This window comes from Triticum aestivum, chromosome 5D (assembly GCF_018294505.1).
Source record: "Triticum aestivum cultivar Chinese Spring chromosome 5D, IWGSC CS RefSeq v2.1, whole genome shotgun sequence".
Taxonomy (NCBI): Eukaryota; Viridiplantae; Streptophyta; class Magnoliopsida; order Poales; family Poaceae; genus Triticum; species Triticum aestivum.
In genome coordinates, this window is record NC_057808.1 from 485,087,580 (window position 1) to 485,159,668 (window position 72,089).

The following is a 72,089-nucleotide window of genomic DNA, read 5'->3' on the forward strand; positions in this document are numbered from 1 at the left end:
CTTTGCTCACGTTTGAAAATAATTAATGGGGCTCACAATCATAGAAGATGTCCAAGATAGTATATTTATATGTGAAATCTCTCTTCCTTCAATATTCTTTCATGAATTGTTCAAGTGACCAATACAATGTTTGCTAACCTTCAATAAATTTACCACCTCTAATTCTTATATGTGAAGGCATTACTCCCCATGGGAAAGGCATATGAAACATATATAATTTAAGATTTATGACATTCAAATCATTCAACCATTTACTCATAGGATATAAGTGAAGCACACGAGTAAATGACAAACTACTCCAAAAAGATATAAATGAAGATCAGTGAGTAGTTAAATAATTATGTAGCTATGTGAAGACTCTCTCTCTCATTTAAGAATTTCAGATCTTGGTATTTTATCCAAACAGCGAGCAAAACAAAATAAAACGACATTTCAAGGATAGCACTCATCATGTGAAGAAGCAAAAACTTAGGCTCAACCGATACTAACCGATAATTGTTGAAGAAGAAAGGTGGGATGCCTACCGGGGCATCCCCAAGCTTAGATGCTTGAGACTTCTTGAAATATTATCTTGGGGTGCCTTGGGCATCCCCAAGCTTGAACTTTTGCGTCTCCTTAATTCCTTTTATATCACGGTTTCCTAAATCTCGGAAGCTTCATCCACACCAAACTCAACAAGAACTCGTGAGATAAGTTAGTATAAACCAATGCAAAAAACCTTATCATACTCTACTGTAGCAAATCACTAAAATTCTTATTCAACATTGAATACTAAATGCCTCTGCATATTTAATAGTCCTATCCTCAAATAGAATCATTAAACAAGCAAACATATGCAAACAATGCAAACATAACAGCAATCTGCCTAAACAGGACAGTCTGTAAATAATGCAGCAAGATCCATACTTCCCTAGCTCCAAAAATTATGAAAGAAAATTCCCACTGTAGTAAATTTATCAGAGCTTATTATGTAAAAGGTTTCAACATTTTATCATATTCTGACTTTTCTAGGGAATTTTTGCAACAGCGGTAAACTTTCTGTTTTGAAACAGCAACATGTATACTTGCAAAATAAGCATGGTAAAGGCTATCCTTGACATTTTTATTGAAAATAAAGATGCAAAACATTATTCTAAATAACAGCAAGAAAATACTAACAAAATAAAATGACGCTCCAAGCAAAACACATATCATGTGGTGAATAAAAATATAGCTCCAAGTAAAGTTACCGATGAACGAAGACGAAAAGAGGGGATGCCATCCCGGGCATCCCCAAGCTTAGGCTCTTGGTTGTCCTTGAATATTACCTGGGGGTGCCTTGGGAATCCCCAAGCTTAGGCTCTTGCCACTCCTTATTCCATAGTCCATCGAATCTTTACCCAAAACTTGAAAACTTCACAACACAAAACTTAACAGAAGATCTCGTGAGCTCCGTTAGCGAAAGAAAACAAAACACCACTTCAAGGTACTGTAATGAACTCATTCTTTATTTATATTGGTGTAATATCTACTGTATTACAACTTCTCTATGGTTCATACCCTCCGATACTACTCATAGATTCATCAAAATAAGCAAACAACACATAGAAAACAGAATCTGTCAAAAACAGAACAGTCTGTAGTAATCTGTAACTAAAGCAAACTTCTGGAACTCCAAAACTTCTACCAAAATAGGACGACCTAGATAATTTGTTTATTGATCTACTGCAATTGGAATCAGTATTTTATCACGTTCTGGTGATTTTTAACAATTGTTTTCGTGAACAGAAAGTTTCTGGAATTTTCAGCAAGATCAAATAACTATCATCCAAGAAGAAACTATAGGTCTTACTTGGCACAAACACTAATTAAAACATAAAACCACATATAACCAGAGGCTATATGTATTATTTATTACTAAACAGAACCAAAAAGCAAGAAACTAAAATAAAATTGGGTTGCCTCCCAACAAGCGTTATCGTTTAACGCCCCTAGCTAGGCATGATGATTTCAATGATGCTCACATAAAAGATAAGAATTGAAACATAAAGAGAGCATCATGAAGAATATGACTAGCACATTTAAGTCTAACCCACTTCCTATGCATAGGGATTTTGTGAGCAAACAACTTATGGGAACAATAATCAACTAGCATAGGAAGGCAAAACAAGCATAACTTTAAAACTTTAAGCACATAGAGAGGAAACTTGATATTATTGCAATTCCTACAAGCATATGTTCCTCCCTCATAGTAATTTTCAGTAGCATCATGAATGAATTCAACAATATAACCAGCACCTAAAGCATTCTTTTCATGATCTACTTGCATAGAAATTTTACTACTCTCCACATAAGCAAATTTATTCTCATCAATAGTAGTGGGAGCAAACTCAACAAAATAACTATCATGTGATGCATAATCCAATTGAAAATTAAAATCAAGATGACAAGTTTCATGGTTATCATTATTCTTTATGGCATACGTGTGATCACAATAATCATCATAGATAGGAGGCATGCTTTCATCATAATAAATTTGCACATCAAAACTTGGAGGACTAGAAATATCATCTCCATTAAACGTAGCATCCCCAAGCTTGGGACAAACATTAATTGCAACAAATATATTCTCAAACATGTCATTCTCATCAAACATAGCATCCCCAAGCTTGGGCCTTTTCATATCATAAGCATAATCACTCTCATCATTAATAGTATGGATAGCACCAATAGTATAGCAATTATCATATTCTTCCAAGCAAGTGCTAAAAAGATTTTCAAGATCATAAGAAGTATCATTATCTTCCCAATCATAATCATCACAACAAGCAATAGGAATAACGAGATCATCATCAAGTGCATCATCTTCCACAATTATTTTTGATTCATTTTAACGAGGCACAACAATAATAGGAGCAACATTATTTGGGAAAGATATCTTTTTACCTTTCTTCCTTTTTCTTTTCTTCTTCTTCACCACATCCTGTGTGGGTTCAATCCTCTTTTTGGAGCTCCTTATTAATGAGATTGGTTGAATAGAAGGCTCCTCCTCGTTACCTGATTCATCATAAGAAATAATAGGAGGATATTGGGAAGTCTCTTCCCTTTCATTAGTATTCTCTTCATCTTCTATTTGTTTTCTTTTCTTTATGTAGTTGGCAATATAAGGATTTTCAATGCAATTCACCGCACAATACATATAAATTTCCTCTAGATCAAAATGAAGAACTCTATCAAGGGCAAATTCTGGAATGACCTTAGTTATACGTTTCATTTCTTCATAACCCAAGAGCAAACTAAGTTCATTATGATGTGCAAGGGAAATCAAGTCATCACAATTTTTGGACACGATACGATCATGAAACAATTTGCATTGGGTACTGAAATGATCATGTTCATTGCAAATTTCACAAGTACGGCTAAGAAAATTTAATTTTCAGCACAAACATCTAGCCTTTCTTGCAACAATTTAGTTTCTAAATGCTTATTCCTCTTGCAATATCTATCTTCCCTATTTGGTGTGTACTTGCAAACCCAATGCACTCCACAAAAATTGACATGTTTATAGGAGACATTTTCATCATAACTAGTGCAATCATCATTAGTACTATGGATATTCAAAGAGTTCATACTAACAACATTGCTATCATGTTCATCATTCAAAGATTTAGTGCCAAACATTTTATAGACTTCTTCTTCTAGCACTTGAGCACAATTTTCCTTTTCATCATACTTACGAAAGATATTAAAAAGATGAAGCGTATGAGACAAACTCAATTCCATTTTTTGTGGTTTTCTTTTATAAACTAAACTAGTGATAAAACAAGAAACTAAAAGATTCGATTGCAAGATCTAAAGATATACCTTCAAGCACTCACCTCTCCGGCAACGGCGCCAGAAAAGAGCTTAGTTGACGGGGTGTGAGTGCCGCTTACCTAGCCTCCCCGGCAACGGCGCCAGAAAAGAGCTTGATGTCTACTACACAACCTTCTTCTTGTAGATGTTCTTGGGCCTCCAAGTGCAGAGGTTTGTAGGACAGTAGCAAATTTCCCTCAAGTGGATGACCTAAGGTTTATCAATCCGTGGGAGGTGTAGGATGAAGATGGTCTCTCTCAAGCAACCCTGCAACCAAATAACAAACAGTCTCTTGTGTCCCCAACAAACCCAATACAATGGTAAATTGTATAGGTGCACTAGTTCGGTGAAGATATAGTGATACAAGTGCAATATGGAAGGTAGATATAGGTTTTTTGTAATCTGAAAATATAAAAACAGCAAGGTTGCAAGCGATAAAAGTGAGCGTAAACGGTATTGCAATGCTAGGAAACAAGGCCTAGGGTTCATACTTTCACTAGTGCAAGTTCTCTCAACAATAATAACATAATTGGATCATATAACTATCCCTCAACATGCAACAAAGAGTCACTCCAAAGTCACTAATAGCGGAGAACAAATGAAGAGATTATTGTAGGGTACGAAACCACCTCAAAGTTATTCTTTCGGATCAATCTATTCAAGAGTTCGTACTAGAATAACACCTTAAGACACATATCAACCAAAACCCTAATGTCACCTAGATACTCCAATGTCACCTCAAGTATCCGTGGGCATGATTATACGATATGCATCACACAATCTCAGATTCATCTATTCAACCAACACAAAGAACTTCAAAGAGCGCCCCAAAGTTTCTACCGGAGAGTCAAGACGAAAACGTGTGCCAACCCCTATGCATAGGTTCATGGGCGGAACCCGCAAGTTGATCACCAAAACATACATCAAGTGAATCACGTGAATATCCCATTGTCACCACAGGTAAGCACGGCAAGACATACATCAAGTGTTCTCAAATCCTTAAAGACTCAATCCGATAAGATAACTTCAAAGGGAAAACTCAATCCATTACAAGAGAGTAGAGGGGGAGAAACATCATAAGATCCAACTATAATAGCAAAGCTTGCGATACATCAAGATCGTACAACCTCAAGAACACGAGAGAGAGAGAGATCAAACACATAGCTACTGGTACATACCCTCAGCCCCGAGGGTGAACTACTCTCTCCTCGTCATGGAGAGCGCCGGGATGATGAAGATGACCACCGGTGAGTGATCCCCCCTCCGGCAGGGTGTCGGAACAGGGTCCCGATTAGTTTTTGGTGGCTACAGAGGCTTGCGGCAGCGGAACTCCCGATCTATTCTGTTCCCCGATGGTTTTAGGGTATATGGATATATATAGGCGAAAGAAGTCGGTCAGGGGAGCCACGAGGGGCCCACGAGGGTGGAGGGCGCGCCTGGGGGGGTAGGCACTGTTGGGGAACGTAGCAGAAATTTAAAATTTTCTACGTATCACCAAGATCAATCTATGGAGATGCTAGCAACGAGAGGGGAGGAGTGCATCTACATACCCTTGTAGATCGCGAGCGGAAGCGTTCAAGAGAACGGGGTTGATGGATTCGTACTCGTCGTGATCCAAATCACCGATGATCCTAGCGCCGAACGGACGGCACCTCCGCGTTCAACACACGTACGGAGCGGGGACGTCTCCTCCTTCTTGATCCAGCAAGGGGGGGGGGGGAGAAGTTGATGGAGATCCAGCAGCACGACGGCGTGGTGGTGGAAGTAGCGGGATCCCGGCAGGGCTTCGCCAAGCGCAAGCGGGGAGGAAGAGGTGTCACGGGAGGGAGGGAGGCGCCAGGGCTTGGGGTGCTGCTCCCATGCGCGTCCCCACTATATATAGGGGTGGAGGGGGCTGGTTTCTTGCCCTCCAAGTCCATTGGGGCGTTGGCAAAGGTGGGGGAAAGAAATCCCATCATTTCCCTTCCCCACCGATTGTTATCCCCCCTTTTTAGGGATCTTGATCTTATCCCTTCGGGATATGATCTTATTCCTTCTAAGGTGGGATCTTGGTGCGCCTTGACCAGGGGTGTGGGGCCTTGCCCCCACTACCCACGTTCATGTGGGTCCCCCCATGCAGGTGGGCCCCACTTCGGAACCTTCTAGAACCTTCCCGGTACAATACCGAAAAATCCCGAACATTTTCCGGTGGCCAAAATAGGACTTCCCATATATAAATCTTTACCTCCGGACCATTCCGAAACTCCTCGTGACGTCCGGGATCTCATCCGGGACTCCGAACGACTTTCGTATTTCCGCATACTAATATCTCTACAACCCTAGCGTCACCGAACCTTAAGTGTGTAGACCCTACGGGTTCGGGAGACATGCAGACATGACTGAGACGACTCTCCGGTCAATAACCAACAGCGGGATCTGGATACCCATGTTGGCTCCCACATGTTCCACGATGATCTCATCGGATGAACCACGATGTCGAGGATTCAATCAATCCCGTATACAATTCCCTTTGTCAATCGGTACGTTACTTGCCCGAGATTCGATCGTCGGTATCCCAATACCTTGTTTAATCTCGTTACCGGCAAGTCACTTTACTCGTACCGTAATGCATGATCACGTGACCAAACACTTGGTCACATTGAGCTCATTATGATGATGCATTACCGAGTGGGCCCAGAGATACCTCTCCGTCATACGGAGTGACAAATCCCAGTCTCGATTCGTGCCAACCCAACAGACACTTTCGGAGATACCTGTAGTGCACCTTTATAGCCACCCAGTTACGTTGTGACGTTTCGTACACCCAAAACATTCCTACGGTATCCGGGAGTTGCACAATCTCATGGTCTAAGGAAATGATACTTGACATTAGAAAAGCTCTAGCAAACGAACTACACGATCTTGTGCTATGCTTAGGATTGGGTCTTGTCCATCACATCATTCTCCTAATGATGTGATCCCGTTATCAATGACATCCAATGTCCATGGTTAGGAAACCATAACCATCTATTGATCAACGAGCTAGTCAACTAGAGGCTTACTAGGGACATGTTGTGGTCTATGTATTCACACATGTATTACGGTTTCGAGTTAATACAATTATAGCATGAACAACAGACAATTATCATAAACAAGGAAATACAATAATAACCATTTTATTATTGCCTTTAGGGCATATTTCCAACAGGCACGCCCCCGCCTCGTGCTCTCCTCGTTGATTCCCTGACGTGTACTCCAAGTCTCCTGGATTGCTTTCTTTCCAAAAATAAATCTCCCGAAGGTTTCATTCCGTTTGGACTCCGTTTGATATCCCTTTTCTTCGAAACACTGAAACAAGGGAAAAACAAGAACTGGCACTGGGCTCTGTGTTAATAGGTTAGTCCCAAAAATAATATAAAAGTCTTTAATAAAGCCCATAAACATCCAAAACAGATAATATAATAGCATGAATACTTCATAAATTATAGATACGTTGGAGACGTATCAACGCGTGTACACTCACCCCTATGAACGCACACACGCACACCCTATCCCAATGAGCACCTCCGGAAGACTGAGCCGGCATATCATTTTCAAATTTATGAAACTTCTAAATATATTCAGGTGAGGAGTCTCCCCCCCCCCCCCCGCCCCCGACCATTTAAAAAAAACCAGCAGCCTCAACGGTCCTTCCTCCCAACGCGCCTGCGCTCGCCGGCCTCCAAGCAGTTTTTTTGATCTGGAACACCTAGCATTCCAATTACTTAGGACCAACCAAATCGGCGGTCACAGCACGACGTACATCGTCAGGGATATCTGAGTACCAAATATGTTGGCCACCGGTAGAACCCATTGACCAAGAGAGGCCAGCACATGCGCTGGGAAGTTACAAGTCCTAGGGGAGTAGACAACATGATGATCTATGAAACTAGTATTAAGCTGGGACTTCGCTTCCCGAAACAAAACACCGAGAGGTCCACGATCGGCAGCTTCAGTAGCAATATTCTGCTGCAGGGCCAAGCAATCAGTCTCAAAAATAGTGCGGCCCATACCATGTTGCTCGGCCAGACGGACCGCGTGCAACAGTGCTTGGGCTTCAGCCTGCAGTTCGGAACTGAGATGGGTCAGTGGCCCTGAAGCGGCCAGCGCCACATCTTTTTTTTTGAATGTTGGTAGTTGATCTACCAAATTCATTGATCAGAAGAAGGTGTTACAAGAGCCCCTCCAAAGGAGGAAAGCACAGCAAAAGGGCTAGTGCAAAAAGAAAAGAAACAAAAAAGATCCTGCCGGCACCACCACAAGCCCAAGCTCCTCCAGCAACCATGCACATCATCGGAATCCATCGTCGAGGTCTCCAAGATGACACCTCCAAGGAGGAAATGATGTCGAGGACATCATCATCACCCGATCTGACTGAGCCAGATCTTAGGCTTTCGCCCGGAGACATCAGCCATGGGGGAGGAAGAGCAACAAGCTCCACAACGATACCTCCAAGGAAGAAGACGACATCTGTAGATGCCGTTACCGTTGGCATCGACAGAATCAATGCAGGACTTTCATCCGGAGCCGAGTCTTCTACCAGCCAACCAGGGTCCGAGACCAACGAAGCGCCACTGGGCAGAGCAAGACCAAGCACACACTGCCAAACACAAACATTGTCACCGCCGCACGCAGAATCCCAGCGAGCTCACGCCACCCTGACCAGTCCACACCGCCGCACGCATGACCTGGGCGAACCAAGTCGATTATGGCCGTCCTCTGCCTCCATGCGCAGATCTGGGCGAGAGATCGCACTGCAGCGCACAGGAAAACAAATGCCAGACCAAAACAGACCGACCCGCGCCGGAACAGGGCGAAACCAAGCCAAAAGCAACGGGCCCGCACCGCCGCGCGCAAGGACCGGACGTCCGTGTCGGATCTGGTTTGCTTGAGACTCGTCATGCACCAAACAGGCTTGACGGCGCCCCTGCTCCAGGAGCCGGACGTGAGCACGCTCGAAGGGAGGAGCCCACCAACCTCCGCCGGCACCACCGCTACCACCTCCACCATCCAGACGCCGACGGGCGGCGAGCAACTGGCCGCAGGCCCACCGGAACCCAGATCAGGTCCGGCAACTGCGGGTCCCTCACAACCCTGACGCCTAGCCTCCACACGCCGCGAACCCACCGCGTCCTCCTGGCGCCTCTTGCCGCGCGGATCTCACGCCATCGCAGACCCAGGAGCCCCCAAGGCGGCCACCCAGCAGATCCGCGCTGGGGGCGCCGTCCGCGCCCATCTTGCCGCCACAGAGCCTCTCGCCGCGCGGATCTCGCGCCACGGCGCGCCGGCCAGGGCCTCCTCGCGAGCACGCGGGCCTCGCGCCGCCATGGCCCTACCCCACGCCGCCGTCACAGCAGCCTCTCGCCGCGCGCCTTGCTAGCTGGCTGAACGAAAAGGGCCCCGCCGCCACCTTCCCTGGAGCCGGCGCGGACTTCGCCGGCCGCTCCTCCGATGGCGGCGAGCCGTGGGGGAGGAAGAAGGAGGGTTGCGGGCGCTCGATCTAGGGTTTCCCCGTGTCGCCAGGAAGGACGACGCGGGGGCTGTTTTTTCTTGTTGACCCTAAACTGCTCATCAGAAGAACTGAAGTCCAGCGCCACATCTCCCTGAGCATCTTTTGCGATGACTCCCCAGCCCCCTGCCGTGACGAAACATCAAAAGCAGCATCAAAGTTTAGCTTAACGAAGTCCGAGGGAGGCCGAGTCCATTTGTGCTGCACCGTTGCTTTACCATCCCTTTTCCGGCTCAAAAACTCACACCATTCAGCAGTAGTGTCAATACGGCCACCCCACTCGCCGGCCTCCAAGCAGCTTTTGCTAAAGAGGGAAAAGTTACGTATCCTCATTCCTTAATTCCACTGAACCATGCATACTTTGTAAATACGGCTACTCCAACAGGCCGACCCAAACGGACGGCGTTTTTGTTCGCTTTTTGTCCGTTTGGGTCGGCCGCCTGCCCGCCGTCCACCCTTTTTTAGTTTTGGATCGGCAGTGCTCTCAACGGGCCGACCCATTTCATGACCGTGCGCGCTTTAGATCATGCCAGCGGCCATGCCGTCGCCCTGGTTTTGGCGCTCCAGCGCATGGGAAAGGTTCGCGCGCGGGGGAAAGCGGGCTAGCGCGCGCTGGTTTTCACGCTCCAGCGCGCGGGAAAGGTTCGCGCGCGCGCCGCGGCCGACGCTCGTTATAAGAAGGCGCTCCCTCCACACTCTGCCCTGCTTGTTGTCCGTCGCCCACTCGTCTCGCCTCTGCGCCACCATGTCGATCCGCCGCCTGGGCATTTCAGATTTTCGCGGAGTCCGCGAGCACCGCTCCGGCGCCTTCTCCTCCGAGATCTGGTTTCGCGAGAAACGTCTCATCCTCGGCACCTTCGACACCGCAGAGGAGGCGGCCCGCGCGCACGACACGGTGGCGTGGCGCCTCCTGAGGCCTCGTCGGGATATGAATTTTCCCGACGTGTCGAGCCGGCGGGCGCAGGATCTGGCGCCTCTCCCGCGGCTTTCCACCGACGAGGATCGTCGTGTCCACCGGAGGCGGCAGCGTCGCCTCGCCATCGCCGAGATGGATGTGGAAGCCATGGTGGTGTGGCGCGAACGCTTCCCGCAGAACATCGTCGACGAGCGCCAGTTCTACAAGCAATGAAGGTTGGAGAGGGACGCGAGGAGGACGGAGCGAGCCGCCTATCGGGAGGACAAGCGTTCGCGGAAGCAGGCCGCTCAATTGAAACTGAAGCTACGAGAAACATCGGGTTGGGACTTTGAAGACGAGCAGCATGCAGACGCCTACATTCAGACGTCGGAGGAGGACATTACCGAGTCGGAGTCAGAAAGCGACGAGTAGTGGTCTTTTCTTTTATCTGTGTACGCTAGAACTATCTATGTATCCATTTTGTCAGCGACGAAGCAGGCGGGCGAGGGTGTGCTGTTTGATGTGGAGAGGCCAATCCAATGTGCCACCGACCAGCGGGCCCGGTGAGAAAAGAGGGCAAGCGCGCGCGTCTGTCTTGTGTCCGCGCCGACGCAAATCCGGCTAAAAAATGAGCCGGGAATGGGTCGGCAGGCGGACGAAAGCGGACGCGCATCCGTTTGGGTCGGCGCGTTGGGCCGACTTATTTGTCCACGCCGACCCAAACGGACGGCCGCGGACAAATGAGTCGCCCATTAGAGTTGCTCTAATGAGGCGCCAATCAAACGATCATATGATGGTGGACTAGCCGACGACTAGCATGACCCAATGAAATAAAGTAGCACGCAAAAGCTTTTGCGCGTTGTAGAGAAACAATACCATATTCGTTTATAGTACAATGACTGCCATCTTGACCGACTCTTTTGCCAAAAAGCAAATCTTGAGCAACTCACTCCCCAATTTTCTACCGAGTTCATCCGCTATATTCTGGTCGATCCCTTCCTTCCTGGATGTGATAGTCGGCTACGATTCAGGGCGCGGCGTCACCAGTCTCTCCGGTCACCGCCGCCTCCGCCAGCAAGCAGCAGGCCTGGACGCCTTCGTGGACTCCAATCTTCTGCCGGCCAGCAGCAGGCACCACCGCCTCAAGCCCTCAACTGAGCTCCTCCTTCCTCCCCCAACGACCCGACGCCGACCACCCCCCCCCCCCCCCCCCCCCCCCCCCCCCCCAAGCAGCTTTTGCTAAAGAGGGAAAAGGTACGAAGATCCTCACTCTCCAGGCCCTACTCAGGTTAGTGCTTCCCCCATAGCTAGCTCTCCCTCAGATCCATCGGATGATTTTGGAAGTCAATGCATTTTTGCTATCATCACAGCTCTGTGTTACTGTCGGGTCCGCACTCTGCAGGTGACAACATTTTGCTCTGTGTAAATTATCATGTACTTCCTCCGTTTCTAAATATAAGTCTTTTTAGAGATTTCAATAAGAACTACGTATGGATGTATATAGACTTATTTTAGAGTTTAGATTCACTCATTTTGCTCCGTATGTAGTCTGTATTGAAATCTCTAGAATACCTTATATTTAGGAACGGAGGGAGTAGATCGTTGCTGTATAAGCTGGATCTTATTTGTGCAAGTTCCATTCATCTATGCATATTTTTGGGAAGGCTCGATTTGCCTATTGTTAGAGGTCAATAAGGAGAAGGTGAGTTGCCCAACTGCTGAGGAGTCAAATATAACATTTCTTTCTTTCTGCAACAGCATGGACGATGCAGGTTCAGAGTCAACGGCTGTGCCCCTCGATTTATTACTACAAATCACAGATGGTTTCTCCGAGGAGCGGAAACTTGGTAGTGGTTCGTTTGGAGAGGTTTACTTGGTAAGATAATAGATTGTTTACATGGCTTCCTGACATCAACAATATCATACAACCATCGTCCTTAGTAGGTGTCGCATGAGTGCCTATGTGTGCATGAGTCTACAAGTTGTATACTCTATTTACATAAAACCTTTAGGCCAGATTTAACCATAACAAAGATCAGCAAAGTCTGCATCAGGTTCAGTTGAGCACAAGGGATTTTGCCTATCGCTGATAAAATTATAACTAGAAGTTCCAGGCTTCAAGCTGCGTGAATAGCCCAGAAAAAAATACTAAGTAACAGCAAACACAGAGGATTAACAAACCTCTTTTTACAACAGGACATAGGGCTGCAAAAGATATATCCCAATGACCACTTATGAACCTGGTTTCATTCAGAAGGATTTCCACTCGGTTTGTATCGTCTCTGTCATCTCCAAGTCGGGCAACCCCCAGCAACAATGGACCCCGGGAGTAAACTTGCCGACCACCAGCCCCGTCAACTTTAGTGATCTAAACGCTCTTATATTTCTTTACAGAGGGAGTACTATATATATTTCTCTACTGGTCTTGTTAATGATGAACTCACGTACATTCATGTAGCAGTAAATGATTTGTGTTTCCACATTCAAGCATAGCATTTTCTACTTTACGAACAGTAAATTAAACCATGTGAAATGTTGTGCAGGGTGTGCATCCAGACGGGCAAAAGATTGCTGTGAAGAAGATCTATGATATGCCAGGAGTTGACGAGGAGCAATTTCAGAATGAGTTTAAGAACCTTGCAAGGCTGCAGCACCGAAATATTGTGCGGTTAGTTGGCTATTGCCACCATATTCAGGAAGTACCAGCAATGTATGAAGGAAAATTGGTTCTTGCGGAAAAGATACATAGGGCGCTCTGCTTGGAGTATATGTCTAATGGAAGCCTTGAAAAATATATTTCTGGTAAAGATGTTGTTCTCCTTATTTTACTTACCATATTAAGGTTTCTTTTTTTCGAGACCATAGCATGTTAAGGTATCATCCTTAGAATTTACCTCTCGAGAATTCTCCTTATTTGGTGCTGCAGATGAATGTGATAAATATGATTGGCACACTGGCTACGGAATAATTAAGGGGATTTGCCAGGGTTTGAAATACCTCCACACTAAATTAGAGCCACCTATTTATCATTTGGATTTAAAGCCAGCCAACATATTGCTGGATGAGAACATGGTTCCCAGAATTGCAGATTTTGGGATATCAAGGCTGTTTGGAGATGAACGAACGCGAGCTACAAAAAGTACTTTAGGAACACAGTAAGCATTCTTCATATGAACTGAAATTGGAGAAGGTAAATGTATTTTGGATTAGATGTGTAGTAACAGTAACATTTATATACCATGTGTGATGCAGAGGGTACTTACCACCGGAATACATACGCAACTATTTAATCTCAAGTAAATTTGACATATTCAGCCTGGGTGTTGTAATCATAAAGATAATGGCAGGACGGGCGGGCTACTACAAAAGCGCTGAAATGTCTTCCCACGAATTCATTAATGTTGTAAGAGAACGCGTTGCCTTTACCAAGATAATGTGCATGTAATTCATAATAATACTTTGATTATTCTAAGATATTATCATTTTTTGTACTCTAAATCGGTAGGTACAGGAAAATTGGACAAATAGGCCACATGAAACATCGAGTCTGATGAAGGCATATTCCAAGCAAGTAAAGATATGTATTGAAATAGGTTTAAGTTGTGTGCAGGAGGATCGACACAAAAGGCCCACTGTACAGAATATTGTTGATAGACTGAATGAGACAGAAACTGAGTGTACCTGTGCGTATAAGAAATTTGAGGTGCAGGAGAACTCAGGGGGGCTCACCCCTAATTATTTCATGAATAATGGCCGCTCTGTCAGTGAAGTGCCTCTGAACAATGATGCAGGCCCTTCCATACAAGCTAGAAATGCATGGCAATATCCTAAAGACATGACTGCACAACAAGGTGAATTTTAATACTATGTTCTACCACTGATCTTGTTTGTTACATTTTTCTCAAAATTTAAGCTATTGCAGAACTTGGCGAACGACAAGCAGCTTCGCTTCCTAATGGAATTTATGAGCCTCCTAGGTATCTGGCATTTTATTTTTCTCGTCGTACATGTTTTTAGTTTCCTTTTGGAACTGTCTTACTCATCTTATTTTTAAAATTTAGGCAGATAATGGAAGGTTTTCCTGAATCTGGAGGCACCACTACAGTTGAAAGACAGGATCTTGCAGTCAGAGTTCAAGAAGCAATCACTGATCCTTTTGTCGTCAAAGACCGCCGAAGCGCATGTTAGTATATGAGTATATCCTTTATCTATTCAGGGCATTAATATTTTTAATTATACTGCATAGGAAATTTTAATACACTGGTGCAATTGGCTCATTCAATGAAACATTTATTGTTTGCCATTGTCAGCTGAGAAACATGCTCCTCCTCTAAGTGGCTGCCAAGATTATTTAAGTAAAAAAGGAGTTAAAGCAAACATCATATCTTTCATAAAGTTTTATGGCCTTATACATGCAGTGGCATTATCTATCTGGAAATATGAAGTCTTGGCACTAAATGTTCTGCTTTTGGAAGGGAATGGCTAGTTCTGTCACAAAATTGTATGAAGTACTGTGACTATTTGGGATTGCACTTTTCTTTGCTCAATACATATTTTATTTTGAGTTGTCCATTTCCTGTGGAATACCGAAAGAATGGGACCGTCTTAATTTTCTAATGTTTGTATATTAGGTCGTAGATCATTAATATGCATGATAAATCGATTTGCAGCTTACCGTGTACATCAATCCTTTGCTGAATACTATTATCATCAAACACAACGGTATCGTAATGAACAGATTCCATAAATTGGCATAAGACATCCAACATTTGTTTACTTTCAGTAAATGGAAAGAGTTATCCTCCATCTAAAGAAGAAGCGGTACATCGTATGGAGAACGTTTCTCTAAAGGGGAAGCGTTGCAATGACCTAGCTGATAAAAATATTACTACAGTGAAGCGCTTTATGGGTCATTATCACAGAGACAAATCTGGTCTCCAAAAGGTAAATGTACAGTTATAGACTTTTAAAAATGTAATGATGTCTCTACAGTCTTCAGTGTTTCAAATTACCTGCAATAGATATAATTAGAGTAAATTCCGGGTTTTACCCCCTATTTTGACATTTTTGACACTAATTACCCCATTTAGTGGGAGTTCATCTGTTTTACCCCATTTAGCAAAAGTGTTTCCACAATTTACCCCGTTTAATATTTAGCGGGAGTATTTTTGGAGTTGATGGTATTCTCCTATTATTTAAAAAACAAATCATGCTCCTATATTTGCAACAGATCATGGGTATACAATGCAAAAAATTTGTGTTATGACAACTATTTTTGCCTATTTGTTCCCTGGGTCATGATGTCAATTCATCTCCTCATTCATGGATCATGTTGTCAAATTATCTCTCTTTTGTCAAACAGATTGTATTTATGCTTCAAACTACTATCAGAACTGATTAACATCATCTTGTCCTCCATGGCTTCCAGGAGCTGTCACAAACCATAAAAATCATCCCCCATCTCTGCGCCTTACAACCACTGGAGGAGATCACCCCGAAGGAATTGATTTCAGAGCAATTCAGATTCAGCAAACTGAAGAAGTAAAAGAATTTCGTCAATATTCAAAAAGTTGAAAAAAAAACTTTAAATCAATGTACCTTAGTTGCAGAAGAGTGCCCTGTATACACGTGATCTTCTAATAAGCATCTTAATTCTATCCGAATGAAACGCCTCAGCAGCCAATGCATGAGTCAGGAAAATTTCAGAATACACAAATTGCTATGATAGAGATGGTCAAAATCATGTGGAATGGGGTACGACCGAGGGGGCTTGTTTGTTCACCAACCTCACTGATTTGTTGGATCAACCGTCGCCATAGACCCCCCAACAACTGAGCAGCCTGATGGGGTCCTTGCTATGCCGCCAAAGGAGGAAGAAGAACTGAGCACTGCCTGATGGGGTCACGTACAGGATTTGTTTTTGAAGTATATAAAATTAAGAGGACTACGCCGACGTCGGCGAGCTTGATGGAGCCGTCGGATTCCACGAGGTCGTTTCTTGCCTTGATGTCCCAGCCATACAATCCTACTCAAGGAGGTATGAAATCGCACGGCCGGCCCCTCGGCACCCGCCGTCATCGTCGCCACTACTTGACAATCCCTAACCCTAGGTTCGAGCGAGCCTGATGGGTGCGTGCGGTTGGAAACCTGGACGATGCAATCGATTGGGTGCGAGCATCGCAAGCGAGAACCGACTGGAGGCGAGCTTGACGCGTGGCCGACTCGGGCGTTGTGCGTTGGACATGACGCAAGCGACCACCATCGGGCCGGTCCCGGTCGGGAGAAGCTGCGAGGACCGGTTCAGCAGGGAGAAAAATAGGTAGGAAAAAACCGTCGAAGTGGCGTGCCAATTGGACCTAACAGTTGGGACTTGTCGGTCAGAACGCTCACAAAATTTTAAACAGGTTAAATTGTGGCAGAACTTTTGCTAAATGGGGTAAAACGGATGAAATCTCGCTAAATGGGGTAATTAGTGTCAAAAATGTCAAAATGGGGGGAAAATCCGGAAATTACTCATATAATTAATATGCCCAGTGCCTCCTAGGGCTTGTTTGGACTGCATAATGCTAAATGTTCATGTGGACTATAATATCTGCTAGCACTTCATTATTTTCTGAGAAAACTCTTAATTTCTGGCAAATGACTTACTGGCATGAAGGAGGACTGAGTACCACGGTAACACATGCCACCACGTGTGATCCTGGGGTTGAGATCTATTCTTATGGAGTTGCAGAGGAAAATTGTGAACTCTTATTCACTTATTTTTATGATCTTGTCGGTGTGCTGACCAATGGAGATTATGTTCCTGCTAGTGACCTTGATCAGTTTCAGCAGGTATGCATTTGATACTGTTCCATGTCCATCATAATTAGGCTTTTGATATACACAAAAGTAATAGTGTGCTGGCAATTACCTTGCAAAGGTTGTCACGGTAACATGGTAAATAGCAAAATTTGCTTGTGGAACTTGGAATACTTCAGCGTCACAACGAACAGCTATGGGCTAACCTATAACTGCATTGCTGAACAAACACAAGGTAAAATATGCTAGAGAAGTGAGCCTAGCTTGGTTGGGGGAGTGGAGTAAAATTCCACCACCGGGGTTCAAGTCCCTGAGGACATGAATTTTGGTTTGTATCCTATTTATACCGTCTGGGCCCCCATTACAATTTCCCTTCCAAAAAAGGTAAACTACTAATGTGGAGTTTATTATTTCCTATAAGCGTATGATAAAAACGTGTGTTACACCCCTTCAAGCACAGTAGAATTCAACAAAAGGGCGAGCTAGCTACAACCCTAGTGAACCTAAAGAAAACCGTAAAAAGACAAATTCATCATAAAAATAGCAGGGAAAATAGAAGCATTTTGCTGGCACCAATACATTGTTATCACACTAAAATATTCCTTTTCGATGATGTAGAAGCTTTATAAAGTTATGATCATTAGATGCTCTGCTGCAGTCTAAATACAAGCAAGCATGTTCTTGTACATTATGATGGTGATGACATAAAAGAAAGATTCTGTTACAGCTTAAAGTGAAGAGCTGGAAATTGCCCGCATTCAAGAAATTTGAGGAGCGGGAAAACTCAGGGGTTCTTATTCCTGATTATTTGATGATGAATGGCTGCCCTGTCCGTGCAGTGTCTCTGAACAATGATGCAGGTCCTTCTGTACAAGCTAGAACTATATGGCAATATCCTAATGACATGGCCGCACAACACGGTGATTTTTGATATTTTGTCCCATCACTGATCTTTGTTGCACTACATGTTTCTCTAAATTCATCTTATTTCAGTATTTAGTGATCGACATCCATTGAATGGGTTCTCACGGGCCGCAGTCCTGTCAAACAATGGCGCCGGTCCTTCAAACCAAGGAACACTGCCGTTTTCACAGCCCACATATGAACAGACTGTGCATCAAGGTCAATATTAAACACCTGCCTAGTTTTGCATCACACATCCGTCCATACTGTAATTTCTGTTTCATTGCAAGATTACCATTATTATTACTATTACTAATATTGTTGTGTTGTTGTTGTTGTTGTCATTGTCATTATTATTGTTGTTGTTGTTTCTGATAGTTTTGGGGATCAACTTGCTGTAGGAAATGGTCAGCACGATCCTTCTATGGCGCAGAATGGAATTCCTGATTATCTGCCCCAGGGAAATATCTTAAATGATCAGGGATCACTTTCAGCACAGCCAACTCCGTTCCACAATTTTCTACCAGTAAGTAAAGTTACCTACTACTATGGCACAATCAACAATTCCATCCTGCATTTTTTCATGAACCACCTAACGTTTCCTGGATTCTAGGTTCCAGCGGATGAGATGATCACAGGTGCAAGTCTAACTGACGAACAGACTGAATACTTCTCGACAACTGATTCTCTTGGCACTCTAGAAAATGCAATTCCTGGGCCTGAATTGGACATATCCTGTGACAGCCCCAAGAGCTTATTGCAAGCCAAGAATCCTTTGAAACAAGGTAACTGGAGACAGCTTCTGGGAATTAATACAGGAGACTTGAAGCAGGTGATCATAGCATGTGGTAAGGCTGCTGCAGAGAATGATATACATACAGAAGTGCTGATATCTGAGCTACGTCAGCTGGTGTCTATCTCTGGAGATCCAATGCAACGCCTAGGAGCATATATGTTGGAAGGCCTTGTTGCCAGATTTTCTTCCTCTGGAAGTAAGCTGTATAAATCCTTGAAGTACAAAGAACCTACAAGCTCCGAGCTCATGTCTTACATGCATCTCCTTTATGAGATGTGCCCATTCTACATGTTTGGTTACATGTCAGCCAATGGCGCCATAGCAGAGGCTATCAAAGGCGAGAACTTCGTTCACATCATTGATTTCCAAATCGCACAGGGGAGCCAGTGGATAACTATCATTCAGGCTCTTGCGGCGAGGTCCGGGGGTCCACCATGCCTAAGAATCACTGGTATAGATGACTCAAACTCTGCTTATGCCCGAGGTGGTGGACTGGATATGGTTGGGACAAGATTGCATAGTGTCTCTGCGTCGTGCGGTGTGCCCTTTGAGTTCAATGCTGTTCATGCTGCTAGCCATGAGGTTTATCTTGAGCATCTTGATATAAGACCTGGGGAGGTCATTGTGGTGAATTTCGCCTATCAGCTGCATCATACTCCTGATGAAAGCGTGAGCACAGAAAATCATCGGGACAGGATTATAAGAATGATCAAGAGCCTAGCCCCCAGGGTGGTGACTCTTGTTGAGCAGGAGTCGAATACAAACACAACTCCATTCTTCCAAAGATACTTGGAGACCCTCGACTACTACACGGCAATATTCGAGATAATAGATGTTGCTCTCCCAAGGGATGACAAGACACGGATTAGCACGGAGCAGCACTGTCTTGCCAGGGATATCATCAGTTTAATCGCGTGTGAGGGTGCTGAAAGGGTTGAGAGGCATGAGGTGTTTGGAAAATGGAAGGCAAGGTTTGCAATGGCTGGATTTAGGCCGTACCCACTGAGTTCGCTGGTGAACAACACCATCAAAACACTGCTGGATGGCTACCACCGTTGCTACAGGCTTGAGGAAAGGGACGGAGTCCTTTACCTTGGTTGGAAGAGTAGGATGTTGGTCGTGTCTTCTGCATGGCGCTGACATGTCCTGAGAAGACGCTCATGTATGTACACTGTTTTTATCGTTGATGAAACTTATTAATAATTCAGTGATTTGTGTTCCGTTGATCCATGATATTTCTATAGCCTGACTTCTTTCCCCAAATTCAGATGGAACGTGTGCTTATAATTAAGGGCTTTGCTGCTTGTCGGTTCAGTTGTCTGTCTACTCACTGGTCATCTTAATTCAGAGGAATCCGCACCAGGAGTTGCTGTAAAAATACCGCGACAGCCAACGTAGAAGAAGGCGTAGTGATTAAATAAATAAATATGTTTATAGCTAGGAATTTGGTGTGTTGTGGTTTGCTCCCGTTGTACTAGGATTGACATCTCTAATTAGGGGATGTTTAGAGATGATTAAAAGCTATGCAGGCACAAGACACGCCTGTTGCATGTGTCCTATTTTTCTAGATAATGTGGTACTTCTTTTCTGGCGGGTCAGAGATGCATGCATACATGTCTTCCAGATTTATGCAATATGCAATAATGCTTTAAACCTCTTCTGCTGCTTGCTGCCCTGAAATAATACTACAGTAGTGAATATTATAGCGTACTGATTCAGGAGAAAAGTCTAGGAAATATGTGATGAACCTGTGATATACAACTCTGGAGATCCAGCTCACACCCAAATATGTGCAATATGGAAGGCTCTCCAAGCTCATCTTCCGATGCTTCTTCAAGCCAGGAGGAGTGTATTTGAAAAAGAAGGGTCTTTCGAAGAATTGCCAACAACCGTCTGCGCTTCTCATTTATGGTATGTGTGACACAGTTTAATTTAATTACAGTGAAGGATTATACAAGAAATATAATTGCTGAGATCATCAGTGTGTTAGTATGTTACCATGACAGCAACAGGAGCTGTGAGGAGCATATACCCAGCTGGAAGCAGTCATCAGAGCCTTGGCCAACACAGGGGGTATCTTCGGGTGGACACCAGGCGAAGATGGCTGTCTGTTCTGTTGGCGCTCGTATCGCGCGTCGATAAGACAACGAGAAGCCGACTTCGATTTGTTGCTGCTTGGCTTTCTCAACAAATCAGCCATTATGGTCTAAATTTTTAATGCCAAAATTATGTTTCTAGACCATGTAATAAGATGGCTGTGGAAAAGAAGAAGAAAAAGGCATGCATTGGTTGCCCCCCCCCCCCCCCCAAAAAAAACAGAGCATGAAGCAGCAGCTCCTCTGTTTCCGCTAGCTGCATCTGCATGCATGCTCTGTTTCGTCCCTGGTCCGAGAGCACTTCAGTCCATAAAGGCCATCCTAGGCATTGCCTTCTGAATTTATGGTTCTTTCTCGCCACAACCTTAACTGAATAATCTCCGTGCCTGAAAACACAAGCAACTTGTCAGCATGAGTTCATCTGAAATAATGATGCCTGCACATCCTTACTGCCTCTTTGAAACAAATACAGTACTCCCTCCGTTTCAAAATATAGTGTTTCCTCTATTTTTGTGCTTCATCTTTGATTATAAATTTAAGCAACGAGACCGACTGCGGCGGGAGTAAAAGTAATATAGCAGTGAATTCGTATTCAAAACAAGTTTTCAATTATATAATTTTTCTCCTATTGTAGTGGGTCTCGTTGGTTAAATTTATGGTCAAAATTGGACCTCAGGAAGCGCGGACCTCACTATATTTTGAAATGGAGGGAGTACTTTATATTGTACTCCCTTACCGAAATTCTTGTGGAGGGCGCAGTGCATTTCACTTTTGCCAAAAAAAAAAAACTTGGCTTTTTAAATCTCACGCTAATCGACCCCTCTCTCTTCTTCCTCCCTAGTCGCCCGCGTGCACTGCACGCATCAGCCACCGCCGGCAGTCAGCAGTAGGGCCCCAGACGGAGACGAAGGCCTACCTGCTCCTCGTCCCTGGTCGCGGCCCCGGACGCCTCCTCACGCCCGCCGCGGCCACCCACTCCGGTGCCGGAGTTGGGCAAGTCCCCAGCCGCCGCTGCTCCTTCCCCGCCATCTCGCGACAGATCGAGGGCCGCCGCCGCTGCTGTTCCTTCCCTGACGCTGCTCCTTCCCCGCCCGATCGAGGTGATTTCTCCTGCCACTGTTAATTGATTCCAGTATTTTCGGAAACAAATTGATTCTGGTGTTAAATACTGAGAAAGCCAAGCAATATTTCAAACAGTTTGTCTAATTCACATGTGTAGATGTTTTCTAAGGATCCCACATCTCAACTTCCACAAATAACACTGCAACAAAAAAAAAAGTTAAGACAAAAAAATAAACCACAAACATAGTGGACATCAGGTTGACGTGACATAGTTAGGACACATAACAGACTTCCGAATTCCTGCACATGTATTTTTTGAAGGGTCTGTTTAGGACATATCTAGATGTGACATAATTATGTCACATCTAATTAGATGACGTCACCCCTTATTGCCCTCCCGATCGATCTGTTTGTTCTCTCGTCGATTGTTTGTCACCCTGCGCTTCCTCCCTCTGGGCCTCGTCATTTTGTTTGTCACTTCCAAGTCTGGGCTGCACCCGTGAACCTCCCCCACCCCCACTTTCCTGGGCCTGGGCGTTGTTTTTGTGGGCTTAGTTGTTAGTTTATTGTTCTTTTTTTTGCGAATAGTTTGTTTGTTGTAAAGAAAAGGATTGTGAACAGATGTTGGCCTTGTGCCAGTCCAGGTCTGGGCACTTTTCTTGTCAAACAAGTTTGCCAAAAAAAGACAAGGGAAAAGTGGGCGTTCTTTTTCTTGCGCTTCCTTTATGCAAACATTCTGGGGTTGTTCCCATCTGAGCCCTTGACCTCTGATAATCAAGCAAAGACAAAGTTAAAATTAGTAACTCATCTCTATCAAACAAAAAAGTACTTGGCCTGATAACACAGTACTTATAAAAAACGATGGCATGGTAGGTGAAAGATGTTAATTGAAATTAAAAAGAATTTACCTTTCTGCTTTGCTCCTTCAAAACATTCCTCCTCTGTTTCCTTTCATCACTCTTTTGCAGCTGCATAAAAAACGAAAAAGTAGTCTCTTATAGAACAGATTATATTCAAACAATATTGAACTTATGATAACAAAAATGAGGCACGAAAACACGAAAAAGATTGCTGCGGTGAAAAATGATTTACCATTTTTCTGATACCATCAAGCAACATGCTATCTGATGCATATGTTTTTGTTAAATCAATGTTAGAGGCCTGAACTTTAGAAACATTGCCATGAAAAGTTTGGTCCAGGTCTTCATTGATGTTGTTGCTCTCTGAATTTTGATGGTTGGTATCTCTGCTTACATCCCCCTATAAAAAGAAACAAGAATAGATAAACAAGAATTTTGAAGGATAGTCAAGTATCATCTGAGCACAAATAAATTGTTGTACTCTCAGTGCGCAAAACTCTATTTGTATCGATAGCTTAAACTACCCAGCCTAATCTAGTCTCATCTCAGGGCTATTTTCATTATCCAGCCATAATGCAACCTCTTGTGCATGTAAAAGAAACAAACAAAAAATTAAGAATAAGTGGATATTAGGAAAAAAACAATCTGGATTTGTTAAGCGAAAAGTGTGGCTACCAAAAACAAAAGTGCCCAACCGAAGAGTGACGCCAAGCGAAAAAGCACGAGGTCGCTGGCAAAAACAAGACAAAAAAGCCCCTGTCGCATAAAAGTATGTGGTGGTGTGGCTGATTCCACTGACTGCCCCCAGCATTCTTACCAAGTGGAGTTGACAGAAAAAAATTGTTACAGATATCAAACTGATACATGTCCCTTAAAATCTTAAGATGGCCAACCAAATAAAAGGGACCATGCAAAAAACACTGATGATGAACACCAAAAAAGAAACTGGAGCATACAAAAAAAATGCTTGTTCGTGGAAAGTCCACCAATAGTAGTTCACAAGCCTGAAACTAGCCTGTAGCCACAAAACCAAAGAATTATTCAAGCTCCACCGACATTAGTGCACCATGTGGAGAATAATGACGCAGCTTGGCAAGCATCGCTAACTAATGGAAGAACGCCCCCCAACTGGGCAAACCTATTGCTGGCAAAAACGTTTTGATCACAAGATATAGCAAAAGAAAAAAATTAAACTCTTTGTCTCCTTGGAGTAAGCGCTTGATTTCATCGATCAAAGCCGCCACAGGTGACATATTAGTACGATCTCTTGTATCATCGCCGTTGTAAAAAGCTGAATCGTATTGTGACAAGCACATACATAATTAGACAAACAACAAGCAGTTGTCCAAAAAGACTGAAGCATGTCCTGCAGGAGGAACCAGCCAATGGAAAAAAAATTACATGTCTAGAATCAGAAATGAAAACAAGAAGAAAAAGTATATAGAATCCCCTAGAATAGGAATTGTGTGTCTGCCAGGGTTGCATGTCTGAATCACAACAAAATTCATTCTGGAAAAACAAAAGCGTGTGACAGACCACTGAGAATTTCAAACTGAAACCAAACAAAACCTAGAGAAAGCCATGTCAGACCGGGGGGACTTACAGCCTCGATTAAGCAAAAAATCAACCTTAGATGAACACGAAAATCAGTATGAATAAACAAAATCAGTCTGTAAATGCAACCGGGGACCCTCGAAAAACACACATACTCCTAGTTGCGAGTCGATGGTCTACATGCAACTGGGGACTCTTGACAAACACACACACCCTTAGTCGCAAGTCGGTGGTCGGCTTTTAACGGGGGCCACGACAAAACTCACACACCCTAGTTGCGAGTCAATGGTTGACATGCAACTGGAGACCCTTGACAAACAAAAACACACACACCCTAGTTGCGAGTCGGTGCTCAGCTTGCAACCGGGGGCTCTAAACAAACACACAACACACCTAGTTGCGAGTCGATGGTTGACATGCAACTGGGGACCCTCGACAAAACACACACCCCTAGTTGCTAGTCGGTGGTCAGCTTGCAACTGGGGACCCTCAACAAACAAACACACACACACCCTTAGTTGCGACTCGATGGTTGGCTTGCAACTGGGGGGCCATAACAAAACACACACACACCCTAGTTGCGAGTCGATGCTCGACTTGCAACTGGTGAGTCTCGACAAACACGCACAAACCCTTAGTTGCAACTGGGGACTCGACAAACACACACACACACCCTTAGTGGCGAGTCGATGGTGGGCTTCCAACCGGGGGGCCATGAGAAAACACACACACCCTAGTGGCGAGTCGATGGTTGACATGCAACTGGGGACCCTCAACAAACAAAAATACACACCCCCTAGTCGCGATTCGATGCTCGGCTTGCAAATAGGGATTCTCGACAAACACACACACACCCTTAGTTGCAAGTCGATGGTCGGCTTGCAACCGGGGGCCCAAAAAACACCCCCTAGTTGCGAGTCATTGGTCAACATGCAACTAGGGACCCTCACCAGAACAAAAACACACACCCCTAGTTGCGAGTCGATGGTCGGCTTGCAACTTGGGACTCTCAACAAACACACACACACATCCTTAGTTGCAAGTCGATGGTCATCTTGCAACTGGGGGCCACGACAAAACACACACACCCCCTAGTTGCGAGTTTGATGGTCGACTAGCAACTGGGGCCCTCAACAAACACCCCCTAGTTGCGAGTCGATGGTCGGCTTGCAACTGGGGACTCTTGACAGACAGACACACACACCCTTAGTTTTGAATCGGTGGTCGGCTTGCAACTAGGGGCCACGACAAAACACACCCCCTAGTTGCGAGTCGATGGTCGACATGCAACTGGGGACCCTCAACAAACACACACGCACACACACCTAGTTGTGAGTCGATGCCCAGCTTGCAAGTGGGGACTCTCGAAACACACACGCACACACACCATTAGTTGCAAGTCGATGGTCGGCTTGCAACTGGGGGCCACGAGAAAACACACACACATCCTAGTTGCGAGTCGATGGTCGACATGCAATTGGGGCCCTCAACACACACACACACACACACACACACCTACTTGCGAGTCGATGCTCAACTTGCAACTGGGGACTCTCGACAAACACACACACCCTTAGTTGCGAGTCGATGCTCGGCTTGCAACTGGGGGCCACGAGAAAACACACACACACCTTAGTTGTGAGTCGATGGTCGACATGCAATTGGGGCCCTCGACACACACACACACCTACTTGCGAGTCGATGCTCAGCTTGCAACTGGGGACTCTCGACAAACACACACACATAACCTTAGTTGCGTGTCGATGCTCGGCTTGCAACTGGAGACTCTCAACACACACACACACACACACACACTTAGTTGCGAGTGGATGGTCGGCTTGCAACTGGGGGCCACGAGAAAACACACACACACACACCCTAGTTGTGAGTCGATGGTCGACATGCAATTGGGGCCCTCGACAAACACACACAAACCTAGTTGCGAGTCGATGCTCAGCTTGCAGCTGGGGACTCTCGACAAACACACACACACACACACACAACCTTAGTTGCGTGTCGATGCTCGGCTTGCAACTGGAGACTCTCAACAAACACACACACACACACACACACACACACACACCGAGCTGCGAGTCGATGCTCAGCTTGCAATTGGGGACTCTCGACAAACACACAAACCCCCTAGTTGCGAGTCAATGGTTGACATGCAACTGGGATCACCACAAAACACACATAGACACACACACACACACACACACACACACACACACCCTAGTTGCGAGTTTGTGGTCGGCTTGCCACTGGGGACCCTCGACAAACACACACACACACACACACATCCCTTAGTTGCAATTCGACGTTCGGCTTGCAAGTGGGGACTGTCGACAAGCACAGACACACCCTTAGTTGCGAGTCAATGGTCGGCTCAATTGGGGGCTCTTCGACAAAAAAAACACCCCGAGTTCACTACAAGAAATATGTCAACTAGTGACCTTCTGTCAGTGACCCTGGAAGAATTAGTCATAGATCTATGACCATTTCAGACCAATTGGTCAAAAACTGTTCGGGGGGCTCCAAACCCTAAACTATAACGACCATTTTGGTTAGAAAGGTCGTAATTTCCTTACACGAAATGGTCATAAAGCAGATAGCACTGGTCCGCTGCCTTATTTCTAGCTGATCATGACCAATATAGATGGTCAAAACCTTGTAAATTGTGGTGGGTTGCTATGACTAGGCGCCACCTCATCAGTTTTGCCTATGTGGCATGTCCATGTGGCAGTTTTTGCCCTAGGTTGTGAAGCAACCTATATTTCTGTCATTCCCAAAATTCCCCAAAAAAATCTCATAAATTCTTTGGGTCATATCTTCGTCAAATATGTAAAAAACCTTCCTTGCCTAGTTAAAAAATAATTCAAAAATATTCATTTTCCTATTCTGTTCAGAAAAACACTTTGTGAAGGAAGTACCACTTTGGCATGTCCAAATAGTATCCATTTTCTACAGTGCTTTCCTATGCCCAAACAACCGTCCTCCACCAAATGCCAGCTCAATCCATTCATTATTTTGAGCCCAGCTTCAACATTCGTATTTATGTCCAGTGTGGTACTTTGCAAAGCAAGTACCACCTAGGCTCCTCCTTTTGAGCTGAAAATTTATGAAGACGGTCTTCTTAGTAACTGATCATCCTCAGCCAAAACTCACACCCATTAGCCATGTGCATTTCCCGTACCGCTAATCAAACACTTGGCTGCTTATTCATGTTTGAGCATCGATCGGTCTCCTCGTGAGAATCTTATGTTGTGATTTTCTTCTTAGCACCTACCTGGGGAGTGCCCAACCCGCTAGACATGCCTAGGCCGCCCAGAACACATGGCAACGCCACGGTCACGCGGTGACCATGCGGCGGGCATGCTAGTTTACGCGCTCTAGAGTTGGGGCCCTCGGCCACCGTCCAAACCTCGACGTATCGCCACCAAACCATGTATTTATGATTAAATAGGTACTTATGTAACTAGAAATGATTTTTAGAAAAAATAAATAGCAAACTATGAGGCAGCTGCAGTTCAAATTTGACCCGCTTCCTCCTAAATCGGCGGGAATTTGTCTTTTTCACCAGAGGTGGATCAAAACTTTTGACACCCAACCATTTTGTCAATTGTGCATTGAATATGGCCTAGTATTTTAGAAAATTGATTTCGTCCAATTTTGCAACAAATATATGGTAGGTCCTTCACAAAAAAACTCATTTCAGGCACTCGGAAAATGGAAAATGAATTTTCCATGCAAAGAAAATGAAAACTTCCTTAGGCAACATTGTTTGGAATTCCAAGATGCACCCTTGTGCACAAAATGAGATCATTTGAACAAACTATGCCATGAATGTGGCCATAAGATTGATCATTTGGCTTGAAAGCCATTAATCTTCACGCATGATAGCTCATTTCTGAGAACACTTTTTTAAAATAACTACCATATTACAAGTTTATTATTTTTTCTGGAAACTTGGTCACATATGATGACACAATGCGGAGGTTTTCCAATTTTTTGATATTTTTGAATTTTTTATGCCCGTTTCAAAATGCGATCAAAACAGCGAGCTTGACCGTTCCTAGCTAGTGGTTGAATCTTGGAAAACTTTTGATGTTTCTCTGATTAAATAGATACTTATGTACCTAGAAATGATTTTCAAAAAAAATAAAGAGCAAACTACGAGGCAGCTGCAGTTCAAATTTGACCCGCTTCCTCCTAAATTGGCGGGAATTTGTCTTTTTCACGAGAGGTGGATCAAAACTTTTTACACCCAACCATTTGTTCAATTGTGCGTTGAATATGTCCTAGTATTTTAGAAAATTGATTTGGTCCAATTTTGCAACAAATATATGGTAGGTCCTTCACAAAAAACCCTCATTTCGGGCACTCGAAAAATGGAAAATGATTTTTTCGTGCAAAGAAAATGAAAACTTCCTTAGGTAACATTGTTTGTCATTCAAATATGCACCCTTGTGCACAATATGAGATCATTTGAACAAACTATTCCATGAATGTGGCCATAAGATTGATCATTTGGCATGAAAGCCATGAATCTTCACGCATGATAGCTCATTTATGAGAACACTTTTTTTAAAATAATTGCCGTATTACAAGTTTATTATTTTTCCTGGAAACTTGGTCACATATAATGACACAATGCGGAGGTTTTCCAATTTTTTGATTTTTTTGAATTATTTATGCATGTTTCAAAATGCTGTCAAAACGGGGGGCATGACCGTTCCTAGCTAGTGGTTGAATCTTTGATTTTTTTGGTGTTTCTTTGATTAAATAGATACTTATGTACCTAGAAATGATTTTTGGAAAAAATAAAGAGCAAACTATGAGGCAGCTGCAGTTCAAATTTGACCCGTCTCCTGCTGAATCGGCGGAAATTTGTCTTTTTCACCAGAGGTGGAACAAAGCTTTTAGCACCCAACCATTTGGTCAACTAAACATTAAATATGACCTAAGATTTTATAAAATTGATGTGGTCGAAATTTGCAACAAATATTTGCTAGGTTCTTCATAAAAAATCATTTTGGGCACTCAAAAAATAATTCTCTTACAAAAAACTTATTTTTGAGAACACTTTTTTTATGATATTTGCATTATTCAAAGTTTGTTATTCTTACTGAAAAGTAGGTCACACTTGGTGACACAATGCAAAGATTTTGATTTCTATTTGTTTTTATAAATTTCCTAGGCCGTCAAATAGCAGACATGATTTAACATCTTATTTTCAATCAATTATGGCCAATTTAAATGGTCTTAAAATCATCAAAGGGGTACTGCGTTTTGATTGGTCCAAAACCATCTCACGCGGATCATGGATTAGCACCGTCGGATGCGCCCGGATCCAACGGCAGCCCACACCCCCCCTCGTCGCTCTCGCCCCCCTCCCTCTCATCCTTGTCGTCGCACCCGGAGCTCAACCACCCAAACCCTAAATCAGATCCCCTCCCACTCCAGCGGCCGCTGCCCCTTCTCCCACCCAGATCCAATCCAAGCCCTCCCGCCCCCGGCCTCCATCTCCATTCCTCCGGCGGAGCTCGACCCCCACCCCCCAAGCGCCGCTGCTCCACCCTCTCCCAGATCCCCATCTCCAAGTCACCCTCTCCCTCGCTCAGATCTCGATCCGCCGCCGCCCACCATCGACGACCCTCACCATAGACGAGATCGAGCTCCTCCCTCCCTCCTGTTCTCCCCCAGCCTTATCCACTCCGAGCCAACCAACCACTCCGTCCTTGGGATTTTGTCGCGCCTCGTCTCGCCGACCTGGCGACCACAGGCAGCCAGTCCACGACCACCATGACACTCCGCGCCTCCCCTCCCTCTCCTGCGGTTCCTAACAGGCGCGCTCCTCTCCTCTCCTTAGGTGACATGCAGGGCTCGCAGCGGTGGTGCACTGGGTGATGAGCCTGCCGCGGTGGTCGTCGCCGTCAGCGTCCCCGGAGTTGGCGCAGGAGGGGCTGGCCGGCGTCCCCCGTCGACGCCCTCCTCCCTCTTCTCCTGCGTGACGTGGAGGGGGACTGCTCCCATGGTGAGACCAATATCCATCTCTCTTTCTACCCCCGATTAGGATTTGCAGTTGCTTTGTTTGGTGATGAAATGGGGAACTCAGAGAGGGAGGGGCTCCTACCCCTGCACCCCGTTATTTATACTTGCATTTCAGAGAGTATTCATTTGTAATGCTTGTCTGAATAAAAATCAAAGATCCTAGAGTTTTCCATGTGTGGCTGAACTAATTGTGTCTGTCTGTTAGTTTGAGCCATTGTGCTGATAAGGTATCTGGTTATGCAGAACTGCAGATCGTAGAAAAGATAGATTCAGACGTGCTTGTGCTAATTAATTTTGAGAAACTTGCCAAATGGACTAAAGTCTACTACGAAGAACATGAATCACTGTGTGTTGTCGTAATTTGTTTGCTTCAATCCGTAGACATGTCAAGTCCTTCTGCACAATGTTGGTAAGCGCCTGATGCATACAACTTCAATCTGTAAGGAGGGGCTAATAGCATATACGTACTTACGGATGGTTGTTGCAGTTTGAAGATACTTTCAGGGTGCATGAGTGTTAGGTTGTTAACTTGTTCCAGAGTACCGATCAATCTATATCTCTAGCCGTTCCTGATGTACGTCTCTATTTTTCTGGATACAGGGATTTTCCTTACAGTGCTGGGCGTAGTGATGTTCATCTCTGGGTTCTACTACACAAGAATAGCATATTATGCTTACAAAGGGTACCAGGGCTTCTCTTTTGCCAACATTCCTCCCATATGAAATGACCTGGTGTAATGACGGGCACGGGCACGGCAGGCCCGAGGCAGGCGACGCCGGCGGTAATGACCTGTCGGCCCTCCAGTCTTTCGTTCTCGTCGCCACTTACGTTTTCTTCTTCTCCTTCTTCGCCTAACAACACCTGCTGTGATTATCTGTCTGACTAGACGATGGGATCAGTTCTGAGATCATTCTAGTTGTGTAGTTTCGTCAGGTCAAGCGGTCGCATCCCACTTATTTGGAATCAATAATAACAAAGCAGATAATATTACATTACTTTACTGAACTATTCTTTTTATCCTGTAGATTAAATCTCATTGTTTAAGTTCTTTGCCTTTATTATTGAGATTTAATCTACAGGATAAAAAGAATAGTTCAGTAAAGTAATGTAATATTATCTGCTTTGTTATTATTGATTCCAAATAAGTGGGATGCGACCGCTTGACCTGACGAAACTACACAACCAGAATGATCTCAGAACTGATCCCATCGTCTAGTCAGACAGATAATCACAGCAGGTGTTGTTAGGCGAAGAAGGAGAAGAAGAAAACGTAAGTGGCGACGAGAACGAAAGACTGGAGGGCCGACAGGTCATTACCGCCGGCGTCACCTGCCTCGGGCCTGCCGTGCCCGTGCCCGTCATTACAGCAGGTCATTTCATATGGGAGGAATGTTGGCAAAAGAGAAGCCCTGGTACCCTTTGTAAGCATAATATGCTATTCTTGTGTAGTAGAACCCAGAGATGAACATCACTACGCCCAACACTGTACGGAAAATCCCTGTATCCAGAAAAATAGAGACGTACATCAGGAACGGCTAGAGATATAGAGTGATCGGTACTCTGGAACAAGTTAACAACCTAACACTCATGCACCCTGAAAGTATCTTCAAACTGCAACAACCATCCGTAAGTACGTATATGCTATTAGCCCCTCCTTACAGATTGAAGTTGTATGCATCAGGCGCTTACCAACATTGTGCAGAAGGACTTGACATGTCTACGAATTGAAGCAAACAAATTACGACAACACACAGTGATTCATGTTCTTCGTAGTAGACTTTAGTCCATTTGGCAAGTTTCTCAAAATTAATTAGCACAAGTATGTCTGAATCTATCTTTTCTACGATCTGCAGTTCTGCATAACCAGATACCTTATCAGCACAATGGCTCAAACTAACAGATGGACACAATTAGTTCAGCCACACATGGAAAACTCCAGGATCTTTGATTTTTATTCAGACAAGCATTACAAATGAATACTCTCTGAAATGCAAGTATAAATAACGGGGTGCAGGGGTAGGAGCCCCTCCCTCTCTGAGTTCCCCATTTCATCACCAAACAAAGCAAATGCAAATCCTAATCGGGGGTAGACAGAGAGATGGATATTGGTCTCACCATGGGATCAGTCCCCCTCTAGGTCACGCAGGAGAACAGGGAGGAGGGCGTCGACGGGGGACGCCGACCAGCCCCTCCTGCGCTAACTCCGGGGACGCAGACGACGACGACCACTGCGGCAGGCTCATCACCCAGTGCACCACCGCTGCGAGCCCTGCATGTCACCTAAGGAGAGGAGAGGAGCGCGCCTGTTAGGAACCGCAGGAGAGGGAGGGGAGGCGCAGAGTGTTGTGGTGGTCGTGGACTGGCTACCTGTGGATTGGCTGCCTGTGGTCGCCGGGCCGGCGAGACGAGGCGCGGCAAAATCCCAAGGACGGAGTGGTTGGTTGGCTCGGAGTGGATAAGGCTGGGGGAGAACAGGATGGAGGGAGGAGCTCGATCTCGTCTATGGTGAGGGTCGTCGATGGTGGGCGGCGGCGGATCGAGATCTGAGCGAGGGAGAGGGTGACTTGGAGATGGGTATCTGGGAGAGGGTGGAGCAGCGGCGCTTGGGGGGTGGGGGTCGAGCTCCGCCGGAGGAATGGAGATGGAGGCCAGGGGCGGGAGGGCTTGGATTGGATCTGGGAGGGAGAAGGGGGCAGCGGCCGCTGGAGTGGGAGGGGATCTGAGTTAGGGTTTGGGTGGTTGGGCTCCGGGTGGGACGACGAGGATGAGAGGAAGGGGGGCGAGAGCGACGAGGGGGGTGTGGGCTGCCGTTGGATCCGGGCGCATCCGACGGTGCTAATCCATGATCCGCGTGAGATGGTTTTGGACCAATCAAAATGCAGTACCCCTTTGATGATTTTAAGACCATTTAAATTGGTCATAATTGATTGAAAATAAGATGTTAAATCATGTCTGCTATTTGACGGCCTAGGAAATTTATAAAAACAAATAGAAATCAAAATCTTTGCATTGTGTCACCAAGTGTGACCTACTTTTGAGTAAGAATAACAAACTTTGAATAATGCAAATATCATAAAAAAGTGTTCTCAGAAATAAGTTTTTTGTAAGAGAATTATTTTTCGAGTGCCCAAAATGATTTTTTTATGAAGAACCTAGCAAATATTTGTTGCAAATTTCGAACACGTCAATTTTATAAAATCTTAGGTCACATTTAATGTTTAGTTGACCAAATGGTTGGGTGCTAAAAGCTTTGTTCCACCTCTGGTGAAAAAGACAAATTTCCGCCGATTCAGCAGGAAACGGGTCAAATTTGAACTGCAGCTGCCTCATAGTTTGCTCTTTATTTTTTCCAAAAATCATTTCTAGGTACATAAGTATCTATTTAATCAAAGAAACACCAAAAAAATCAAAGATTCAACCACTAGCTAGGAACGGTCATGCCCCCCCGTTTTGACAGCATTTTGAAACAGGCATAAATAATTCAAAAAAATCAAAAAATTGGAAAACCTCCGCATTGTGTCATTATATGTGACCAAGTTTCCAGGAAAAATAATAAACTTGTAATACGGAAATTATTTTAAAAAAGTGTTCTCATAAATGAGCTATCATGCGTGAAGATTCATGGTTTTCATGCCAAATGATCAATCTTATGGCCACATTCATGGAATAGTTTGTTCAAATGATCTCATATTGTGCACAAGGGTGCATATTTGAATGACAAACAATGTTACCTAAGGAAGTTTTCATTTTCTTTGCACGAAAAAATCATTTTCCATTTTTCGAGTGCCCGAAATGAGGGTTTTTTGTGAAGGACCTACCATATATTTGTTGCAAAATTGGACCAAATCAATTTTCTAAAATACTAGGACATATTTAATACACAATTGACCAAATGGTTGGGTGTAAAAAGTTTTGATCCACCTCTCGTGAAAAAGACAAATTCCCGCCGATTCAGGTGGAAGCGGGTCAAATTTGAACTGCAGCTGCCTCGTAGTTTGCTCTTTATTTTTTTCAAAAATCATTTCTAGGTACATAAGTATCTATTTAATCAGAGAAACATCAAAAGTTTTCCAAGATTCAACCACTAGCTAGGAACGGTCAAGCCCGCCGTTTTGACCGCATTTTGAAACGGGCATAAAAAATTAAAAAAAATCAAAAAATTGGAAAACCTCCGCATTGTGTCATCATATGTGACCAAGTTTCCAGAAAAATAATAAACTTGTAATATGGTAGTTATTTTAAAAAAGTGTTCTCAGAAATGAGCTATCATGCGTGAAGATTAATGCCTTTCAAGCCAAATGATCAATCTTATGGCCACATTCATGGCATAGTTTGTTCAAATGATCTCATATTGTGCACAAGGGTGCATCTTGGAATTCCAAACAATGTTGCCTAAGGAAGTTTTCATTTTCTTTGCATGGAAAATTCATTTTCCATTTTCCGAGTGCCTGAAATGAGTTTTTTTGTGAAGGACCTACCATATATTTGTTGCAAAATTGGACCAAATCAATTTTCTAAAATACTAGGCCATATTCAATGCACAATTGACAAAATGGTTGGGTGTCAAAAGTTTTGATCCACCTCTGGTGAAAAAGACAAATTCCCGCCGATTCACGAGGAAGCGGGTCAAATTTGAACTGCAGCTGCCTCGTAGTTTGCTATTTATTTTTTCTAAAAATCATTTCTAGTTACATAAGTACCTATTTAATCATAAATACATGGTTTGGTGGCAATACGTCGAGGTTTGGACGGTGGCCGAGGGCCCCAACTCTAGAGCGCGTAAACTCGCATGCCCGCCGCATGGTCACCGCGTGACCGTGGCGTTGCCATGTGTTCTGGGCGGCCTAGGCATGTCTAGAGGGTTGGGCACTCCCCAGGTAGGTGCTAGGAAGAAAATCACAACATAAGATTCTCACGAGGAGACCGATCGATGCTCAAACATGAATAAACAGCCAAGTGTTTGATTAGTGGTACGGGAAATGCACATGGCTAATGGGCGTGAGTTTTGGCTGAGGATGATCAGTTACTAAGAAGACCATCTTCACAACTTACACTGGACATAAATACGAATGTTGAAGCTGGGCTCAAAATAATGAATGGATTGAGCTGGCATTTGGTGGAGGACGGTTGTTTGGGCATAGGAAAGCACTGTAGAAAATGGATACTATTTGGACATGCCAAAGTGGTACTTCCTTCACAAAGTGTTTTTCTGAACAGAATAGGAAATGAATATTTTCGAATTATTTTTTAACTAGGCAAGGAAGGTTTTTTACATATTTGACGAAGATATGACCCAAAGAATTTATGAGATTTTTTTGGGAATTTTGGGAATGACAGAAATATAGGCAAAACTGATGAGGTGGCGCCTAGTCATAGCAACCCACCACAATTTACAAGGTTATGACCATCTATATTGGTCATGATCAGCTAGAAATAAGGCAGCGGACCAGTTCTATCTGCTTTATGACCATTTCGTGTAAGGAAATTACGACCTTTCTAACCAAAATGGTCGTTATAGTTTAGGGTTTGGAGCCCCCCGAACAGCTTTTGACCAATTGGTCTGAAATGGTCATAGATCTATGCCCAATTCTTCCAGGGTCACTGACAGAAGGTCATTAGTTGACATATTTCTTGTAGTGAGACAAATCGAACGATAGAAACAATTAGATGTGACATCCTTAAATAACATCTAGATGTGAATTAGTCAATCTGTTTTTGGAAACAAATTGATTTAAGAGAAAATCAAGCAATATGCGGAATTCCTGTACATGTATTTTTTGGAAACAAATTGATTCCAGCGTTAATTACTGAGAAAATCAAGCCACTGTTAATTTATTCCAGTATTTTTGGACATGTGTGCAGCCAGCCATGGGCCAACCTACCTCTGCTTTCACGCCGGCCACAACAGCTTCCGTTTTAGCTGCTTCCTGGCAGAATTCAAGCTTTCCTTGCAAATATCTAGCCATGGCTTCAAATCGAACGTTGCAGTCTGGCAGTAATTTAACATGGAAGACTGCAGGGGTTCGATTTGTCAAAATGGTTTATCAGGAGATAAAGACTGCGTTGGATATCCTTTCTAATCTACTCTGTCCGTTCCTAAATATTTGTTTTTCTAGAGATTTCAACAAGTGACTACATACGAAGCAAAATGAGTGAATCTACACTCTAAAATATGTCTATATACATCCGTATGTGGTAGTCCATTTGAAATCTCTAAAAGGATAAATATTTAGGAACGGAGTGAGTACTATCTACTAATGTTCATAACACAATTTTGCCCCGATTTCGTAGCCTGATTGGGAGCAAAACTATTATAATAAGGAAACAAAAGGAAAATCAAATAGCACCACCGCAGTCAGCTGTCAGCTCAACCTCACATTCTTTTTTCTTTGTTTTTTGCGGGAAAGCTCAACTGCACATTCAGTAGCCAGAATCAGATAAAAATTCGACACAGAAGTTAAACTTGAAGCACCACAACATACTTGCTTGAAACTCTGAAACAAACCAATGTTCCTTCATGCCATACATTGACGAATGTCTACGGAAATTAATTAGGTATATAGAGGGTCATACTTCACAGCTAGCTCACCAGTGCATATGCTATGCTACATATATAGAGGGTCGGTAGCCGCGCAGCCAACCATTAGAATGCATGGCTCTCAACAAGCCGTTTCTGCATCCCGGCCACCAGAATCTAACTACAAATTCCTGTAGAGCAACCAATATCACCAGTCAAACCATCTTGGAGCATTCAATCACGACTTGTTGTCATTATATTTTAAACGACTAAAACAGAAAACAATAGCTTCAAAATTGTCAATGTTGAACCATCTTCACATTAGTATTATTACACAAAACAACCAACATTTGAACCATGGAACAATAATAGGTAATCTGCCTTCTAATATTAGCAGTCTTAATTTGCCTACATCTCGCATGTGTAAAGACAAAAAGATCATCAAGTAGGATAGCATAAACGTCTTAACTTGCCTACATCTGGTAGGCACTTCATTTGCTTCTACTTAGCGTGATAGCATTGTCATCTCTGAGCAGGCACGAGCATGTGTACAAATAGGAAATGGGGAAGGATCCTAATTCATCAAACATTAACTTGGCAAAGTGCAGATGCATTCTAGTGAGATGCTATTACCTCAGGTGTAGACACTTTCGAATGGAAGATGGGGAGAAAGAAATTTGTTTTCAGAAAGTTTCTTGAACTTCAAGGATTGAAATTGAACGGTGAAGAGGCCGAAAACGGTGCCCAGGACCAGCAAATTATTTTCCTCAGCAAATCATAGTGTCATCCTGTGGCCCTTCTCTAAGTTCAGAGACAGAAGCTTATTCAGATCAATAGTTCTTTGCAACTCCCATGAGGCAACACCATCAGAATCCGCCTCCCTCTTCCATAATTTGGCAGTGAAGTGTGACACGGCGAGCAAACCTAGCCCACCGCCATCTTCCGGCACGACATCATTTTATAACGTTCACCCACCAACGGTGGCACCTGTATCAAATCTAGCTTGTGTCTCCCCAAATAAAACTCGGGGAAGTGAAATCTTGAGCCGTGTCTTGAAACCCCAGTAAGGGCCCAGAAAAGGGAACCCCAACCAGCACAGCAGGCTCCTTAGAAACTCTGCTGGGAAAGATGTTACTCCTAATAACCTTGAAAGCAGTGGACGTTGAGATGAGCTTGCCCCACACGCCAGTCTCCGACGAGTAAACGCAGGCCAAAGCTTGTATTTTCCGTTTGTGGTTGTCGTTTGCCATTACCAAGACCACCAGGAAGTGGTGGACGTTTCCGGCAGCACGAAGCACCGCCCCATTAATGTCGGTGGCCCGTGGTTCATACAGGGAACCGGTGTCCGTGGGATGGAACCGCAGGGGAACGACCATGCTGTGTTGGTCGCCGGTGACGGGGTCCCACACAAGGAGACGGAGATGGAGAAGCCTGTGGTCCAAGGCTAGTACGAGGCTGTGGCGGCATCCAAGGAGCCGGAAGCTATAGCAGGCGCCGTCATCGTCGGACTTGAAGGAGAAGCGGCCGGGCGGGACACGATTGGGCGCTTCCAGAGTAGGTTCGAAGGGGGCGCCGGGATGACTGTCGAAGAAACCTAGGAGGACGGGCTTGCGGCGGTGGTGGATGCGGAAGTGTTTGGAGAAGGCCGGGTCGGAGGCGAGGCCGTGCCAGCGCTTGCAGATGAGGGCGGCGCGGGGGATGGAGGACAGCAGCTGCGGGAGGCAGAGGAGGTCGTCGTCTTCCAGCGGCCCGGACGCGGGCGAGCAGGGGCGGCGGGGGCTGGCCGTCATCTTGCCCTGCTCACTGATGGTGGACGGCCGCTGTGACGGGAGAGCGACCGTGGCGGGGGAACCAGTGGTGGGCGGATCCGGTTAACATTTGAGAAAGCATAGGCTTTCCTACACCCCCTTATCTAGCCATTCATTTTTGCATCGCGATTCGTGCGAGCAACTTTTGTCTTTTTTGTTTCTCCTAAATAAAACAATATATGAACTTGAAACTTTGTAGGACAACAAAACATTCTAACTAGAATGTGGGAAAAAACTTTCAGATTTTTTTCGTGGATTATATACACAAAAAAATAATGTTTTTTACTCAAAAAAATCTCATTTTGTATATTTATGTCGGTAAAAAAAATCTGAAAGTTTTTTCTCACATTGTAGTAAGAAAGTTTTGTTGTCCTGCAAAGTTTGAAGTTCATATGTTGTTTTGTTTTGAAGGAACAAAAAAGAGAAAACTTCATGCTGTAAGTTAGTTGTGTCGCACGGATCTCAAAGCAGTATTGAAGGCTTTGGATAAGAGGTGTCTGGAAACCCGTGCTTTATAATCCGCATTGGATCCGGTTAACATTTGAGGCGGATCCAGCGAGGTCGAGCAGTGGAGGTCTCGGGCGTGGCAGGGAGATAGGAGTGTGCGGCCATGGGGAGGGTCCTAAGGGAGGGCGGTGGAGCTAGGATTAGAGGGAGAGGGGAGCTGCCGGCGAGGAGGGTGCACCGCCATGGAATGGGATGGAAGCCGTCTCGTTGGGGGAAGAATGTGAGTGAGTTGGGCTAGGCTAGGTTTACAACTCGGACGGGTGATTTTGGAACAGAAAATGTTTGAGCCCAAACAATACTAGGCCAGCACGATATACTCCCTCTGTTCCATCATAAGAGTTGCGAGGTCAATCTGGGAGCAATTAATCAAAGAGTAGCCCTGAAAAAGATGGTTAATAATGTAGCCAGCTGTTGGCTATAAGAAGATGCCACCTTATTTAAAGCCTTCATAAAAATTACTCCCTCCATCACAGTTTAAAGGGGGTATCCCAAAACCAGATTTTTTCACTATTAGAGGGAAATAGGGCGCAGGTCATTAATTAGCCTATTAACTGCATCGTTTTGGGAGGAATTAGCCCGCTGAAATTACTCTTTCCGCTTGCCTTCCTGGTGCGCATGCATGGTGTGAACTGAAACTTTAGGTGGAGAGGGTTTTGTTTGCATGCATGTCTGTTACTGGATGGGGAGGTTACTATGCATTTGTTTGGCCATTAATTAGGTGCATATCCTTAGATACCGCAGCTACAACGCATCAGTTATTCCTGCCAATTACTAGCAACCTTGGGCCCAGAGAGATGTGAGGTACGCCCTTTAAACTGTGATGGAGTACTCATATAATTGGTTGGCTCTTAAATAGGCTATAAGGTTGGCTCTAAGCATTTAATATTTGCATGAGCAGTGTATATGATTGGAAGAGAGTTGCATGCATACTACTTTTTCTTAAACCATGTACTATAGCCTGTAGAATAAGAGCCCGCTTCACTCTCTCTCCTCTCTTCTCACTCCTCCAAGTAGGATTTGGATGACATGGCAAGTCTTATAGCCTACTGACTAGGCCTTATTAGACTTGCTCTTAAGAAGTACTCTTTCATCTGACTTGTAGCATTTAAACACGGATAACTCATCCATTGACTACTGGGGTCCACACCACACCCAACAACTCCCCTCGCTCCCGTCTCCCACCTTCACCTGTTTCTTTGCCTGGCTTCGAACATCTTCTGTTTTGTCAGACATTGGCCGAACAACATCCTCTGCTTCCCGGGCCCATTGATCCTTGGCTCCTTGCTTGCTTGGTTTGTTTATTTATTAAATACAAAAGATTTCATAAACGTTTTATATTTTGATATGGAGGGAGTACAAGATTTCAGTTTGTTTATTAAACAAAGAAGACCTTCCATTTCTGGACTATCTTATCAACACAAGATACATTAGTTAGTTGAGCCATGATGCATGTAACAAGCGGAGCACATTCAGCCATGGATGCAGAATTCACCTAACTTGGGACTGGCTAGCCAACCACGCACGCACGCAGGGCCGCTAAGTAGTTGCCGATGTCAGCGTTGTCGCCAAGGAGGTCGCCATTGACCCTAGGGATATCGATCGATCACACAGACACGGTGTTGTGGGCTGAAGCTGTTGGAGTACTTCCTCGAGATCTCAGAAGGAGACTCATCGCAAAAAGAAACAAGATCTTAGAAGGAGATGCTTCAACCTGGAAAGAGCATGGCAATCCGTTATGACCGAACCTGAGAGCGGGTTAGATGTGACAGCGAAATTGGGATTTCAACAAGAACATGGGTAGGGGAAGAACCGAAGAAGGGATGGCTAACTCATCCACTGACCAATGGGGTCCCCACCACACCCAACAACTCCCCTCGCTGCCATCAACCAGTCTCCTTACCTGGCTTCGAGCATCTTCAGTTTTTCAAACATTAGCCGAAATAGCATCATCTGCTTCCTTGGCCCATTGATCATTGGCTCCTTTCTTGGTTCACTTTCGATTGCCTATGTATTGCGCCGTGGTCATGCTGCTAGTGTCATCTAGGAGGGTGACACGCTCTAGGCGTCCCCAACTTTCTTTGGTTCCCTCTGATGCTGCTAGTGCCATCTAGGAGTTTGACGCTCTCTAGGCATCCAGCAACAGTCCGGGTGCCGGCTCTCATTGCTGCTCTCTCGGAGATGGATCTCAGGAAGCTGGATTTCAGCCCTAGGTTGGATGTTCAAGGCGAAGTATATATGGCATAACTTACAAGGAAAAGTAACGGCTAAGAAAAAACATGTTTTAGAAGGTTTAATTACATTCGTTATTCCACAAAATACATATCTGATTATTTATTGGATCAATGATGAAGGGGAATTCATTCTTCGTCTTTTTTCCTGAAAAGTGTATGTTGCCCGTCAAAGTTTGGAAAGCGCACTAAACCGGAAGTAAGTGAAAGGGATGCATGCAAATACCCTTTATATTAGGTTTTGAAAATCGCAATAGTCACTCACCTCTAAAACAATATCGACAACATCGGTCGGGGCATCACCCCATGCAGCGCAGGTTCACAATCCTTCACCACCAATCTTGAGGGTTGGAGAAGTTTCCACACCAAGAGGCAACCAACTACTTCCCTTGATTGACACATCAACTGCCAAGGTCCAAATAGATCCAACATATATGGCAACTCCTACCCCCACTGTCAGCGCTAGATCAGTCGTTGTCGAGGCAGGGAGAGGCCAGAGAGACCTCATGCCAATGCGTTATCGTCGCCACACCTCATTGATACTGTCAGAAAACCACTAAGGGAAATAAAGACCTACTAAAACTAAGAAAAAAAGAGATGAATCTTAGGCTAGAGTTGGGTAAAGAGGCAAATCCATTTCTTTTTCTCTAGGTTATTGCCTGACCGGTCGCGAAGCAGAAGAATGAATTAGAGGTGATGATAGCGTAAAGTCCTCACCCAAGTTAGCTATGGCCTCTTACTTTGATGAGTCCAACAGCCGAATCACACAATATTGAATTCTTCGATTTTCAACAGGCTGTGACAAACACTCTTTTATCGGTCTGTTATGTAGCCTACATGCGGAATCCAGTTGTTAGTGCAGTGAGAGGCAACCCGAGGGAGGTCGCATGGAAGTATTCAGTGTTCCAGATGATTAAAAACATGTTGGTACCTGGTGATTGTGCAAAATATTGTGATTTTGGTAAAACCTGCATTACACTGACATGACTAGATTAGAGAAAATCCGCATCTTTCTTGGGAAACTGATTTGTTTACTTCAACCCCCCTCTGTGTAAACGATGGGGATTGTGGGCACATCTTTTGCAAGGGTTAATTATCCTTTTGCCCTCAGTGGTGTCCATGTGCTCAGTTTTGCCCTCAGATGCGAATTGTGCTCCGTTTTGCCCCCAGTCCATGCACAGCAACTATGACGAGGCCAAACGACCGTATTTGAGTCCATTCCATCCGCCGACGTTAGTGGTTGTGGGTCCGGAGCTTAACGTGGGACCGCGTGGACGTGGGTTCGGAGCTGACATGTAGGCCCGTGCAACTAAATCCCCAAATCATTCTAGCTCACTCTGCCCATCCGCCGGCCGGCTGTCCTGCGCCGCCACTGCCACCTGCGCCGTGCCAGCACCTGCCCCGCCACCAGCTGCACGTCCTGCTCCGCCGCTACCGTCCTGCGCCTACGCTCCATGGCTACCTACGACGCCCGCCACCTTCCTGCGACGCCACGGGTGGGGCGCCCGCCACCTGCTCGACCCGCGGCGCGGCCTCCTTCCGTGCGCCCGACCGGAGCGCTCAAAGGTGGGGGGCTGCTGGAGCTATTTGAACTAGGAGGAAGAACCCTAGGGCGAAATGGCGAGCAGTGGTGACCCCGGAGTATTTGGCGAGGCAGGCGTCGGGCCGGAGATCCGCCGCGTCCACGACTGGGTTCCCGAGGGGTAAGTCTCGCCTCTTGTTTAGATTGAGCTTAGTTCTGCATTTGAACACTCGATTCGAGTAGGTTTGCCCAATTAGTGTGCTGATTGCGTCTCTGTTTTTCGCCGGTTAGGATGGAGTTGCGGTTTGCTTTCATGGTGCACATTAGAAGGGACCGGTACATGTTCGATGCAAAGGATAAGAAGAAATACCAAGGAGGTTTTGATTATCGGTTGCCAATGGCTAGTAATTGGAGTTTCAGACAATTTGGGGAGGTAATTTGTAGCCAATATCCTTGGGGTTTGCTTGATGAAGTGGTATACAAATACTATGATGGGGAAAAGAATTGGGTGACAGTTAGTAATGATGAAGAGCTAGCTACCATGTTTGTTAGGCATAAAGAGAAAGATAATTTTCATGTGAGCCTGCAAGTTGATGTGCTTGAGCAGGCATTTGGACCTAGGATGACGGGTGCAACATCTCGGGGAGAACCAAGTCGTCGTAATGGCATCTCTAGCCAGAACAGTTCAGTTGGTGCACGACGACGTGGTGGCTCGACAAGTGTGGGCAACAGCAGTAGGGTCCCCCTTGAAGTGGAGCCTGATGACTACAATTCTGGGGTTGATGAAGAGAAGCTATATTCTGATGTTATTCGGAATTTACGACGGGCACCTCGGACTGAAAACCAAGATGAGGCTCACAATGCAGTCCGTGTGGATGATGACGCGGTGGGTGAGGACGAAGACCTTGCAGCTGTTGAATGGGACCCTTTGAACCCTCATATGGAAGAAGGTACAGTTTTTGCATCCATGAATGAGTGTAGAAATGCACTTGTGACATACTGCATCAAGGTAGAACGTACTTTCAAAGTTGACAAGAGCGATCAAGTACGTTACAGAGTGCACTGTCTGACTGAGGGTTGTCTATGTAGGCTGCTCGCATCTAAAATGCGGAATAGCACTAATGTTCAGGTCAAAGTGAACCCTTTTAAGCACATATGCCAGGAATCAACCCTTAGGAAGGATTCAATCAGTAGAGCCAAGTCAAGATGGGTGGCAGAATAAGTAAAGAAGTGGGTGAAAGAAAACCAGCAAGTGGGTCCAAAGGAATTGCAGAAGAACATCAAAGATAAGTTCAAGATAGATTTACCATACATGAGGTTGTTCAATGGTAAACAACATGCTATGGATTCTATTTATGGTAACTGGCAGGAAAGTTTTCAATTGTTGTATTCATTCAAAGGTGAAGTGGAGAGGACAAGCCCAGGTAGTATTGTAGATATTGATCACCACACCGTGGAGTACACATTCAGGGGAGTGACAAAGACCAAGGAATGCTTTAGGAGGATTTTTGTCTGCTTTGAGGCTTGTCGCCGGGGTTTTTTGGCAGGCTGCAGGCCTTATTTGGCTATTGATGCCACTTTTCTCACAGGGAGGTTTAAAGGACAGTTAGTAGCAGCTTGTGCAGTTGATGCACACAGTTTTGTATTTCCAGTTGCCTACGGTGTGCTGGAGACAGAGTCTGAGGAGAGCTGGACTTGGTTTTTGCATAATCTGCGCCGGACTATTGCACATCCCAATGGGTTGGTCATTCATACAGATGCCTACAAAGGTTTAGAAGTGGCCGTGGACAATGTGTTCCCTGGAGTAGAGCATAGGGAATGCATGCGTCACCTTGCTGCAAATTTCATGAAGAAATTCAAAGGAAAGGTGTATACCGATAATTTATGCCAGCATCTTTGACTTGCAGTATGAAGAAGCACAACTACCACTTGAGGCAGTTATACATGAATCCCAAAGTGAAAGAATACTAGGAAACACACCACTCCAAGTTATGGGCCAGAAGCCAATTCAGTGAAGTGAGCAAAGTTGACTATGTGCACAATAATCTAGGAGAGTCTTTCAACTCAACGATCCGGAAACTAAAGGGTCATTATGTGGTGGATTTGCTTGACAGGATAAGGATAGAATACATGCAGAAATTTCATTATCGTGCAGGAATAGCCGAAGCAAAATTCATGGGCCAAATTATCATCCCCGCCGTGATGAATGAACTGAAGCAGAAGACAACATGCTTGGAAATGAACATGACTCTTTGCTCGGGTACCACAGCAGAGATATCATATTTGGATAAAGAGAAGAGGGAATGGAGATATCCAGTGGATTTAGAAGCTAGAACTTGCAGTTGTAGGCAATGGAAGATAACTGGGTTGCCATGCATTCATGCCTTGTTTTTCATCGCTTCTCTCCCAGGTCCAGCAGGGAACATACAGCAGTATGTGCATGATTACTACTCTGTTGCAAGGTTCAAAGCCACATATGCTTATGCCTTGCCTGCTATGGAGGGAAAACAACAATGGGACATGGTGGACCCTGGATTCAAGCTTTGCGCTCCAGTTCTGAAGAGAGCAGCAGGTACACCAAGGAAGAGTCGAATCAGACCTCGCAGCGAAGGAGCTGGACTTGGAGCGAGGAAGCGTAAGTGCACAAGGTGTGGTGGGTCTGGTCATTTCGGTAAGTATTGTGATAACACAGTAGATCCAGCGTTCGGAGAGAGTTTTGATGAAGGCTTCGATGAAAATGTTGGTCAGCAGCCGGTTGCCTCAACAGATGATGAAAATGATGGTCAACAGCCGGTTGCATCAGATGAGGATTTTGACGAGGTTCCAAATGATGATGGTTAACAGCCGCATGATTTTCACGATGATCCAAAATATCCTCCAAATAATGATTCAAGTGAGGCTCCAAATGGTGATCCAAGTGAGGCTCCAAATAGTGATCATGGTGATCCAAGTGAGGCTCCAAATGGTGATCATGGTGATCCAAGTGAGGCTCCAAATGATGATCCAAGTGAGGCTCCAAATGGTGACAAACCTTCTGTTGTTGTGAGTTCTGCTAGGTATGTAAATCTTGCAAGGGTCAAATACTACTGTACATTTATCACTTGACATGATCTCATTACCGTTTATGTTTTGCACAGCTATATGATAGGTTTGAAGAAGACGCGCAAGGTACCGACAACCAAGAGGAGAAGAGAAGAAGCAATGAGCACAAGGTGCATGAGGAGCAAAGTGATGGCAAGAAGCTCAACGAACAGACAGAAGCCCCAACGCTATATATGAATAATTACGAAACATTATGAATAAGGGATGATGTTGTATTATGAAACATCACTAGTAGAAAAAGGGCCTTTAGTCCCGGTTCTGGAACCGGGACTAAAGGGTCGTTACTAAAGCCTCCCCCTTTAGTCCCGGTTCTTACACGAACCGGGACTAAAGGCCCTCCACGTGGCCGCTGCCTGGAGGTCCACCTTTAGTCCCGGTTGGTAACACCAACCGGTACTAAAGGAAATTTTATGATTTTTTTTTTGAAATTTTTTTTGAATTTTTTTATTTTCAAATTTCTGAATTATTTTAACCTCTAATCTCTAATCACCCGTCATCACTACTCAATTTAACCTCTAATCTCTAATCACCCCTCATCATTCCAAATCATCTAACTTCCCGGACGGTCACCCATCCTCTCACTACTCCAGCCTGAGCACGCTTAACTTCCGGGTTCTATTCTCCCTCGTTTCCAAGTCTGCACTTGTTGTTTTCCTGACAATAGTAAGATGTCAATCCTATTAACCCTCAGGAATTTAGCTTGAGCATGAAGTCACACATTTCACTGTTTGAGTTTGAAACTATTGTTCTAAAAAACAATAATTATTTAGTAACACTAATCTTTCTTGAATAAGTAGTTTGACCACAGTCTGACCAGATTTGACCAAAATTCAAAAAAACTGAAATAATTATTTAGTAACACTAATATTTCTTAAATAATTAGTTTGACCATTGTTTGACCATAGTTTGACCAGATTTGACCAAAATTCAAAAAAACTAAAATAATTATTTAGTAACACTAATATTCTTGAATAATTATTTAGTAACACTAATACTTCTTGAATAAGTAGTTTGACCATAGTTTGACCAGATTTAACCAAAATTAAAAAAAAAAGAAATTTGAGCATAACTTTTTTTCCTTTTAGAATTTGAGGATTCTAAAAATTTGCAAACAGGCCGTAGGCCGTCAAAATCGGATGCGGATTTTCGTGCTGAACATTTTGATATATTATACGTTTTTTCTGACATCGTATGCAAAAGTTATAGCCGTTTTACATTTTCCCTACACTTTTTGCAAAACATGTCCAAATTTAAGTTTTTAAATTTTCCTAACTAGTACATGTAGTAACATAACTACATCTGGAAGGATTTTAATTTTTGAAGTTTTTATCATTTTCTTTTGCTTTTTACAAAACTAAAAAGGCGATCCACGAACCGGTACTAATGGGCATCGCACCCTTTAGTCCCGGTTCGTGGCACCAACCGGGACTAAAGATCCCATTTGAACCGGGACTAATGCCTGTACGGTGCCCTAGCCGCTCGAACCGGGACTGATGCTCACATTAGTCCCGGTTCGTAATGCAACCGGGATTAATGCTCTTTTCTGGCCGAACCAAAGCCCTGTTTTCTACTAGTGCATTTATCACTTGACATGTTGTATTTCTGTTGGATGATGTTGGACCTATGTTAGAAGTATGTTTGACATGATGTTTAAATATTTGTTGGATGGTGTTTGAATGAGCACATGGTTTTTCCTTTTTTTTGATTTTTTTGAATTTTGTTTTGCTCATTTAAATTCTGGTCAAACCTAACTTTGACCAAGATTTAAACAAGTCTAAAACATCAAAATGAAAAACTAAGCCTGGATCCTTCTTAGTCAATCCAAAATGAAGCTGTGGTGAGGTTTTTGAAATTTTCATGAAAAATGTGCTAAAAAGAGGGGGTCCGAAGGTAGGGTAAACGGCCTCATTTCTAAGCAAGGTTTTTTTCGACCTTGTCTAAATCAGCCAAATAACTTTCCTACATATATATTCTATATATACAGACTATGTGCGCTGGTTTTTCCATTTTTTGATTATTTTAATTTTTTTGCTCATTTGAATTCTAGTCAAACTTAACTTTGACCAAGATTTAAGCAAGTGTAAAACATCAAAATGAAAAACTAAGCCTGGATCCTTCTTAGTCACTCCAAAATGAAGTTGTGGTGAGTTTTTTGAAATTTTCATGTTCATTTCCCCAAAACACTTCTCTTCACTTCATACAAGAGAGTTTGAGATACTCGAGATATCACACAATACACATGAACTTATCGTTTAAATGTATGTAAACCTTGTTTATCAACTTAAATCGTTAGTATATGACATAAGAAGACTATGTGCGCAGGTTTTTTACTTTTCTTATTTTTATTTAATTTATTATGCTCATTTGAAATCTGGTCAAACATAGCTTTGACTGCTCCAAACCCCTCTCAAACCCCGCTAAACCTAGCGCTGAACAAGGACCGTTCATCTAACCCTAGCGGCGATCAAGGGTCGTCGATCTAACCCTTCTAGAAGGAATCTGCGGGGAGGAGGGGGCGATCCGCGAGATGCAATCTGATTGGCTGGGAGATTGTTTTTTTTAACAAATACTTGGCACGCTGGATGGACCGTTGGGCCGTCTCGTTGTCTGGGCCTGAGACCGCAGTAAATAGCCCGTCTCAGCCTTTCCAGGCCTTGCATGCATGGGAGGCGGCGACGTGGGTTTGCATGCGCGGGAGGCGGCGACGTGCATGCATGCGAGCGAGGCGAGCGAGGCGCGCTAGGCGAGCTAGGCTAGCGAGGCGAGCTAGGTGGTTCAGGGCAGTGGTTCAGGGCAGTGATTCACATGCACCGCCCGGTCAAAGAGCTATGCAGTGATTCGGATGCACGCACGCGCCCCATGCATCGTTTTTGTGCAAAAATTTAAGAGTGCAAAATGTAACGGATACACACACGCGTCCGGATACACACACGCGTCCGGATTCACACACGCACCGTTCTCATCCTTTCTCTCTTCCTCTCCCACCCACAGGCCTATAAATGGGGTGCCTCTCTTCCTCTCCCACCCACAAGCCAGATCCAATCCTCTCCAACTTCAAACACCCAAGCGACCGAGCCCTCCCCAAGCGAGACCAAGTGAGGATGCAGTTCAACGGGCCGACCTTCAACCGTCCGCCTGTCGTGCCGGAGCTGCGCTACCCACCGGGCGTGCTCGTGGAGAGGGAGCTCCGTGTGTGGGCTATTTCAAGGTGGAGGGGTTCCGTCGAACTCACCCGCGCCTTCCTCAGAGCCGGCTATGCCCACCTCCCACGGGGCTCGCCGAGGATGTTCAACCTCAACGAGGTTCGTGACCACGGCGGCATCCTCCTACTGCTCATGGTCACCTTCACCAACCCGTTTGACGCGCGCGAGCTCCTCGGCCAAGTCTTTTGGTGCGGCTGCGAGGCCATCTTCTTCACCGTCTACAACATCTACACCAACTACGAGCGCATCTTCCCCGCTCCAGGCCAGATGCACTCCCTTCCCTACGACGAGGAGGAGGAGGTGTGAAGATGAAGACGGTGTTGAAGGGGCGCGCGCGGCCAAGGTGGAAGAAGGAGGTCAAGATGAAGATGTTCAAGCCCGGAGTAAAGCTCGTCATGTTTCGTTTTTTATTTTGTTGCTTTTCTATGTCGTGTCGTGTCGTGTCATGTTTCGTCATGTCTCCGTGAACTGTCCGTGAACTTACTATTGTAATGGTACAGTGTGTTGCATCTTATCTAAGTTATTAGGGTTTATTATGTGTGTTAAAAAATGTCCGTGCCCAAACATATCATTTCTTCCCTAAACCAAGTCATGAAATTCGAGAACTTGTGGTTTTCATTAATGAAAATTGGAGGGGGTGAGAAGCCCTCTGTTTCATTCAAAAAAAAGTCATGAACTAACATGCAAATTTATTCCCTTTAAATCCTAAACCAAGTGCCACTCTAACCCTAAACCAAGTGCCACTCTAACCAAAATCATGTGGCAGTGCAAACATACGTTTTCAACCTTCCAACCCTCCAAAATTTCAGTGCAAAACAAAGGAAAACCACTCTCACGCGTGTGCAAACATTCACGGTCTCACTATTTTTTTTAAAAAAAAATCACAGTCTCACTATGCATACCTTCCTTCCCTACCCATGTCAAAATCTTGCCATCTGTCCTAGCGGTTACCAGCGCAGCCCTAAACACCACAAACCCACGCGGTCCTGGGTTCGAGTCCCCAGCCGCACCAATTTTTTGTGCATTTTCCACCCTTCATTTTTTTAGACAAATTATTTTTTTCTCAATGTAATGCCCTTAAAAAATGTTCATTTATTTTGGCACCAGGTGTAAACCTCTACCAGAGCTGAGGCACATTTTCCATGACATTTTGGTCTTTGATTTAAATCACGGTGTATTTGAATTGGATTAATTAACAGCTCCAAAAAATTTCTAACCTTAATTGTTTGGCTCCGGAATAATTCAATTAGCTTCAACAAAAAGTTTCAGCATTATGATTTACTGCCTAAATTAAATCAGAACAGAAAACAGAAAAATACGCAAGAGAACCCCCGAATGGGCCTAATTGGATGCAGTTGGCCCATTAGTCTAGCCTGCACTTGGCTCTACGCTCTGAATTTGGCCCAAGAGCAACCTTTTTTTGGACAGAAAGGCAGAGCAGAGAGCTGCATTTCATTGATCAAAAGTTTCTGAATTCCTCATTTCTTCTCTTTTTTTCAACATATTTAAATGTTGGTCACTTCTTCTCTTTTTATTTCAACATTTAAACAACTTTAACCAACATTTAAACTAGGTGAATTTCTCATACAATTTCAAGACTACAAATTCCTCCATAATTCATGCCTTTCCATATATTTTCAACATTACAACCAGTGCGATTACCATACCTACAAATGCCCAAAAGTATTTGCAAATGGGTGTTGGTAGTGCTTGATCTTCAAGCTTCCTAACCTTCTTATTCAACATCCTAAGCTCAACAGCTAGCTCTCTGTCAGTGCGTGCTTCGCCCTCCATCTCTTCTTCCGGAGCTCGTGCTGCGGCCACTGCTGTTCGTGGCAGCATGCGCAACCATTCTTCATGCTCTTCTTGCAGTTCATTCATCAGAGTCTTGGCCAGAGCATCGACCCAAAGAAAGAAGCATGTCACCTGCATGAACACCAAACAGATCAACCCATTGCTCAAAGATCCCGACCACGAAAATGGTGCAATTGCCCCAATTCTTACCCCATTCTCGCTGCACACGTAGAACGGACGATTCTGGTTCCTCGATGTGTGAGAAACCCTCCGATCAACGCCCGCCCGGCACCGCGGACAGACGAAGACAGGCATGTCCACACGCGCCCGGCTCTGCATCCGCGAGGTGGCGCGGGAGCTTGAGGAAGACATGGAGCTCGGAGCCGAAGGGGATCTCAACGCCACCGCGCCCTCCACAGCTAGCTTCCCACCGCCGCGCCCTCCACAGCTAGCTTCCCACCGCCGTGCTCTCTCTCTCTCTCTCTCTCTCTCTCTCTCTCTCTCTCTCTCTCTCTCCGTGGTCACCGCCGTGCTCTCTGTCGCCGTGGTCACCGCCGCTGTCGCCCGCTTATATAGCACACCTGCAACGACTCTCTGCTCAACGGCTCTCTGCTGGGTCCCACAAGCCACGCGTGCAACGGTCTGAATAAAATTGGCCGTCCCTGCCGCCTGGTCCCACCTGTAAGGGCCGAGTCAAAAGGTTGACCTGATGGAGACGGCTGAGTTCACGGAACGAGTCGGTGCGCTCGGACTAGGGGCAAAACTGAGCACAATTCGCATCTGAGGGCAAAACTGAGCACATGGACACTACTGAGGGAAAAAATGATAATTAACCCCTTTTGCAATTGTCATCGAGATGTAGACGCGTGGAGGAGGTTGGTGTTGGGAATTTAACCAATTCAGTAAGAGTAGAAATGCCACATAAGCACACCCTGGTCGCTTCGTCTTCCTCCCCCTTTCCACCATGTGCTCTCATAGTCACTTAGATATCTCCACCATCTTCTCCCCATCAATTTCGGTTACTCACATTCCATGGCGAACTTTCGTGAGGACCCATTCCCTTTCGTGTCTGGTCTCTATCAAGTTTAGCCAGACAAAAATAAAGACGTTGTTGTTGTTGTTGTGATAATACCCCACCCCCCCTCTCCCGAGAGCAGGTTCCGTTTGTGCATGGAAGAACTTTCCTCTGCAACTTTATTGGGGAGGAACTGCATTTTACCCTTGAAGTATCGCAACACTTTCCACTTGGTCATGCATATGTGCTACTAGATTAAAGCTCGGATATGGATTGGTTGGTGCATATAACAACCCTTGCCATTTCAAAGGACAACATATTTATTTTGTTAATCATAATATTGCTATTAATTATCATAGTTTCACTTACAATCAAGAATGTTGGTCGGGGCTTTTGTCATTCCCTTTCAATCTTTGGAGTATTTCACATATACGAGAAGCAATCAAGGATTTTGGTACTCTTGTATTGTGGGACAAAGAGGCTAATGGTTGTTTTAGGATCAGTCGCGGAGCCAGCTATCTGGCTAGCTTTGGCGTCCGCCACACCTAACTTGCTGCATTTACTAAGTTATACCGTATTTACACTACATCCATTTACTAAGTTATACCGTATATATACATCCATGTGCAAGTCGATGCATATCTTCCTGTGTGCAGGGACCTGGTTGCTGGTTAATATAGTCTATGATGACCCGTTATCGTCATCCAGGTGGCAAATGCTAACACAAAGTAATATGTCTGGTATATAGTATCTAGTGAGCTTTTGTATTATACGCAGTTTTTTCTTTTGTAAGCTCTGTCACACCTAAATTTAATTCCTGCCTTCGCCACTGTCTAGGATTGTGATTAAGGCTGTGGTAGTGGACTTGAGCTTGATTCCACACAATTCGGTCGTATCTACTGGTAGCATCAAGGGGGGTCTTGGGGAGTCCCTATTTTCATTCTTAGTGTTGTACCCGTGTGAAGCAATTCTTTACTTCACCAAAGATGAAGCAAAACATACAACACTATGTGCCAACATGCGAGATTTCTCAAAATTTTACGATGGGGCTCCCAACGGCTCCTGTACGGACAGGCGTTGCGGGCGTCCCTGGCGCTGGTGGAGGCGATTCCGCGCCTGGCCTCGCTCCCGGCGACTACGGTGCCGGAGCTCTGGTCTCGGAGGGAGGCTGGTCGGCGGCTACCTCGACGATGTCCAGGCGGGCGGCCGAGCCTTCCCAGGGAGCGGCAAGGTGGTCGGGGAGCCGTTTCTGGGCTCTGGCAGATGATGATTCTGGTGGCGAAGAGGAGGTGGAGGCGTGTGACGAGGCGGGGTCAGGGGCGGGCGGCCGTGCGGCTTGCTCCATTGATGACTTCGTGTCGCGCGCGGAGGAGCTTGGGGGCTCCTTCAAGGCCGGGCGCCGGCGTGCTTTTGCGCCCGGAGGCCGTGGCCCAAGGCGGACCGCGCTGGCCGTGGGCAGGGTGCCGCGCGCAACTCCGAGGCGTGAGGGCCGTGGCAGCCCTGAAGCCTCCGACGCGGGTCTGCTCCTGCAGCCAGCGCAGGGCCAGCTCTGCACGGTGCGGGCGGCCCCCGCGGCGGTGGCGGCGGCGCAGGCGGAACCTGGCGATGTGCGGCCTAGGGTTGGGGATGACCCGCCTGGGGGTGTGCCGGGCCAGGCCGATAGGGTGGCAGGCGGCCCAAGTTCGGGGCAAACGCGTGCGGCGGCCCAGTCTCGTGCAGAGCCAGTGGCGCAGGGGGTCTCGCCCGCTCTCAGGGCCCAGCCCGGCCCACTGGTGGAAGCCTAGCCCACGCCTTCCCGTTCCGCGCAGTCATATAAATGGCTCTGGCTACCCCGTGGAAACCTAAACATCTCGCTAGGGTTTCCAGCCTCCAAATCGGAGGTGCGGCGCTTCTGCCACTCTGCCCGCTTCCTCTCACCCACTCCTTCCCCTCCTCCTTTGCTGCGCTCTTTCGCGGAAGTGGTGGCGATGGGATACAAGCAAGACCGCCGGGGGGAGAAGCCGCCCATGGAGCCGTTGCGGGACCACAACCGCGGGCGGGCCGACGACGAGGGCGGATAGGGGCCGCCGCCCGCCTGGTGGCTCAAGGAGCAGGAAAGAAAGAAGAAGAAGAAGGAAGAGTACAAGAAGCGAGGTATCGAGCTCAAGCGCAAGGGGCAGCAGGCAGCTCAGGGTGGCGACCGCGTCGGCGACCCTCACGCGAAGAAGCAGAAGTCCAAGTCTGCGGGGGCGGCGGCTTCCAAACCGCCCCTCCCGCCCAGATCTGAGGCGCCTGGCTCGTCCAAGGGCACGGAGGAGGAGCCGATCCCCATTGAAGAAGCCGACGGCCCGGAGTGTTTCAAATGCGGCCGCACAGGTCACTTCCAGAACCTGTGCACCTTCAAGCCGCTGTGTGTGGTGTGCACCAAGGAGGGGCACACTTCGGCGCAGTGCCCGACCCGCGGCAAGCCCCTTGCTCCTCCAAACCATGGGGCACGCCATCTCCGGCGAGGGCTTCTTCTGCCTCCAGTACCCGGAAGATGCGCGGGAGGAGCCGCAGATCCTGTTGGGGGCCAACACGGCGGTGCTTTCCATGCCTTCAGGTGCACTCACGCATGAGATCCTGGAAGTGGAGCTGCCGCACCTATTTGAGGGAGCTTGGGACTGGCAGATCTCTCCTCTAGAAGGCGGTGCGTTCACGGTGGTGTTCCCAGATCCAGCGATGCTCAGGATGGCTACGCGGAGCGGCAAGCTTTTCCTCTCCCTCAACAATCTCATGGTGGATATCCGTGATGCGGTCCTCGACGCGCCCAAGGGATTGGAGATGCCGGAGGTGTGGGTCAAGTTGGGCGGCGTCCCACCCAAGCAGCGGCATTCCGACCGGCTCATGGCGGCCACCACTATGCTCGGCCGTCCCCTGCTGGTCGATGAGGAGTCGTTGATCCATCCGGGGCCGGTCAGCATGCGTTTCGCGTACCGCAACCCACGCAAGCTCCGCGGACTGGTCCAGATTTGGTTTAACGGTGAAGGCTTCAACATCTCTGTCGAGCCCGAGCTTCCCCCGGAGCAACTCGCGGCGCCCGCCCTCCCTTCCCCTAACCCTCCTCCTCCCAACCATGGCAAGGGCCCGGACGGGACGGGGGCGGTGACAAGGATGGACAAGGAGCTTGATGCTAGTATGGAGGACGACTCCATCGATACGGCGGCGTGGGAGAAGCTGGGCATCACCGACAAAGGCGGGGCGGCGAATCGTGTGCAGCAGCCTATGATGGAGCAGTCACTTGAGGGGAGGTCAATGGAGTTGGAGCTCTCTATCCCGAACCAGTACGGATCCAACCTGGGGTCGGTCACGTCCCCCCCGGTGAGGATGGAGGCGGCGGCGGTCTCAGACCAGATGGAGGAGCCACTGGACGATGCGCGCACCCCTATCGCGGTGTCTGTAGACTCGCTGCCTCTCTCCTCGCGTTCTCCGACCCAAGGCGGCCGCAGCAGCAACAAGCTTGGCGCGGTGAAGCAGCTCAAGAAGGTGGCGGTGCGCAAGTTCAGCGCGGAGGCCGGGCGTGCAGCGGAGCTCTTAGGGGCTCCGGCGACGCCGCGCCAGGCGGTGATGGCTTTGGCAGTGCCCACCCCCGTCCCGCTCGCTCAGGAGACGTCCAAGACGGCGCCCTTCCCGAAGGCCAAGCGCTCCAAGGCCGTGGTGGAGGGGCAGGCGGCTCCAGTGCGGGTCAGTGCGCGTGCCAAGGGCGCCAAAGGAAACCTTCCGTCGCTCCAACGCGCCCAACTCCTACAAGCGCAGAAGAATCTGGAAACCTCAGGTAACCCCTTGCCCCGTTTTACGATTCTGGACTCCTTTTCGGACGATCATTTGAGTGAGGTTTTGGGGGAGAGTGGGGTGGAACCGATGGGTGAGGGTGGGGTGAGCGAACTCATCTCGTTGGTTCGTGCGAAGGAGATGGCGCAGGCGGCGCTGGCAGCGGCGGCTGCTCAACACGCGGATCGTTTGGCAGTCGAGGCTGAGCCCTCGACGTCGCTAGCGATCCGGCCCGAAGGGGAGACATCAACAGGGGTTGCTGCTCCTCCCTCGCCTCGCTGCGGCAAGGTGAGGCGCGTGGCCAAGGCGATCACCTCCAGGGGGTGCACCTGCGAAACCGCGTCATTTAGATGTGTGCGCTTTTATGGAACATTCGTGGCTTCGGCCACGCGGGTCGGCGCATCCAACTAAGAGAATATATTAGGAAAGAAGCTATAAATATCGTTGGGCTTCAGGAAACGATTAAATCCGAGTTTCGGCACCACGATATCTTAGCTATAGATCCCCTAGAGCGCTTTGTTTGGCACCATAGTCCGGCAAATGGCCATTCGGGTGGCATGCTGCTCGGCTTCTGCAGCGCCACGTTCGAGGTGCTGACCTGGGAGGTCGGCACTTTCTTCATTGCTGCCAACATCCGCATGCGAGCGTCGCTTCGCGAGCTTGTGATCGTGCAAGTCTATGGACCAGCAGATCACTCACGCTCGGCCGAGTTCTTGGGAGAACTTGAAGCCAAGGTGAGGGTGGTATCTGCAGCTCAAATCCCTTTAATGGTGGGTGGTGACTTTAACCTGATTCGTTTGGGTGCAGATAAAAACAACGACAATATCAATTGGCCAAGGGTGGCCATGTTCAACAACGCTATTGCGTCTATGGCACTTAGGGAAGTGGCCAGAACTGGGGCAAGGTATACTTGGACTAACAAGCAACTAGCCCCGGTGCGATCCGTCTTGGATCGTGCTTTCATGTCTCCGGACTGGGAAGTGGTGTTTCCTTTATGTTCGCTCCTTGCTGAAACAAGGATGGGATCGGACCATGTTCCCCTCATCTTATCTTCAGGGGAAGATATGATTCGCCGCAGCCCGCGTTTCTTCTTTGAAACCGCGTGGTTTGAGGTTCCTGATTTCGACAACATCTTTAGGGAGAGATGGTTGCGATGTGTCCAACTCGCAGGCCAGCAACGCGGCCCAATGGAGTTTTGGATCGCTGTCGGGGGTCGCCTCCGCGCAAGCCTAAAGGGATGGGGTGCGAAACAGGGGCGTGACGACAAGGTCCTCAGGGCGAGGCTACTCGGTGAAATAGCACTTCTCGACAATCAAGCGGACACACGACCTTTCTCAGAGCAAGAATGGGCGCATCGATATGCCTTGGAAGGGCAAGTCGAAGCTCTGCTGCGATCCGAGGAGGAATATTGGAGGCGTAGGGGAGGCCTCAAGTGGACGCTCAAAGGCGATGCGAACACTAAGTATTTCCACGCGTACGCGAACGGCCGGCGCAGGAAATGCTCAATTCTTAGGTTGCAGACGGAGCAGGGGCTTCTTCTACAGCAATCGGAGATTACCCAACATATCTACGACTTTTATATTAGTCTGATGGGGACCGACGAGGCTCAACGCGCGCGTCTGCGAGCGGACGTGTGGCTCCCGTCTCAAAAGGTCCTCGATAGCGAGAACGAAGAGTTGGGGCTCGCGTTTCTCCCTAAGGAGATAGACGATGCACTCCTAAGCATGAAATCAGACACGGCTCCGGGGCCGGACGGGTGGCCGGTGGCGATGTTTAAACACTTTTGGCCATTGCTGCGCGATCCCATATACGATGTGTGTAATGGCTTCATGCGTGGTTTCGTGGACATTGCTAGGTTAAACTACGGCGTGCTCTCGCTAATCCCGAAAGTGTCTGGGGCGGACAACATTCGCCAGTACAGACCCATCGCGCTCATTAACGTACCGTTTAAAATCTGTGCCAAAGGTTGCGCCACTCGGCTCACGCCGATCGCTCATCGCACCATAAGTCGTTCTCAATCTGCGTTCATACGTGGTAGAAACATTTTGGAGGGGCCGTTAGCTTTGCAAGAGACCCTTCACGAGCTTAAGCGCACGCACGAACCTGCGATTCTCCTCAAATTAGATTTCGAGAAGGCTTACGACCGCGTCAATTGGGATTTCCTCAGTCAGATCCTCACCAGTCGAGGCTTCTCGCCGATGTGGGTGCACCGAGTCATGCAATTGGTCTCGGGGGGCCAAACTGCGGTCTCGGTGAATGGAGAAGTAGGGCACTTCTTCAGGAACAAGCGTGGCTTGCGCCAAGGCGATCCCATGTCACCGCTCTTGTTCAATTTTGTCGCCGATGCGTTGGCGGCTATGCTACGGAAAGCAACGGAGGCAGGACACATAAAAGGGGTGTTGGGACACCTCATCCTAGGGGGGATTTCGCACTTGCAATACGCGGATGATACGCTATTGTTGTTCCAACCCAACCTCCATAGTGTGGCTACGGTCAAAGCCTTGCTAATTAGCTTCGAGCTCATGTCGGGGCTTAAAATTAACTTCCACAAGTGTGAAGAGATGCCTATGGGCATGGAGGCATCTGAAGGTAGGCGTATTGCGGACCTGCTCAATTGCAAACTAGGCAAACTCCCGTTTACCTACCTGGGTCTCCCGTTGGATGCCAAACGCATCACGATCGACGGGTGGGCTCCGCTCTAGACCAAGGTGGGAGGGCGGGTATGTCCGTGGAGGGGGAAGTTCCTATCCTCTGCAGCTAAGCTGGTGCTCACGAACGCGAGCCTCTCCTCGCTGCCGCAATTTGCTATGGGTCTGTTCCTCCTGGCAGAAGGGGTTCATGCCAAGATGGACACACCTCGGTCCCGTTTCTTTTGGGAAGGATCGGGACCAAAACGCAAGTACCACATGGTTAAATGGGCTGCGGTGTGCCGTCCCAAAGACCTGGGAGGTTTAGGGATCACAAATACCAGAATCTTAAACATTGCACTTATGTGCAAATGGATATGGAAGCTCTCGCAGGGGGCGGCGGGTCTGTGGGTTGACCTGTTGCGTGCCAAGTACTTCCCGAACGGGAATTTTTTCGAGGGTGTGGCGAGGGGATCTCCTTTCTGGAACGATCTTCAAGCGGTCCGACCGGCCTTCGCACTGGGAGCCAAGTTCTCCATTGGTAACGGTCGTTCGGTCCGTTTCTGGCTAGCAAACTGTTGCCACGGCACTTGCCTCTTCCCCTCCGGCGATCCATTTCCGAAGAGAGTTAACGGGAGCAGAACAAGCTCACTTAACGGAATTGCTTGATTGCATTGAGCCGGTGTCGCTGTCTACGACCGCGGACACTGTCACCTGGGCCCTCACCCCGTCCGGCAAGTTTTCGGTCAAGTCTCTTTACCGTAAGCTGTGTCAGGGCCCGTCCTTGCAGGTGCCGAATGGCTTGTGGAACGCGCGCCTTCCGCTTAAGATTAAGGTGTTTTTTTGGCAATTGTTCCGTAATAGACTGCCCACTTCGGCTAACGTCGCCAAACGCAATGGCCCGTCCACCGGCCTGTGTGCGATATGTAACGTCACGGAGGATGCGAACCACGTATTCTTCCGCTGTCCGCTGGCACGTTTTGCTTGGAGTGCCGTTCGTGCAGGGGCCAACACCTCCTGGGACCCTCGGTCGGCTTCCGACCTCGCGGCCATAGTAGACTCGGTTCAAGGAGGCAACAAACGTGTGCTTTGGAGTTGCATCGGCGCCTTGGCCTGGGCTATCTGGCTCACTAGGAACAAACTAGCGATCAAGGGAATCTTCCCATCACACCCTGCTAACATAATTTACAAATGCAACCTTCTACTGCAGCAGTGGAGTCCGTTGGCGAGGCGCAAGGATGCTGAGAAACTGAAGCAAGCTCAAGATCGTCTTCGCCAGGTCTACGTTTTGGCTAGGGAGCCATCCGCCACTTCTACGCCATGAAGTGGCCCTTTTGTCACGCGAGCGAGCCTGCGTGCTCTATGCTCTGGCTTCGGGCCTTGTATTTGCATCGCTGCGTGCTTCTTTTGGCCCGTTTTAAAACTCTCGTGTCTCCACGTCGGCGTGGCCTGAGCCTCCGTGCTCGTGTTCGATGTCCTAAGACTATGTTTGTTACGCTGCCTAAGTTGTGGGCTTTATTAATTTAAAGCCGGACGCTTCTAGCGTCTTCGTTTTAAAAAGATTTCTCAAAAAGGTGAAACCAGAACATGTCAAGTCATCTGGACTTATCCAAACCCTTGTCATCCCCACTCATCCCTGGGCTATGATGACTATGGATTTCATTAAGGGATTACCTTGTCGGCACAACCACGAAGGAGGCAGCATCTTCTTAATGTTCCTGCATGCTCCCAATGTACTGTCCGTAGAAGGAGCATGATATACTACATGTGTCTATGATCGTCTTTTGTATGCAGTACCTTCTATGATATTCGCATCTCGTATTCCTTATGCTAGCTAATGGTCTGTGCATCCTCTCGACGCCGGAGCAGTGGGTTACATAGGACCTACGACTATGATGACTAGTCATATGGCATTGTATCTCATGACACTGCAATCAATACTGAGACTGTTAACATGCTTCTCGATGCCACTCATTCCTAAGAAGCAAAGAGAAACAAATTTCTGCCTCTGCTTGGAAATCTAGGACATTCATGCGTTCTTGCCAAGAGAGGATTGAGATTGTGTATCACATGACTAAAAAAGAGAAGTTTGTATGTATATTTATAGATGAAGGGAAGAATTGCAAAAAAGAAAAGCAAAATAAAGGACGACTAATGAGAGGTGGAAACATTTAAGAGCCTAGGTGCACCTAAATAAGAGGAGGTACTGCTCTGTAATATACACTATTCACCGGACGGAGGGAGTAGGCTGCATCAACACCGTTTGGCCATGTCAGATGCAAGCTGTGCCTGTTTGGTTGTCTGGATGGCCCACCGGATGTTAAGAAAAGTTGGTTGATTACTAGCATGCCGACTCTAGGCTAGGCCAACATGGACCTTAATTAAAGCATCTTTGGGATTGGGGAGTAACTTATACTAGTGTCGATGTATATGACACTAGTCTAACTTATTACCTTTATAGTAGAAAGTGACATAGTACTTCCTCCGTTTTTAGTTACTCTGCATATTTGTTTTGGTCAAAGTCAAACTTTGTGAACTTTGACAAAGTTTTTAGACAAAAATATTAACATATAAAATAATAAATCAATACCATTAAATTCATTATTAAATACACTTTCCCATCAAATAGATTTGCTATTGTAAATGTTCATATTTTTTCTATAAATTTGGTCAAACTTTATAAAATTTGACTTCAGTCAAATGTAATATGCGGAGTAAATAAAAACAGAGGAAGTAGTAGTGTCATAGATGGCTTCATTTATTTGCTTGTAGACTCATTTTTTCTCGGAAAGTGCTATGTTACAATAACACATTATGTTACTCTAAATACCTCTAAATACCTCTCTCGTCATTAACTACATGACACATAAGCAAATTTGTTTTGGAATGCGCTATGTTACTAGTTAAGTTACTCCCACTATGACCAGCCTTCATGCACTTTTTATCATCTAGACTTGTCATAAAAGTACATAGTGGTACAGTGGGGTTTGTAGCTAAAAACACATTCCATCTGATAGACTTGCCAAGAAAGGACGACCTCACTAACAGTTATCCCATCTTTGTAATATGGCATATGAATATCTCTCCTCCTTCAAGGACTTGAAGACCAGCTGCGGGTAATCTTGCTGATAATAATACATACGGTAGTTTGTGCTGTGAACAAGATGCAGATTTGTGGTTCTTCCTTTCTCCTTTTATTCATGGTGATTCATTTATTTGCCATCACAAACTTATTCAATTATCCTCATATGCATATGTTAGACTTACACAGTACACGTGTGATCCCGTAATGGTATTGTGATTCACTAATTCTTGCACACGTCTCTACAAAATGAAGTACACACCATCGACAGAAGCACGCCGAGTAGCCCAGCCACCGCCGGCACATCACGCAGCGAGCAGGTGGCAGTACGTAGTACTCTGTCAGCACTGGAGCTCCACGCGCAGCGGCGCGCACGCACGCGATTAGCAGCGGGGGACGGCAAGTTCGTGACCACCGACTGCGGCATGAACAATAGCTGCCGCCAGGTGTTCCGCTTGAACATGATCGCGTTTGGTTGCCTGCATCGATTTTTAGAGGTTGCATGACAAAATAGAACACACTGAGTGGAGCTTGGATGAGGAGATACAAGGTAAAATACGGTGTTCGCGTGTTATTTGGTTACCTGCATATAAATTTTCTGCATCCTGAAAACAATTTTCCCTCGGTGTTTGATTGCATATATGCATCATGATTAGAGTTAACAACTGCACTTAAACAGAGAGTTTACAGTAAAACACACATGTGACAGCACACACATGGTTACATAAACAGCACACGCACACGTGGCAGCACACCCACATGTTCGCATGGACAACACACGCACACGCACATGTTCACATGATCAGCACACACACACATGACAACACTCACACAAGTTCGAAGCACCGTTGTATAGTACACTGAAAAGATTAGAAGGGACTAGTGAGATGTACATGTATTCGTCTGCTGCGGCCTCGAAATATAATACGGAGAGATTAAACTACTGATCAAAGAAAAATTCAAACAGTCGACCGTGCGCGATGAATTTGTCGAAATTCATCCAAAATAGCTTCAAACATAAATACAAAATATAATATTTACAGTCAATGAAATCAAAAACTATCGACTGAATGGAACCAGTGCAACTTTTTCGTGTACTACTTATCTCGAATTGAAGTACAGTTGTGTAGATTAGAAGGGACTAGTGAATGAGATTTGGGGCGAAGGAGATTAAGAGGATGACATGCATATTAAAGTACACCTGTCACATGTAGATCTACTCGTCTATGATCTGTGAAATAGAAAATGTACAACATGAAAACCGTGTCAAACAGCGAGGTGAAACTACTCGTCAGAGGAAAATTCAAACAGTAGAACGTGTGCCACGATTTTGTCAAAATTCGTCAGAAAATGCTTCAAATATGAACACGGAATTCAACATATAGAGTAATTGAAACTACAATCAGATCGCCTGAATGGAATCAGAACATCGAGGTGCATCTTTTTCATGTACAGTTTACCTCGAAATGAAGTATAGTTGTGTAGAAGGGATGAAGGAGATTAAGCAGGTGATCAAAGAAAAACACTTGCAAAAGACAAAAAGCCAGAGCCCTATGGCCTAAGGAAAAACTACCCGAGGACCAGCTTGCCCTTCCCCAACGCCTCCGAGAAGCTCACAGGCGGAATGCAGTATGGAAGATCTTGACGTGCCGAGAAGGTGCTCGGCGGGTGTGGGCCATGCTTTAGACGCATTTCCCAACTTTGATAATTCGTGAAATTGCTGAAGTTGGTCCCAAAGGAACCAACGGGAAGGAAATACACCCGGGCATGAATTTTGAACGAGTCAGCTTGTAAAAACTTCCTTTGCAGTCGAGCTTTTCATGTAGCAATTCTTTTGTATACCAGTCATGTATCTGGTTTTGTTTCGACAGTTAATCGTGACTAGGTTGAACGCCACTAGGTTGTGTCTCTCCCTAGTTCTTCATGCTGGTCGACAGGGTGTTGATGTAATGTACCTATAGTACGGTAGGTGAGAATACCTGAGAGATGTTATAATCTTCGACACTTGATTGGTGGATCGCCCCTGAGAAATTTTCGTGGCTGGGATATATAACCTTGCCACGGGAATCGACTTGCTTCACAAAGTCTTCTTCCTCCAATTCCGTTGCAGGGATTGTTTGTGAGTTGATCATTACTTGTACCTCCTTAATTAGTGTTCTTGGGATTGGATGGTGCGCGTATTTATTTTTTGTTCCGCAGCACGTTCCCTTAGACCCCCCCCCCCCCCCTCCTCCCGGAACACAGATTTTTGACGCGTATGTATGGCGCTATCGAAGATGTTCGTGTGTGGCCATGACTCTTGAGATACTCGTCCATCCAGCACACTTTGCGAGAGTTTATATTAGCTAAGTGTACAACAACAGAGTAATAGCTTGGTCGGATTTTGCGGAATCGTTACAGGCCATAAGTTCTTGACCGTCTTGTTTGTATGCAGTTGTCCTTTTTTTGCGGGGAATACAGAGAGCTTTATTGAATAAAAGCGTTCGCCGAACAGTCCGCCAACAGGCTACTGGTCAGGAAGCTAGGAACACTATCAATCCAGCTTTCGGTTACGTCAATTGTGCAAGCATGCTCGTTGGCTGATCACAGATATGAGCGGGACCGTTGGCTGATCTTACAACATGATGAATATCAAAAGAATTAAAACTACTAGTAAGCTCTCCAATTTCTAAAAATATAGTTGCCACGACCGACCGAGAGTCGTAGCGAGAGTTCCAGAGGTTGACTACCTCCAGACAACCTCTCTACAACGTCACCGTATGCAAAAGCCTTGCCCACCATCATACAAAGCAGTGCACGAGCTTCCTTATTTTTTTTCTTAGCACGCACGGTTGGACTGTTATTTTGCGGCACTTCATTTTGTAGAGACGCGTGCAAGAATTAGTGAATCACAATACCATTACGGGATCACACGTGTACTGTGTAAGTCTAACATATGCATATGAGGATAATTGAATAAGTTTGTGATGGCAAATAAGTTGGGCTGCAGGGATAAGCCGTGGAAGGAGGTTGCAAACGCACTGTATAGAACGTACGGGAGCGACAGGGAATACGGGAATTGTTTGCCTTTTTTCGAAGAAGAATAGGTTCCGAACATGTCACGCACGGACACAGCGCAGCACACACTTGCACGCATGGACACGTCAGGCTGAGGTCTGTAAGTACGTAGAATAAGTTGTCTCTCTTTGTTATCAACACATATGATTCTGTGTGATTAACTGGCTAGCATGTGTCTCTTGGATGTGTGAGATGGTGGGTTCAATTCCTCTTGTTTCGTTGTTTTCATTACTTTCTTTCGCCCACCGACGGATGGGGCCTGCATAGGTGGATAGAGAGTGGTGTGACCAGCTGTCATGCATGCATGCTTGGCCAGTTAATTGGTGCTTAAATGGAAAGGTTGGCCAGTCAAGTCGGCAGATTATGAAGTTCTACAGTAAGTTAGTGACGGTATAATCACCACAATGCAAATTCAATGACCGTAATAAGTGTATTCCGAAGTATGAGGACCATAGTTTGCTTCCGACTCAACTTCAATGACTGCTTGTGTATTTATCTTCATTTTGGCCTCCATTTTGTACATATTTTCTCATCCATTTTCAACATCGAATGCCAATTCCACCGCATGATAAACTCCTATGTCTAGTCTGAAATGTGATTTTTTTTTTCACGTTGATGTTGAGATGACGCGAGGTGGCAAAACCGAACTAGTCCATAGTTTATCTTCTTTCTGCCTATGATTTTCCTCATGCGCCATTCGTGTTTTCTCGCGAGACAATTCTGACCGGCAAACAGTTAACATGCTTCTCGATGCCGTTCATTCCAAGAAAACAAAGCAAAACAAACTTCTGCCTCCACTTAGTCATCTAAGGCAATCATCTGCTCTCACCAAGACGACTGAGTTTGTGTGTCACATGAGAAAAAGAAATAAAAGAAGCAAGTATGCATGTATGTATACAATAAGGAGGAAGAGTCTTGGTAAGAAAAAGAAGGAAGAGTTACTGAGAGGTAGAGATATTTAAGAGTCTAGGCACACGAATAGGAGGAAGTAATGTGCAATAAATATTAGAAAATTCTTAAATCTGACTGACTGATTTCTGGCTGACGCAAGCCACCTCGTGAGCTGCCTGATCAGGGTTGATCATACCACGCCGCGCATCCACCTGGGGCCCACGCACCACCGCCTGCCTTATCTCCAGATGCAAAGTGTCATAATGCATAAAAACACTATAGATAACAGTAGGAAAACATGATGCAAAATGGACGTATCAACCGCCGCAGTGCTTCCCAACCATGGTCAACCCCCCGACTCTTCCTCCCCGTCAGTCTAGACCAAGGAGGTCACTCCGAGCACATGATTTGGCCACCCGGCAGCAGATCCAGTTACGACAATGTGGCCCTCGAGTCCCTCATCGACCCCGGCCAATGCGAGTTCTGACCACCACTAGCCCTGGGCGGGGCCATAAGCACCGAATCTGAAGCCTAGGGGAGGAGAGCAACCTGCTCTCTTCATCCTCTCTCGGGGAGCTTAGGCAGACCTCCACCCAAAACCCATCTAGTAGGTGAATCTCTCTCACCCACCCATCCCCCATTCTCAACGGCCATATAGCATTCACCGACGGCGATGGGGAGGGTGCGGAGGGAGGACGACACTGCTCGACGACGCCCCAGGGGAGACAAAGAAGGATACCGTATCACCAAAGCAAAAAAGCGGTCGTGCGATCTCTCATTGTTTTGTTGCAGTACTGTAAAATGTTTCTGGTTTCAAAATTGTGTTGTTGTGTTGTAGTATAGTTCGTTGCTCGTTCGGCAGAGTGATCATGTGATTGATATACTAAGCAGCTGGCACTCGCATATATGATCTCTAAACTAAGCAGATGACATTGAATATTGTGTATATGATGTCTAAACTAAGCAATGCAAAACACCATATGCATGATATGAGAAATATAAACATTGCAAGTTAGAGCATGCACCTCAGGTGGGATATAGGACTGGGTTATCCTATTTACAGAATGGGTGCTTTGAGATGTTCCAGTGTTTGTGCCTCTATCAGAAGTTTTGTTCCGCTACATGGGCGGTTCATCGAGGATATTTTCAAGCTATATTCCTTTAGAAAATACACTTTTTCGACACAAGAAATGCACAAAAATTGCCCTATTATAATTTGTTATTTGGACATGCAGTCCACTCGCTATTTTCTTTAGTTCATTTTGTGTTATTTTTTAATGACAGAGAACATCAGAAGAAGTGTACTATGTATGTGTGAGCAGTTTCGTGTTTCCCGTGTCTGTGGTTCACTTTGTTTTGAAAAGATGGGGAAAAATGAAGCTGTCGCAGTTCATTCCAAAATCGCTTGCCGATGTATGGTGTGCGGTTTAGTAGTGCGGTATCACATTTCACGGCTCACCAGAGATGACGCTGCGCACCGGCAACCGTTCACCTTTGCAGTTGTTGCTCCCTTTCAGGAGGCTTGCTATACCTTTTGTTCTGTTTTGAGGGTGTTCAAGCAAAAAAATGCATGATTTGTTTGTAATTATTGAAGAAAACACATGCAGTTCATTTGTATGAAGCCTTGTGGTTCTTTGTAAAAAAGAATCTGAAAACTCATGATGGAGTATTTTTTTTAGAGCAGTGCATCAAACTGCACCAAAAAAACATTTAGAAAAAAGAGACAGTTCGGTTTGCCATCGTCGAGAAGTTTGTTTCAAAATTCATGCAAAAAATGCAATTGACTCGTCTCGTCTCCTCGGTGCATATTCAATGATTAAAAAATTATCAAAGAAATAAAAAAGATATGCAATACATTAGCATCAACTATGCAGTCGAGACGTGTTTATAAAAAAGTTTATGAGCTTCACTGGCCTCGACCATTCAGTTTGGATGTGTTGTTAAGTAAATGTCAAAAAGTCTTGCAGCTCACTTCAATTTTTATAGTGGTTCAGTTCCCCATAATGTGAACTACACTTGCCCCGTGCATAACCGTATGTTTTAGAATCAATCAACTGCAGTTCTCTTCATCAACATTGTAGTGCGGTTGTCCGTCTGATGCAGTTCACTTCGGGGATTTTGGGTTCGTGAAAAATATAGTGTCCACATTTCAGTAAATTCAAAACTACTCGTAAATCATGAGGATTAGAGAGACTGTTCTACAAGAAAAGTTGCAACACGTCGATATCTTTCCAATTGTGTGTCATTTACATCATTCCGACAAGCGGTTCTAAAAATCACGAAAATACGCCCGCTATCACTTGACGTGCACCACATCGTATTAAAAAAATTCATTTAAAAACCGAAGAGATTTCAAAAGGTGTTATACGTAAATAAGTTGCGCCTATTCCGTAGCTTTCCAACGACGTATCACAGGCCTCGTTTCGACAAAGGGTTCAAAAATTACAGTGAAAACAAAACTGAAAAAACCATGTAATAAGGTCCCCTTCTTCAACATTGCAGTGCGGTTTCCCGTCTGATGCAGGTCACTTCGTCGATTTCGGGTCCACTAAAAATCAGTGTCTGTGTTTCAGTAAATTCGAAACCGCTCTTAAATTGTAAGAAATTAGAAAAGGGTGTTCTACTTGAAAAGGTTGTGGCTCCTCGATGTCTTTCCAACATCATATCATTTGCATCATTCTGACAAGCGATTTGAAAAAAAAATGTGAAAATACGCTCGCTTCCACTCATCGGGAGCTGTCTCATTTTTAAAAGTACTTTTAAATCGTAAAGAATCTCGAAAAGTGTTCAATATGAAAAAGTTGCGCCTAATTCATATCTTTCTAACGGTATATCATATGCCTCGTTATGACTAACCATTAAAAAGTTGGGTCAACGATACTACTAAAAAACTTGTGCACTTTTTTTGCGAACAAGCAGTTCCCCTCTTCCAACATTGCAGTTCACTTGCTTTGAAATCCAATGCATTTGCATTGAGCATGCAGTTCGAAAGTGTTAGCAGAATAGTATGCTGTTAATGTTAGCAGAATAGACCGGCTAATGTTAGCAGACTAGCATAATATATGTATAGTCGTACAATGTTGTTTGTGGTGAAAATATATCATATACCATTTGGTAGAGTTGCCAAAGAGGAATTGCCTCGCAAGTAGTTATATCATATTTGCAAGATGGCATACAAATCTCGAGGAATTCTTTACCTAGCCATAGCTCAAGCAAACCGCGCAACACTATGTGACATTGTGTGAGATTTGCCAAAAAAGACTAAATCATAATATGTCAAGTCGTCTCAACTTTTGCAACACCTTCTCGTTCCCACTCAGCCCTGGGTTATGATTAGTATGGACTTCATTGAGGGATTGCCTGGTTCGCACAACCATAAATTTATCTTGGTGGTCATTTTTGCCTTGTCGCGGGGCTTCAACCAATCTTACCTGGATGAAATAAATGTTTTTGGCAAGAGTTCCAAAACATGCAAACAAAAAAAGACTCGAAGTTGAGAGAGCTTGGCTAGCTCCGCTAGGCAATTGTGGTAAGGTCAAAGTAGATGGCGCTTTTTCTCGGGATATAGAAATGGCAGCAATAGTAGCAGAAATCTGTTGTGATGCAAGAGGGACTTATTTGGGAGCTTCGACATTGGTGATTAAAGGAGTCATCGATTCAGTTATCCTGGAAGTGATTGCACGCCATGAAGGATTCACACTTGCAGTTGATCTCACACTACAACATATACGAGTAGCTTCTGACTGCAAAACATAGTAGATGATATCAAGCAAGGATTGATTGAAGCATGTCGGCATTGTCAGGGAGGATCATCGTCATTTGTCGAATGCACTTATGTTCATGAGCCTCGTAATCACAATTTTAAAGCTCACAACATTGATAAGTATGCTACTAATTTAGGAATGGGGCACCACAGGTGGCTTGACCTCCATATGATCCTATTTCATTACTAGTAAACATTTTGATTGATTGATATAATTTAGCAGTGTTGCCTAAAAAAATAGTTTTCTGAACATTATTTCTCTCTTCCGAGTTGATGCTCACACTGTTCCAAGATACGTAGAATTATTATTTTTGGCAAAGGACAATACTAATTTGTCCAGCCGCATTTTTTCTTAGTTTTTTTGAAGTGAATAAAAAGGCATGTATTACAATATATCTCTGCCTAGACTACTAAAGAAAAAGTCTTGGGTGTAAGAAAAACATTCGAAACTGCGTTCAACTTTCCCGGAAGATGTTGGCCAGTTAGTGTTCCCACATCTTAGGATCTGGAGATTCTGAGTTAATTGCAAGGAAGTACCACACTTGGGGCAGTTGTAACGGATCAGTACCACTGTTCAGTTTTTTTGCAAGTCAACCATGTTTGAGGCTAATCGTTGCAAAACGGGCTAAGCGCCGTATAACGCTGTATTGACGTTGTATCTGACCAGGCGGCCCCACCTGTCAGGTGACATGCTGCGCCGCTCGGCTGACTAGGTCTGACCTGGCTCGGTCGGTCTTGGCTCGGTCGAACCCTAGCAGTTCTCTCCTCTCCCTCTCCCTCTCCCTTTCCTCGCGATGGCTAGTCCGGGTGGCAGCGGTAGTGGCCGGAGCAGCGGTGGCATTGTGGGCGGGTACGGAGACCTCCCCGGACTCAGGAGCGATGCGCACAGAGGAATCGAAATCGACGGCGGGGGGTCCAGTTCGTCAGCTTACTATAGCGATGACGACGAGGGCATGGAGGCGCCGCTGTCCACGGAGTAGCGGCTGCGCCTGGCTGAGATCTGGGTGGCCAACCCTACCACGAGCCATCACTGGAGCCATGGATTGGGTGGCCTGCTGTAAGTGCCGTCTCCTATCTTCCTCTCTACTCTCTCCTTTGTGCCATGATTCGGGCTAGGGTTAGGTTTACTGAAATGAAAATGTGCAATTTTGATGTCCATTGTAGTTTGGATGATGCTGTTTGGGATGTTAGGATTCACTTCGATGCTCAGCATAATTTGGATAGGAAGATATGCAACTTAGATGTAACATTTCTGAATTTGTATGCACTGATGCGAACACAAGGATTTAACTTAAATGATGAATTGTACCACATGGGGAATACAGGCATAGGAGTGCAGAGAGAGCCTGGCCTAGGTTTGATAGACATAAACATCAAGTTGCAGCAAATTAAGAAGCAGAATGAGGACAATTTAGTTCTGAACTTGTTAGTGAGGGCCACATCATTTGTCAGTACTGCATCTCATGTTAGTGAGGAACAATTAGCCACAGTTTTATATCAAGCACCTATTGTGTATGATCTGAGAGATCCTCCTGTGCTTGCTGTTAATGATCATGGTGTTGTTTTTGAGAGTCAAAGCAACAATAGTAGTGCACTAGTACAACCTACTGGTATGTGCACACAAGAGAGCATAAATGTCAGCAAGAGGAAGCTCAAACCTGTGATGGAAGAAGAGGCAGAGGAGGGATATAAGAGTAATGATGACTCTCAGGGGGCATATGATAGTGACAACAACCCTTTCTGCATGAAGAGGTACAGGATTGCTAAAGACACCGAGATAATAGAGGGAAAGAGGCTAGCAGAGGAAGAACTAGAAGAGGATGAAGATTCAGATGAAGAAACAGATGAAGATTCAGATAAGGAACAGCTACACTATGAGGGTGACACTGAGGTTGAGGAGTTGTTTGAGATTGAGGAGGATGAGGAGGAAGATTCTGAGAAGGAGAAGGAACCACCCATGAAAGCAGCCGCTAAAAATAGGCAACAACTGCCAGTTAGGAGAGGGCCCACCACTAGGACACATTCTAATGTGTTAGAGGACTTGAAACCAGATTTCATACCATCATCAGATGAAGAAGATACTGGGTTGCTATTGAATAGTGAAGATGATGGATATGAGCCACTAGCATTTGTCCTACCAAAAGGAAGGAAGAGTAGGGCCATGAAAAGGCCAGCAAGGATATGGTATAATGACAAACTGGAGCAACCACATCAGCAATTATGTATGCACATGTGTTTTAAAAACCAGCTGCAATTCAGAGATGCTCTGTTGAGCTTGCACATTACACAGGCCAGAAATTTCAGGTATCATAGAAACTCAGACAAAAGGATCATTGCTTGTTGCAAACAAGAGCATTGCCAGTTCTTCATAGTTGCAGCAGTTATCAAAGGGGAGAAGACATTTGTAATAAAAAAGATGAGGCTGCAGCACACTTGCCCTAGCAGTACAGAGACTTCAAGGGTTAGTGCAAAGTGGCTTGCACAGACATATGAGTCATTGTTCAGGTCTGATCCAAACACAAGTATTTTGACTCTGATTGACAACTGCAAGTAGAAGTATGGTATTGATGTGCCCAAGCACATGGCCTATAGGGCCAAAAACCTTGCTGTAGAGGCTGTTTTAGGAGAGCACAAGAAACAATATCCCAGCCTAAGGGACTATGCTCAAATAATCATGGATACAAACCCTGGGAGTAGAGTTATAGTTACAACTGTAACTCCAAAACCTACTACAAAAATACCACATCCAGGACCAAGGTTTCATGCTATGTTCTTCTACATCAATGGAGCAAGGGAGGGCTTTCT

At 45.6% G+C, this 72,089-nt stretch overlaps 1 protein-coding gene across 20 annotated transcripts; it reads left to right on the top strand.

Moving 5' to 3' along the window:
- Positions 1-11,502: 11,502 nt before the first annotated feature.
- On the top strand, positions 11,503-21,245 carry LOC123123027 (scarecrow-like protein 21). 20 transcript variants are annotated; one of them, XM_044543430.1, is made up of 14 exons: positions 11,503-11,544; positions 12,015-12,132; positions 12,800-13,058; positions 13,183-13,411; positions 13,509-13,659; positions 13,762-14,107; positions 14,179-14,233; positions 14,318-14,439; positions 15,040-15,200; positions 17,785-17,977; positions 18,051-18,179; positions 18,362-18,486; positions 18,574-19,918; positions 20,025-20,382. In XM_044543430.1, exons 2-13 carry the CDS (start codon positions 12,016-12,018, stop codon positions 19,894-19,896), a joined length of 3,210 nt encoding a protein of 1,069 aa, XP_044399365.1. In that variant the 5' UTR covers positions 11,503-11,544; position 12,015; the 3' UTR covers positions 19,897-19,918; positions 20,025-20,382. The 20 variants fall into 20 exon arrangements, 10 of the variants coding, with proteins under 10 accessions (XP_044399365.1, XP_044399366.1, XP_044399367.1 ...); XR_006460458.1 differs by lacking the exons at positions 11,503-11,544; positions 20,025-20,382 and adding exons at positions 20,463-20,667; positions 20,747-21,245 and having other exon boundaries at positions 11,553-12,132; XR_006460454.1 differs by lacking the exons at positions 11,503-11,544; positions 20,025-20,382 and adding exons at positions 20,476-20,667; positions 20,739-21,245 and having other exon boundaries at positions 11,553-12,132.
- Positions 21,246-72,089: the final 50,844 nt, after the last annotated feature.

Excerpts from the sequence above, each read along its gene's own strand:
- LOC123123027 (XM_044543430.1), top strand. The coding sequence starts at position 12,016 with ATGGACGATGCAGGTTCAGAGTCAACGGCTGTGCCCCTCGATTTATTA. Across the intron at positions 13,412-13,508 it reads AAAAGTACTTTAGGAACACA|AGGGTACTTACCACCGGAAT; the intron begins GTAAGCATTCTT and ends TGTGTGATGCAG. Across the intron at positions 14,440-15,039 it reads CAAAGACCGCCGAAGCGCAT|TAAATGGAAAGAGTTATCCT; the intron begins GTTAGTATATGA and ends GTTTACTTTCAG.